Source organism: Panthera pardus, unplaced genomic scaffold, assembly GCF_024362965.1.
Source record: "Panthera pardus isolate Hobbes unplaced genomic scaffold, ASM2436296v1 HiC_scaffold_3, whole genome shotgun sequence".
Classification (NCBI taxonomy): Eukaryota; Metazoa; Chordata; class Mammalia; order Carnivora; family Felidae; genus Panthera; species Panthera pardus.
Window position 1 is genome coordinate 3,590,548 of NW_026526876.1, and position 69,265 is coordinate 3,659,812.

General features: G+C 40.6%; 1 protein-coding gene, 1 non-coding gene and 1 pseudogene across 7 annotated transcripts; all 3 read right to left on the reverse strand.

The window, feature by feature from the left end:
• Nucleotides 1–925: 925 nt before the first annotated feature.
• LOC109245826 (mesoderm-specific transcript homolog protein-like) lies at nucleotides 926–1,768 on the reverse strand (annotated as a pseudogene).
• Nucleotides 1,769–13,334: 11,566 nt separating this feature from the next.
• Nucleotides 13,335–13,406, reverse strand: TRNAW-CCA (transfer RNA tryptophan (anticodon CCA)). The gene has a single exon. It is a non-coding gene; the product is annotated as a tRNA-Trp (tRNA).
• A 12,567-nt stretch (nucleotides 13,407–25,973) lies between these two features.
• Nucleotides 25,974–60,102, reverse strand: ZNF624 (zinc finger protein 624). 6 transcript variants are annotated; one of them, XM_053892498.1, is made up of 7 exons: nucleotides 60,020–60,041; nucleotides 49,179–49,267; nucleotides 48,629–48,716; nucleotides 47,109–47,174; nucleotides 39,318–39,444; nucleotides 38,471–38,566; nucleotides 25,974–29,225 (listed from the first exon to the last, which is right to left on the reverse strand). In XM_053892498.1, the coding sequence occupies exons 5-7, from the start codon at nucleotides 39,385–39,387 to the stop codon at nucleotides 27,010–27,012; spliced, it is 2,382 nt and encodes a 793-aa protein (XP_053748473.1). In that variant the 5' UTR covers nucleotides 39,388–39,444; nucleotides 47,109–47,174; nucleotides 48,629–48,716; nucleotides 49,179–49,267; nucleotides 60,020–60,041; the 3' UTR covers nucleotides 25,974–27,009. The 6 variants fall into 6 exon arrangements, with proteins under 6 accessions (XP_053748473.1, XP_019269376.2, XP_053748471.1 ...); XM_019413831.2 differs by lacking the exon at nucleotides 48,629–48,716 and having other exon boundaries at nucleotides 60,020–60,102; XM_053892496.1 differs by lacking the exons at nucleotides 48,629–48,716; nucleotides 60,020–60,041 and adding an exon at nucleotides 58,895–59,097.
• Nucleotides 60,103–69,265: the final 9,163 nt, after the last annotated feature.

The following is a 69,265-nucleotide window of genomic DNA, read 5'->3' on the forward strand; positions in this document are numbered from 1 at the left end:
TCTGCTGGTTTAGTATCCTTAAAAATATGTATATAATGGATGCAGGTAAATCAGAGTCTAAAAATATACTTAGAATATTGCATATTCAAACCCAAACCTAGATCCACAAAATGCCTATAGTTAAAAGCAGCTGAGGGGTGCCTGGGTGGCTCAGTCGGTTGAGCATGGGACTTTGGCTCAGGTCATGAGCTCACAGTTCATGAGTTCCAGCCCCATGTCAGGCTCTGTGCTGACAACTCAGAGCCTGGAGCCTGCTTCCAATTCTGTGTCTCCCTCTCTTTCTGCCCCTCCCCAACTCATGCTCTGTCTCTCTCTCTCTCTCTCTATCTCAAAAATAAACATTAAAAAAAAAAGCAGCTGATGGAACGAAATCCGAAGTTATGACAAGGGAGACTCACTGTCACTAAGCTGTGTTGCTTAGACAACTTACAAAAGCATGTGCCCTTAATGCCATTTGAGGACGGGTAAGGTGACACCCTCTCCTCATTTACCGTAAGATTCCTATTGAGGATGGGCCAGAAATGAACATTTCTAAATATTCCAGAAAAGTCCACAGAATTGTTAAAAAGGAACGTCTCTCTTTCTGTAGCTGTGAGTAGTAGGGCACATCAGAATTTTTTTTCTTTAAATTTTTTTAAAAAATATTTATTTTGAGAGAGAGAGAGAGAGACAGAGTATGAGGGGGGAGGGGCAGAGAGAGAGAGAAGACACAGAATCTGAAGCAGGTTCCAGGCTCTGAGCTGTCAGCACAGAGCACGAGTGGGGTTCGAACCCACGAACCACGAGATCTGACCTAAGCTGAAGTCAGATGCTTAACCAACTGAGCCACCCAGGCGCCCCTCATCAGGATTTTCTAATAGCACACAAAGGCAAGTCCACACCCTGGCTCAGATGTTAGAAGAATGGAGGCGGACTGTCAGGCAATCCTTAGCCAGAGCATCGGCGGGCTTTTTACTATATGCTCATCACCAGTCTGGGAATCGTCACAGAAGCCAGAGCTCCCACCCAGGGTCTTCTAAAGTTCCTCCTCTGGTGGATGTACTGTAAGAGACCGTCGACAACTAAGTTTCCGTTATTGTGGCAGATCCCTGCCCACATGTCCCACGGCTCACCCTCGGGGAGGGGGGGGCAGGCCCAAAGACTGGGGTGAGACCTCGAGAGAATACAAAGAACACATCGCGTGAAGAGGGGTGAGAGCACACCCCCACCCTGGAGAAGCTGTTGGAGAAGGTGACCCCGGCGAGTCTCAGCAAAGATACCTCCATTTGACAGAGTCACTTGATGGTAAGTCCGCCGGCTGGATTCTGCCCGAACCTACAGAGCGGCTCCTGAGCAGCAATATCTCCACAATCAGGAGACAAAAGCTTGACCCTGCGGTTCTGTCGCCCCCAGGGGCCACAGAAGTGCCTGCACGATGCTGGCCTGCTCAAATATGGAATAGTGATGTGGTCTCCGTTTGTCACTAAAGCCAAAGCTCGAGAAATCAAGGGTGATCACTCGATGAAACCTTAGGGTCGGACCTTCCAAATCTTGTACCAATCATAGCTGGATGCTGGAAAGCCACGTAAAAGCACAACGATCTCAGGACTTCCACCACACCCACAGAGTCTTGGTAGAAGATGCGCAGTCCCTTGCAGGTAAAAGTTTGCCTGACGGTCTCCTGGAGTGAAGGGCAGGCGAAAGCTTGGGGGGTGGGGGGTGGGATATGCGGATAGGCCGCACGCAGGGGCACAGCCAGTAGTCCCACCTGAACCCACCACTCCCTCATCCTGATTCAGGTAAGGCTCCATGTTTGGGGAAAACGGTTGCGCATGCTTGCCTTCCACTTTACACGACGAAAAGGGATTGTAAGAGAATACGGTGAATAACGCACACCCACAAATGGAATCCTCTGGAGGAAATGGAAAGTTCAGGTCCAGTGATTCAGCAGACGGCCAGCAGGGGGCACACGCCAACACTGTAAAACTCCGTGCGCTGAGCCCCGACGGCCACAAGAGGGCGCGCGAACTCGCCCTTTCTGATCCGCGGAGCGCGCCTGCGCGTTCGGCCAGGGCTTTGGGCGCTCTGACCCCTGGACGGGAGGAAAGTGCTGGGTGTCCACCCCACCCCCGCGGCTGAGCGTGGGGCTCTGTCCCTCGTCCCACACGCCTCGGTGGACGGCTGCTGTTATAAAGCAAGCCTTGATAAACTATGACGCGAGGAAGCATACGATAGGACACACGAGGACACTCCAGAAAAATAAAAGCTTCTGCATTCGCTGTTTTGGAAAAACGTCCCTGGGAGTGTTTGCAAAATGCAGAGGGGGGAGCAGGGCGGAAGGCGGTGGCGGGAGTGGGCGAAGTGTCGTGCCTTCCCGTCCCATGTAAGCCCCAAACCCGAGGGGAGCCCAGCGCTCTCAGAGCACGGAACGACGCAGCGCTTGGAAAGGGATTGAAAAATTGCAAAGGCAGAGGATTTAAAAGTCACGTGATTTTAAATTCATCTTATAGCAAAAGAAAATTGATAATAAATGGACCCTCCTGGCTTTAATGGAAACAAACTCATCAATTACTACTTTAAAAGTATACTTCTTAACCTGACCTCGTGTTCACTTGCCACGATTGACATGTTTGAAGATTGCTCATGACCCAGTGACAATCTCAGATGACTTCATTAATTTCAGCTTTTCAGCTTTCTCTCTTGGGGGGGCCCCCATTGTGACCGGTAGTGGTTAGAAATTATGTTACCAAGTCCACTCCCTCATGTGAAAAAGAAATGGGTGAAATCGGTTTTCCAATTGCTTTTTGGAGGTTGAAACATTATCCTTTCAATTTCAATACCAACGATTGCATTGTTCGAGGAGCTGACGTTGAATCTGAGACCCGAGAGGTGTTATGAGCATGGGGTGGGAGAACTGTTTGGGTGTCGGTGTGGAAATGAACTGATCACAATAGGGCTCTGTGTAGAGATAACAGCAGCGCTGGATTGTATTTGTGTAGAGGAGGGAGTTAAGGTTCAGTTTGGGATACATTTCATTTTAACTTTCTGTAGATGTAGCACTGCAGGAATGAAATATAGATCTGAGTGTTTAGACCCTGTCACCATAGAGATAACAATGGAAGAAACTGAAGCAGTTGAAGAAATGCACGAGATTTCCAAGATCCTGTATAGTCGGAGGAGAGCACAGGGGTGGGGACAATCTTGGAATGGTTCAACTAGTCCTTTTGAGACGGGCCTTGAAGCAGACACTGGCAAGAAGTGTTTACGGTAGCTTGAGGACAGTCAGGAGCCTGAGATGTCAAAGGACGCAGGGGAAAAAGAACTCTCTCAAAAGGAGGTCATGGTCCACTTAGTGTTTGTTTCCAGATAACTGTGGATGAAACTGGGCAATAAAAAAGAGGAGAAGTGGGAACTCCTTCTTGAGAAGTGAATTCAGGGGCGCCTGGGTGGCTCAGTGGGTTAAGCGTCCGACTTCGGCTCAGGTCACGATCTCGCGGTCCGCGAGTTCGAGCCCCGTGTGAGTTCGAGCCCCGCGTCGGGCTCTGTGCTGACTGCTCAGAGCCTGGAGCCTGTTTCAGATTCTGTGTCTCCCTCTCTCTCTGACCCTCCCTCGTTCATGCTCTGTCTCTCTCTGTCTCAAAAATAAATAAACGTTAAAAAAAAATTAAAAAAAAAAAAAAAAGAGAAGTGAATTCAATGCCCTGGGAGTTCCCATGTGGCCAGAGAACCTGGGACTGTAGGAATAAACCGGAAGGCTATCATGGAAAGAGGGAGGGATCTCAGATCATTGATCAGAGAGGTGAAAACCCGGTATAGACTATAGGGCGCCTGGGTAGCTCAGTGGGTTGAGTGTCTGACTTGATTTCGGCTCAGGTCATGGTCTCACGGTTTGTGGGGTTGAGCCCGCATCAGGCTCTGAGCTGGCAGTGCAGAACTTGCCTGGGATTCTCTCTCTCTCTGCCCCTCCCCCATTCATGCGCACTCCCTCTCTCTTAAAATAAATAAACATTAAAAAAAAAAAAAAAGAAAATTCTGGGGCGCCTGAGTGGCTCAGTCGGTTGAGCGTTGAGCGTCCGACTTCGACTCAGATCATGACCTCATGGTTTGTGAGTTCGAGCCCCGCGTCGGACACTCTGCCAACAGCTCAGCGCCTGGAGCCTGTTTCGGATTCTGTGTCTTCCGTCTCTCTCTGCCCCTTCCCCACTTGTGCTCTGTCTCTCTATCAAAAATAAATAAATCTAAAAAAAAAAATTAAAAGAAAAACAAATAAGCATTAAAAAAAAAAAAAAAAGAAAGACAAGATGGGTGATCCTGGTTCTTTGTCAGGGTTTGACAATTGGAAGTGAAGGGCGGCAGAATATGTCACCCAAAATACGCTGCTAAACAGCAGGTATAAGATTCTGACACTTACCCCCCCTCCCTTTCTTCCTGGAAATAGACGATAAAACCCATGTGAAAGATATCTTCCCTACTGGAGGAGGAACGAGACATTTTTATCACCACAGACTGGGAGTCAAGGCGGAGAGAATTCTTTGCAAACAGACCTTGTTGATAATTTTTATCTTCCCTTAACCTCCCCCTACATTTTAGTTACTTTTCCACAATTGCTTGTCTTTGTTCCACAATTTAACCTAGTTAAACAGCATTTAGATTTTGCCATTTCTCTGAGGTCTTTGTTTTCTTATGAGAGCTGGGGGGGGGGCACGTGAAATTTACATTAAATCCGTATCCCCCCACCCCCCTTAATCTGTCTCAATTTAATTCTCAGGTCCAGCCAAAGACTCTAAGAGGGTAGAGGTAAAGTTTTGCCTCGCCTACAGAGGAACACGACGTCCATCTGTCCCTCACAGTGGTCGGTAAAAAGGAAAAAAAAATTCCTTGGTAATAACTTTGATTACCCAGTGAAAGTTTTATCCCATATCTATAAGTTATAATGTCTTTTTGCCTGCAACTAATAAGAAGTGTGTGTTTGAGATACTTCAAGACAGTATAAACACCTTGCTCCTCAGTATAATTTCCCACTGGTTCCCTAATGTTTAACATTCATGGATGATTCTTGCGTGATCCATTTTTACTATGATGATGGCAAAGCGATAATATTCCAACACTAGTAATTTCCTCAAGTTTACAAGTTGGCCCTTGATGTTGTCCTTTATGAGGGGGTCATTCCACATCTATCTGTGTGTCTATCTATTTTATAATCATCAGTATTAAATTATTTTTTTAAAGTTTCTTTTGAAGGAGAGAGAGAGAAAGCGTGAATGCTAGTGGGGGGAGGGACAGGCAGAGAGAGAGGGAGAGAGAGAGAGAGAGAGAGAGAGAGAGAGAATCCCAAGCAGGCTCCGCATTGTCAGTGCGGAGCCTGATGTGGGGCTCAAACTCACCAACCCGTGAGATCATGACCTGAGACTGAGCTGAAACCAAGAGTCGGATGCTTAACCGACTGAGCCACCCAGGAGCCCCTGTGGATATTGTGTATTTTACAAATTGAAGGTTCGTGGCAAATCTAATGATGCCATTTTTTTCCAAAAGCATTTGTTCATCTTGTCGTCTTGGTGTCACATTTTGGTAATTCTTGGAATATTTCAAACCTTTTCATTGTGATATTTGTTATGGTGATCTGTGAGCAGTCATTTTGCTTTGCTGGAAGCTCAGGTGATGGTTAGCATTTTTAGTAATTAAGTATTCTCATATACTTTTAAAAGCTTATTTATTTTGTTTTGAGAGAGAGAGAGAGAGAGCTCGAGTTGGGGAGAGGGAGAGGGAGTGAGAATTCCTATCAGCGCAGAGCCTGATGCAGGGCTTGAACCCATGAACCGTGAGATCATGACCTGAACCAAGGTCAAGAGTCGGACGTCCGCTCAACCAACGCCTCACCCAGGTGGCCGGCAATAAAGTATTTTGAAATTAAGGTATATATGTTGTTTTTTAAGACATTATGCTATTGCACACTTCATAGGCTACATATAATATAAACATACTTGTATAGGCACTGGGAAACCAAAAAAATTCATGTGGCTGACTTTATTGCTGTGTCAGGAACAGAACCCACAATATCTCCAAGGTATGCCTGTACATGTTAACTTCATTTACATGTTATGATTTTTCATAGCCATGAAATTGCCGAATAACAATGCCAAGTACTTAACTAAAATTTCTGTTAAGGGGCACCTGGGGGGCTCTGTCGGTTAAGCGTCCAACTTCGGCTCAGGTCATGATCTTGTGGTTCGTGAGTTCAAGCCCCACGTCGGGTTCTGTACTGACAGCTCGGAGCCCGGAACCTGCTTCAAATTCTGTGTCTCCCTCTCTCTCTGCCCCTCCCCTGCTCATGCTCTCTTTCTCTCTCTCTCTCTCAAAAGTAAATAAACATAAAAAAATTAAAAAAAACACTTTTGCTAAATGGGGTGCCTGAGTGGCTCAGTCAGTTAAGCATCCAGCTTCGGCTCAGGTCGTGATTTGTGGGTTTGAGCCCTGTGTCCGGCTCTGTGCTGACAGCTCAGAGCCTGAAGCCTGCTTCGGATTCTGTCTTCCTCCCTCTCTGCCCCTCTCCCACTCATGCTCTGTCTCTCTCAAAAATAAATAAAGCGTAAAAAAAAAAATTTAAAAAAATAACGATTGCGTTCTTTAAAAACGTTAATGACCTAAAAGACAAAGAAAGGTTGAATCCCTGTTCCAGGTTAAGAGCTAAAGGCATGATGCCTATATACAATATATGATCCTTAACTGGATCCTACGTGGGAGAAAAAATACTACGAAGGACATATTGGTTCCGTTTTTCAAAAGTGCAATACAAGCAGTAGAGTGGATAAAAGTATTACATCCATGTTAAATTTATTGAAGTTGATAACTATACCATGGTTATGTAAAATAATATTCTTATTATTGGGAAATTCACAGTGAAGTGTGCAGAGGTAAGAAAGCATAATGCATGCATTTGCTCTCAGATGATTCAGAAAAAAATATGTATATAGAAAAAGGGTACATGATAACACAAAAAGAATAAAATGTTAAGAATAAGTGCATCTTGGGGCACCTGGGTGGCTCAGTTGGTTAAGTATCTGACTTCGGCTCAGGTCATGATCTCGCAGTTTGTGAGTTTGAGCCCCACATTGAGCTCTGTGCTGACAGCTCACAGCCTGGAGCCTGCTTCGGATTCTGTCTCCCTCTCTCTCTGCCCCTCCCCCACTCACCCTGTCTCTCTCTCTCTCTCTCTCTCTCAAAAATTAAAAAAAATAAAAACATAAAATAAATAAATAAACGTTAAAAAAATTAAAACAAAAACGTTTGCAAAACGATTTGCCAATGATGCCTCAATGAAGCAGGGGAAAACACAGTTTTCAATTAAAAACATCAAGTCAATTGTTAACATGGTCTATATTAAGGTGTAACAAAATTACACATTTCAAAATAACCGTCTGGCCCTGGGTTAATATCAAGATGTTTTCCCACCAAGGACTTGCCCTTTTGAGTAAGTAAATGCGTGTCCTGAATACGATCCACATAGATGAGGGTGAAGGCTTGAACTACCTCCTCGCCTGTGTGTGGCTTAGGACTTAGGACTTCTAAAGTGCCTCTTTCCAGCTGGTCTCCCGGGAAAAGAAGGATGCAAGCCGTGAGGGTCCAGCAACATGCTTTGCAATACCCCATTTTACAAAACCTCGTCCTGGGGATGCTTCAACAATCCTGGGACCTCACACCCGGTCAGAGTGGCTGAAATGAACAAACCAGGAGACTATAGATGCTGGCGAGGATGTGAAGAAAGGGGAACCCTCTTGCACTGTTGGTGGGAATGCAAACTGGTGCAGTGTGGAGGTTCCTCAAAAAATTAAAAATAGAACTACTCTATGACCCAGCAATAGCACTACTAGGGATCTACCCAAAGGATCCAGGAGTGCTGATGCTTAGGGGCACGTGTACCCCAAAGTTTATAGCAGCACTTTCAACAATAGCCAAATGATGGAAAGAGCCTAAATGTCCATCAACTGATGAATGGATAAAGAAGGTGTGGTTTATACATACAATGGAATAGTACTTGGCAATGAGAAAGAAGGCAATCATGCCATCAGCCATAACATGGATGGAACTGGAAGGTACTATCCTGAGTGAAATAAATCAGTCAGAGAAAGACACACATCATATGTTTTCACTGATTTGTGGATCTTGAGAAACTTAACAGAAGACCACGGGGGAAGGGAAAGGGGAAAAAATAGTTACAAACAGAGAGGGAGGGAGGCAAACCATAAGAGACTCTTAAATACAGAGAAAAACTAAGGGTTGATGGGGGGTGGAGGAGAGGGGAAATGGGTGATGGGCATTGAGGAGGGCACTTGTTGGGATGAGCGCTGGGTGTTGTATGTAAGCCAATTTGTCAACAAATTATATTGAAGCAAACAAACAAGCAATCCTGCACCTGCCGGAGTCTTCAACTGGAGCGCCACCTGGTGGTGATTGGACTCTGTTCCCCCTGGGAAGCTTCCTGCCTTCTAAATTTTTTTTTTTTTTAACGTTTATTTATTTTTGAGACAGAGAAAGACAGAGCATGAATGGGGGAGGGTCAGAGAGAGGGAGACACAGAATCCGAAGCAGGCTCCAGGCTCCGAGCGGTCAGCACAGAGCCAGACACGGGGCTCGAACTCACGGACCGCGAGATCATGACCCGAGCCGAAGTCGGCTGCTTAACCGACTGAGCCACCCAGGGGCCCCAGCTTCCCGCCTTCTAGAAGCGACCCTTGCCCAGCCACCTGAGAGCCAGATGCAGGCTCCTTTGGGACAGTCTCTCCAGACCCTTTTTTCTCGACCACGACCCCGTCTCCCTTCTGGTCGCGCACTGATAGCTGGCTGATGCTAACTAAGGAGGTGCGAAGTGTGGGCTGCTGCAAAGTGTGTGTGTGTGGGGGGGGTGTCCCAGGGGCAGCCAGGGAGAGGGGAGCTGGTGAGTACTGGGGGGCTGGGTGGTAGCCATCAGGTCCCATGCTGGCTTCCCTTAGCCCCTTCCTTTCTGAATTGGTCGCTGCCTATAGGAGCTGCACCGGTCTTCATGCTCCCCAACATCTCTGCCGTCCAGATTCTGCAAAAATTCCATGGCAACCTTGCCATCGACACGCTCCAGGACAAGAGTCTGGATCCAGAGTTTCTCTCTCCCCTTCACTGGGGATGCCTGAATGGTCTCCCTGCCTAGACTTGGGGGCGAGGGATGGGAGTGTCCACGCAGCTGAGAGTCAGCTGGGACTAGAGGAGGTGTCTTTTTGGCTTGGAAGGTGCGGGCGAGGACTTGAGGAATTTTCTCGAGTTCCTAGAAAGTGGGAGGTGCTTCCTTGGGCCCAGCCCTTTCTCACAACTCGGAAAGGTCTGAGGTTGGTGAGGATGTCCTTTGTGTGTTCTCATACCTGTTCTAGGAAGTGGGTGGGGGGGTTCTGCTCCATTTCTCACCCTCTGAGTCTCTCACAGAGCCATTGGCTCTCTCTGGGCCTCCCCAGGGAAGGTCGGCCTCCCCAGGAGATTCTAGTTCAAAGGCCCGGTGGTCAGAAGGCTGAAGGCAGTGGAGGTTCGCTGGTGATAATTGGGTCTGTGTGGCCCGGGTCTGGATTTCGGGCCACGTGGAAATGGAGACTGGGCCACTTCCTTCGAGGGTGGAGAGAAGCGAGATGCCGCAGCACTGAGCCCCCCAAAAAGGGGTGTCCTCACTCCCTCCACCAGAGCTTGGGTCCGGGAGGCAAGGTGGAGGGTCACTGAGGGTCTCCTCTGTCAGAGCACAGCCCTGCTCTGCTGACCGGGCAGAGGCAGAGGGTAGACAGCTGGAGATGTACGTGTTAGGACCCTCTTACCCCCGTCCCGGAGTAGCATGCCAGGCCTGGACCCCTGGGGGGACCCCCGCTCCTGTGCAGAGAAGAGAAATGCCCCCACCTCCACCCCAGTCCTTCCTTTCCACCGCTCAAGTGCAGCACGCTGTTCAAATGGAAGCTTGTGCTGAGACTCTAACAAGAGAGAACATAGAGCTAAAGTGAGTTGAGAGGTGAGTCACCGCAGAACGGGCAAAGAAAGGAAAAAAAAAAATGTCGTGGCCGAGAAACCGTGAGCCGAGTAAGGTCCTCGCCCATACTGAGAGCATCGAAGGGATCCGAGAAGAGACTGAATGTGGCTTCTGAACTTTGGGAGAGAGCTGCCCAAAGGGGAGGCGAGGCTGCTCACGGCACAGTTCGGACCTAGTGAGAGGGGCTAGGCCAGCGGGACCCCCCACCCCCTGGACAGCCTGATATGTGTCCGCAGGATTTGGGAGTCTCGGTGGCCTGATGCATATCTTTGCTTAGGAAACCTAATGGGCAAGAGAGAGTCAGGTGGAAAGAAGGTGTCTGCGTACCTTTGGGGGGACGTACTGGGGGACAAGAGACACACGAGTTCTTCTCGTGGTGTAGACATGATCTGTGTGCCTTCGTAGGTGCTATCTACAGGGGCAGCCTGGAGGGCCGATCACATCTATGAGGGGACAAACCTAGATGTTGACCCAATAAAGAACAAACAGCTGAAATAAAAATGTGTTCATCCAGGCTAAGCGAAATGTAGGCGCGTAGGGGGTCCCTCCAAATTCCGTGAGTCCCCAAGAGTAGGATCCCCTGCCGATGACGCTACCTGCCCTATTACACGGATGGATGGATGCTGTCGTCATAGCCTGGGGAGCGGTTCTCATCACAAAGTGACCAGAAAGGTCGCGGCAGCTGTCCCTCACTCCCCTCCCCTCTCCCCACCTCCCTTTCGCTCCCTCACTGTGAGAGGAACTAGCAAACCATACATATTTTAAGGAATGATAGAAAACAAAGTCACTCTATGATTTTTATCTCACGCCGGTGCCTGTTTAGAACGCCCTCCAAAGCGAATACCGAGTTCCGTTTATTTCCAATCCAGATTCCTTGGAGCTCAAAAGCAGTTGGCTTAGGTCGTGTCAGGAGAGCATTCCTCTGGCTATTAAATAAGCAGTTCCCGAGTCCCAGGCTGGCTGGAGCTAAGTAAGCACCCTCACTGGGAGGGACCACGGGGCCACAAAATGGATCAAATACTGTGTGGAAATACTCTGCCATCTTTAAAGTTTCCTTTCCTTTCCTTTCCTTTCCTTTCCTTTCCTTTCCTTTCCTTAAAAAAATTAAAAACAAAAATTTTTTAAGTTTATTTATTTTGAGAGAGAGCATGCAAGTCGGGGAGGGACAGAGAAGGAGAGAGGGAAAGAATCCCAATGCAGGACTCGAACTCAACTCACAAACTGTGAGATCCTGACCTGAGCTGAAGTCAGCTGCTTAACGGACTGAGCCACCCAGGCGCCCCTAGAGGAATTAAAAAAAAAAAAAAGAAAGAAAAAGAAAAAAAAATCCAATGTGTTGGGTCAGGTGGGACAAACCTTTGAAAGCAAGTGTAAGGCATTTTCCCCAACTTTGTCTTTCTACTCTTCTGTACCTTTTCTTTCTAGGAAATGATACTTTGCCCAGAAAAAAAAAATACTCTTGCCTCGGTTTTTCTGGAAGTTTACGCTGATTCTGTTTCCTCAATGTTGGACGAATAGGTACTTGTTCATCTGCAATAAATGAGCTGAGGGTTAAAACTGATGGCCGAAGATCTGCTTTTATAATACAAAAGGAGATTGTAATGGTCAAATGTTATCCAACAAGTAGACCTTTTAAAATTTGATTCATAAATGTACGAAAAGAGAATTTTGTTGATTCACATGAGAGACTTGAAGGGCATTGGGAAAATGCTGAGATTAATAAGGTTTGCACGGAACTAATTCTTAGGCTGTAATATCTACAAAAGAGATTCTTTGGGTGTAAAATTCTTGAAAGGAATCTAGGTGTTTCCAAGTTTTTGTTTGCGTTCAATTAAAATGCTAATTATAGGAGATTTAAGTGAACAGAAAGGTGTTTTCTGTCCTAGCCAAGGAGGTACGATCCATTTCAGACGTTCAAGTTAAAACTCATGTTGAGATGCGGGATCTCAAGTACTGATTTCGTGGTTGTTTACTGGCTCACAACAGCAAGGGGACAACACAGGAAAGGGGGAGAAAACATCACTGCAATAAAACCAGTACGAAGCCTGATGAGGGGCTCAAACCCACAACCCACAAGCCCATAGCCTAGGCCCAAGACTTAACCCGCTGAACCACCCAGGCACCCCTAGGGCAGTGGCTTCTAAACTCTGGAAATGGGGTTGAGACCTCCACCTTCAACCTGCCCTCTAGCTGATCAGTCTGAGAAAGGGCGGAGAGCAGGACCAAGCTAGCCACACTCCCAGTTGACTTGCTGAGTCTAATTTCAGTGAGGAAGAGGTGAAAGCAAGTGTTGTTTGTTTAAAAAAAAAAAATAAAATAAATTATGTTTCACACCCAGTGCAGAGCCCAATGTGGGGCTTAAACTCATGACCGCTGAGATCAAGCCCTGAGCTGAGATCAAGAGTCAAGATGCTTAGCCCACGGAGCCACCCAGGCCTCCCACAATGCCCTCTCTTTAAAGAGAAGTGAAATTGCAGAAAAGGGAATCCCGGATGACAGACAAATCTGAGAAGATACCCCCCAAATGTAGGGAAAATGGGAAAACACAGGAAACACTTTGAGAGATTACAGATGCAGAGTACAGAGAAGCATAAGTATCTGTCCACATGGTGCTAATTAGCCACCATATGGAAGGGTGGATGGCATTTATGGGAAAAGTCTAGAACAAAAAAGAACAGAAGCAAAGTGGAAAAACACAGCAGAAAACTTTACTAAAATGGCTGAATGAAACATATTTCTTACAACTATTTTAGTTTCCTCCATTCCCGGGCTAACGTCCTTGTTCTCCGTCACAGCGTCAAGGTCTTGAGCAATGCGATTTAATGAGAGGTTTTTGATCATAGGTTAGCCAACCTCATAGGTTAAAAAGAACTCATTGAAAGCTTATTTATTTATTTATTTATTTATGGGAGTTGTTTCTTTTCCTATGTTTAAAAACAATTTACATTTCATTTTCTGATAACTAGTTTTGTCCTGTACCGGTTTTCTATTGCTGTTGGCCTTAAAAAAAAAAAAAAAAAAAAAAAAAAAAAAAGCTCTTCTGGTGACAAGTTCTGTGACGGGGCGGTGACGGAGGGGGGGCGAGGTGCACCTGAAAGTGGCCGGGGTGCCCTTCAGGGGAGTCCCCACCGAGCGGCGCCTCCTGCTGTCCCCAGACCAGCCCCCACGAGCTAGGAAAACGACACCGCTCCTCTCCTGAAGCTCAGGTCTCTGGCTTGTCTGTTGCAAGGGAATTAAGGAGCGGGATTTGACCGGGAGTCAAGGGGGGGTCGGAATTACAAACACACCTTGTATTTCCTTGCGTTGGAGAGAAAACGGAGAGCCGTGACCCCGACGTGACTTGAACACGCAACCTTCTGATCTGGAGTCAGACGCGCTACCATTGCGCCACGAGGTCACCGGACTCCCGTGACTTTTGATCTTTTAAGACTCTTCCGTCCTACACCTCCCGGTCTCGTACCTGCCGGGTTCCTTTGCCCCCCGGGGGGGGAGGGGCCGCAGGGCGGACAGGGCGCAGGCGCGGGCGGAGGGCTGCACCCCGCGAGGCCCGGGGCTCCCCCGCCGCAAGGCCAGTATCCCCGGAGCCGCCGCCGCCACCTGCCGGTCGTGGTGCTTGATCTCCGCCTGGGACAGGCGGCTTCAGGGGCCCCAGAGCGGGCCGGGCTGCCGTCTCCGGGGGCCACCAGAGTTGGGGACCCGGAGGGGGCCCGGTCCCCGGGGGGCCGGGCAGCTGGAAGGAAGCGGCCGCACAACCCGCAACCGGGTCAGCGCCAAGAGGCGAGGGTTGGGAGGACGCTCGTCCCCACGGACAGGAGTAAAGGGAAAAAAAAAAAACCCGAGTGACTTTGGAACTTGGCATAGAGAGAGAATGCTCACGAGCCCCTCCCCCGCCCCCAGCTATAAAACGAAGTCTCAGTTTTGAAAATTTGGCTCTTCTAGAAAAGGGTAATAAAACTTGAAACCCATGATTTCTCGGATAGTATTTGGAAGTATTTCTTTCCATTTCCTTCTTCCCGGCTCCGCACAAATGCCCAACGTTTAAAGCTTGGTGACTGTTAAGTGCACCACCGTTTCAGAAAGCTGCACAAAACAAAGGTACGACTTAATGAATCATCATCGCCAAGAGGACACCCTGACCACCGCCAGCCAGGTCAAGAAACAGAAACTGCCCGCCACCCGCAAGGTCTGCGGGTGTCCACAAACGCCCCGTCTCCCCGCGGCAGCAACCACTCTCCGCCTTTATGCTAATCACTTCCCGGCTTTTCTTTACACCCTTTGTCACCCAGGGGCGCCTGGGTGGCTCAGGCGGTTGAGCGTCTGATTGCAGCTCGGGTCGCGAGCTCACCATACGTGGGTTTGAGCCCCGCTCAGGGCTCTGTGCTGATGGCTCTGAGCCTGCTTCATTCAGATCCCGTGCCTCCGTCTCTCTCTGCCCCTCCCCTGCTTCTGCTCTCTCTGTCAAAAATAAAGATTAAAAAAAAAAAAGTTTTTTATATTGTTATCACCCAAACGCGCATGCGTAAACATTACAGTTTCCTTTGGTTTGATGTTAAAGTCGCTTTTCATCGGCTGGTGGTTCCCCCTCCCTCCCTTTTCCCTTCACAGCGTCCCCCCAACCCCAATGAAATGATGTCGTGACCTCAGTACCTCCCAGTGTGTTTTATGACTTAGATCATTTACGTAACGTGGTTTCTGCTGTTTCTCCACCGTTGTGCTGTTTCTCTCTTTGTAATTAATAACCACTTGGGGGGTAGAGGGGTCTGGGTGGCTCAGTCTGTTAAGCCGCGGACTTCAGCGCAGGGTATGATCTCACGGTTTCGTGAGTTCGAGCCCCAGGACTGGCTCTGTGCTCGCCAGCTCAGATCCTGTAGCCTGCTTTGGATTCTATGTCTCCCTCTCTCTCTGCCCCTCCCCCGCCCATGCTCTGTCTCTCAAAAATGAATAAACGTTAAAAAAAAACCCACAAAACTATTTGGGGTAAGTGCTCTGAAACCATGCAAAATATCCTCTTCCTCCTCCAACTTGCACCTGCTAATGTTTATCATCCATCTTGACTGCAGCAACGATTACTGTGGTGTTTGCCTCGTGGTGATTTTCTATTTCTTTTTTCCTTCTACATTTATCAGCATAATCCTTCCATAAGAAAGAGCTGGTTCTTCTCTCCCATTTACTTAATACATTATAGACTCCATTACTCACTTGCATCAATACAGACTCATGGTTTATTTATTTTTTTTAATGTTTATTTTTTGACACACAGAGAGAGAGAGAGAGAGCAGGGGAGGGGCAGAGAGAGAGAGAGAGACAGAGAATCTGAAACAGGCTCCTCGCTGTCAATGCAAAGCCTCACGGGGGGCTCGAGCCCAGACCCATGAGATTCATGACCTGGGCCGAAGTTGGTCACTTAACCTACTGAGCCACCCAGGCGCCCGGGGATTCTTTAATCCTATGGGTTCAATCCACAGAATATAATTTCTTATTTTGTTTCCAAAATTATTCCAGCTTTGGTCTTCATGAGCTCCTTCAGGTTGGCTCAGGAGTTTTTTGTTTGTTTGCTTGAGCACTTCGTTACTTTCCGGCACAAGATAAGCCAAGTTCATTTTGTAGGTTTCCCTTGTGGGTCCTGGAATCAACCATTTCTCCAAGGGGCCCTGGTTCTTGTTGGATAGTGGTGTTTGAAATCAAGATCTGGGTGTTAGGTGTGCCCATTGAAGTTTGGAGTCGTTTCCCTTTTCCTTATCTGTGACTTCTCTCTTTCACCCTGAGAAGCCCAGCTCTCATTAGTTATAATATATGTACTTGCTGTAAATATATATGCATATGTATGCCTGTGTATTTATGCATGTGTGCGTATGTGTGTGTTTCAGAATTACTAGTGTGTATACTTGTAAGAAAAGATTCATTGAAAGGATTACCTTCGGGCACCTGGGTGGCTCTGTCCGGTAAGCGTTGATCTCAGCTCAGGTCATGATCTCATAGTTCATGGGTTCAAGCCCGAGATCTGGCTTTGTGCTGCCAGCTCAGAACCTACAGCTTGCTTTGGATTCTGTGTCTCCGTCTCTCTCTGCCTCTCTCCCACTTACGTGCTCTCTCTCTCAAAAATGAATAAACATTAAAAAATTTAAAAAAAAGATATACATACGTTTACCATATGACCCAGCGATGTATATTATTTATACAATAAAAATGAAAATATGTTTACACAAAAACTTATACATGAGTGTTCATAGCAGATTTATTCATAGTAGTTCCAAAGTGGAAACAATCCAAATGTCCATCAATGGGTACATAAATAAATAGTGACATATTAATACAATGGGATGCCACTCATCAATAAAGGGGGATGAAATATTGACATACACAACATAAATAAATCTCAAAATTTAAGCTGAGTGAAAGAAAGTAGGCACAGAACAGTATATACAATGTAATTCCACTGGTATAAAATTCTCGTAAAGACAGTTCTCACATATAGTGACAGAAAGCAGATTAATGGTTTCTTAGAGTCAGGTGGGAAGAATTGTCTGGAAAGGGATATAGAACATTTTTGGGGTGATGAAAATGTTATATTTCTTGATTTTAGTGGTAGTTAAAGTGTGTATTTACCCCAACTCATCAAAATGTAAAGTTAAATTTAGTGCAACTTATTATATGTATAATTATGACTCAATAAAGGTGATAAAAACCTCTATTGGATGCAGTGAAATGGATTCGTATAGACAAATTTAGATTGTTAAATGAAAATATTAGCCAAAAAGAAAGGTTGGAAAACATCAATTATCTAAGACTTAAATTTCAAGACGCTAGAAAAAAAACCCAGTGGATTAAATTCAAATAAAATAGAAAGACTCGTGTGTTTAATGGTCATTGATATTTCTCTTTTGTGAAATATTTGCAAGTTTTGCTCACTTGAATTAGGTTGTTTTTAGAAAAGAGCATGAACCACTGAAAAAGAAATCAATTATATAGTAGTTAAGAGGTGACCTTTTGAAAAGATTAATAAAGTGTTAAATCCCTAGAATGCCTAATCAAGAAAACAAAGAGACCTCACAGATTACCGATGCTGAGACAGAAAAGAGAATATCACTTTAGATTCTACTGATATTAAAAATATAACAAGCAGATATAAACTATTTAAAGCTAATAATTAGATATTTCAATGAAATGATATGGAGATTAAATATTTACCAAAAATGACACAAGAGACAGAAAATATCAATAGTCCTATGTCTATCAAAGGAATTGAATGTATAATTGAAATTTTTTCTACACAGGGACATCTGGGTGGCTCAGTTGGTTAGGCATCTGACTCGGTTTCGGCTCAGGTCATGAACTCATGAATTCAAGCCCCGTGTTGGGCTCCATGCTGACAGTACACAGCCTGCTTGGGATTCTCTCGCTCCCTCCCTCTCTGCCCCTCCCCTGCTCACTCTGTCTCTCTCTCTCAAATAAATAAACTTAAAAAAAATTTTTTTTAAATAAAAATAAAAAAATAAAACTTTCCTAAATAGAAAATTCCTAGCCCAGATGACTTTACTGATGATTTTTACAGAAAATATTTATGGGAAAAAGAATACCAAAACTAATAATGCACAGTCTTACGCAAACTCTTCTGGGGGACAAAAAAGGGAAGTGATTCCCAATTAATTTTATAAGACCAGCATTATTCTGATAGTAATCTCTGACAAAGCTACCACAAGAAAGGAAACATACAAAACAAGGACGTAGACATAAGATCCTATATAAAAACTTAAAAATCTAATTCAATAATATATATATTTTATTTTTTTTAAATGCTTATTTTTGAGCAAGGGAGGGGCAGAGAGAGAGGAAGACACAGAATCCGAAGCAGGCTCCAGGCTCTGAGCTGTCAGCACAGGGCCTGACGCGGGGCTCGAACGCACGGACGGTGAGATCATGGCCTGAGCCGAAGTTGGATGCTTAACAAACTGAGCCACCCAGGTGCCAATAATATATTAAAAAGATAATATACAATGACTAAATGGTATCTCTTCCAGGAATGGAAGATTGCCTTAACATTCAAAAATCAATCCATTGGACAAACTTTGAGAACATTATGCTAAGTGAAATAAGGCCAGTCACGAAAGAACAAAAATTTATATGAGGCTCCTAATGTAGTCCAATTCAAAATAATTAAAATAGAACAGTAGTTTCCAGAGACTGAGGGGAGGGGGCACAGAGGATTATTGTGTAATGGGTATTGAGTTTCAGCTTAGAAAGATGAAAAGTTTTGGATACGGATCATGGTGATGGTTGCACAATATGAATGCACTTAATTTCATTGAACTATATACTTAAAAATAGTTGAGGGTGGCTCAGTCGGTTAAGCGGTCGACTTCAGCTCAGGTCACGATCTCGCGGTCCGTGAGTTCGAGCCCCGCGTCGGGCTTTGGGCTGATGGCTCAGAGCCCGGAGCCTGCTTCTGATTCTGTGTCTCCCTCTCTCTCTGCCCCTCCCCTGTTCATGCTCTGTCTCTCTCTGCCTCAAAGATAAATAAAACGTTAAAAAAAAAATAGTTGAGATGGTAAATTTTATGTTGTGTGCATTTCACAATTTTTTTAATTAAAAAAAAAATCAATCCATATAACTCAAGCACATTAACAGAATGAGAAAACCATATAGTCATCTCAATAGATGCAAAATATGTATTTAGTGGAATTTAACCCCTCCCCATGATAACAAATCTCAGCAAACTAAGATTGGAGGAAAATTTTCTTAATCTGATAGAAATTATCTACAAATTTACACCTCACATCACACCTAATGGTAAAACGTCTAGGGTTTTCTTTTAGATTCTGGGAAAAACGCAGAGATGTCCACAATCACTACTTCTGGAGGCCCTGGCCAGTGCAAAAAAGCAAGAAAAAAAAAATGGTATAAAAATTGGAGGGATGAAGTAAAAAATTTTACTTTATTGCAGATGACATTTTGTATACAAAGTCCAATAAGATAAACTTAATTATAATTAACAAGTGAATTTATCAAGGTCACTGGATAGAAGGTCAGTTTGTAATATAATATGTTATAATAATTGTAATTATTATGTAGTTTTGTTCATTCCTTTGGGTATAATATGAATCTATTACATGTTATATATATTATAATACATATAATATTATATTATATGTATTATATTATTATATATTATATGTTATATTATATTATATATATAATATATTATAATATTATATATGTATATAATGTATATTATAATACATATAATATATATAACATGTAATATATAAAATATTTATATCATTTATACAGTTGCACCTTGAACAATGTGGATGTTAAGGGTATTGCCCCCCCAATCAAAAATCCACATATAACTTTTGACCTCCCAAGAACTTAACTAGTAATAGCCTACTGTTGACCGGAAGCCTTACTGATAACATTAACAGTTGATGAACACATATTTTGTATATTATACTATATACTATATCCTTATAATAAAGTAAGCTAGAGAAAATTAAGTGTTAAGAAAATCATAAGAGAAAATACCTTTACAGAACTAAAATTACTGATACTGTAAGTTTACATGGTCTGTTTACAAGATGAATCATTTGTCAGTACCTGTTAATATTGTCTTATATGATACAAAACACTGTGATGCTATATGCTTTACTAACATATCTCAAAAGCGAAATGTGGAAAAAATGTACATTTATTTACAGGTATTACAAATCATGCACTGAAAAAAAAAAGCAGCAATATGATGGCTTTATTGGTAGCCCAGCATGATTGTTTCATGGTAGCTTAGCCTGTATATTACTGAATAAATTGTTATAAAATTCTTATGACATAGAGTATTACAGTCATATCCATGATACAGTATTGGAAACATTGTTACATTTTTTGGAAAATTACTTCCCTGTGATGATAGGCTGATACACAGGTTCTCCAGCAGGAATGTATTGTTTCAGGATTGATGGCTTTCACAGCCTTTTCTATAACAGCAATGGCATCTTCAGGGGTGTAATCCTTCCAGATTTTTATTCTGTTCTTGGGGGACTCTCCCATAGCTGACAATCCTTTCCATAGAGTACCATGTGCAATAAGCCTTAAAGGTCCTTGTGATCTAGATGTTGCTGTGTTTGGGGGAGAAAAGACCACTTAGACACCTTCAGTGTTGAACTCATGGGGTTCTGGATGGCCAGGGACATTGTCCAGTATCAAAAGAACTTAAGGGGTGCCTGGGTGGCTCAGTCGGTTAAGCGCTGACTTTGGTTCACGTCATGATCTCATGGTTTGTGAGCCCTGCATTGGGCTCTGTGCTGATAGCTAGGAGCCTGGAGCCTGCTTTGGAGTCTGTGTCTCCCTCTCTCTGCTCCTTCCCCATTTGTGCTCTGTCTCTCAAAAATAAATAAACATTAAAAAAAAAAAAAAGAACTTAAAAAATTTTTTAAATGTTTTTATTTTTGAGAGAGATGGAGACAGAGCATGAGCTGGGGAGGGGCAGAGAGAGAGGGAGACACAGAATCTTGGGCGGGTGGCTCAGTCAGTTGAGCATCAGGCTCAGGTCAGGATCTCGCGGTTCGTGAGTTCCAGCCCCCCGTCGGGCTCTGTGCTGACGGCTTGGAGCCTGGAGCCTGCTTCGGATTCTTGTGTCTCCCTCTCTCTCTCTCTCTGCGCCTCCCCAGCATGCACTCTCTCTCTCTCTCTCTCTCAAAAATAAATAAACATTAAAAAAAAAAAAAAAGAATCTGAAAAAGGCTCCAGGGTCCAGCTGTCAGCACAGAGCCCAATGCGGGGCTGGAACTCAGGAGCTGTGAGATCATGACCTGAGCTGAAGTTGGACACTTCACTGACTGAGCCAGCCAGGTGTCCTTCTAAAGAACTTTAAAAGGAAGTTTCCTTAGTTGCAAGGTGTTTCCTGACTTCAGGGACAAAGTACTGTTGGAACCAGTAAAAGAAGTTTTTTTAAAAAAGGGGGGATCCAGACCTTCTTGCTGTACAACCAAAAGAATGGCAGCTGCTAAATAGCTTTTCAAAGGCTAGCAGCTTTGGGGTGTCTGGGTGGCTCAGTTGGTTAAGTATCCGACTTTGGCTCAGGTCATGATCTCGGGTTCGTGAGTTTGAGCCCCCTTTCGGGCTCTGTGCTGACAGCTCAGAGCCTGGAGCCTGCTTCGTATTCTGTGTCTCCTTCTCCCTTTGCCTCTTGCCTGCTCACACTTTCTCTCTCAAAAATAAACAAACATTAAAAAAAACAATAAAGGTTAGCAGTTTATAGGTAAGGGCAGTCCTGATCATGAACCCAACTACATTTGCCCAAAATGTAGTTAGCCTATCCTTTCATGCCTTAAATCCTGGTGCTCGATTCTCTTCCTAATAATGTGGATTCCCGCCCCCGCAGAATGGGGCACTTCTGTCTTTATTAAAAAGTTTCACTGACATTCTTTCTTCTCAATGATTTCATTAATGGTGTCTAGGAACTCATCTACTGCCTCTTGGTAGGCAGAAGCCACTTCTGTTGACATTTTAAAAGCCAAACCTCTAGAATGATCAAACCATCCACTGTTGGCATTAAATTCTCCAGCTTTAGATCCTTCACCTTCCTTTTTCTTTTAAAGTTGCCATATGGACTTGGCTTTTTCTCAAATCATAGTAGAGTCTATAGGTATGCCTTTCTTTTAACAATTCTACACCCACATAAAAGCTGCATTTTTGGGGTGCCTGGGTGGCTCAGTCGGTTAAGCATCTGACTCTTGATTTTGGCTCAGGTCACGATGTCATGAGTTTCAGCCCTGTATCGGGGGTTTGTGCTGACGGCACGGAACTTGCTTGGGATTCTCTCTCTCCCTCTCTCTGCCCTTCCCCTGTGCTCTCTCAAAATATTTTTTAAAAAAAGCTTTATTTTCAGTAGGATAAAAAGGTATTTCACAAAAAGTGCAAAGTTCTCACACTGGCTGGCTTAGGGGCAGTGATGGCTTCATGAAAGTTTCTTTTTTTTTTTCTTTTTCTTTCTCTTTTTCTTCCTTCCTTCCTTCCTTCCTTCCTTCCTTCCTTCCTTCCTTCCTTCCTTCTGAGGATTATACTGGATTCATTTGTCTTGGAATGGCAGGCAACTGCAACTGTGGACCTTAATCACTGGTACATATCAAGAAATTCAACTTTTTCTTATAATTTCATAACCTTTCTTTGCTTTTGGGGAGCACTGCCACATCATTAGTGGTGCTCCATATGGGTCCCCCGGTATTACTCCAGGTTTACAGTATTTCACTTAGACATGATGAAAAATATGTGAGAAGTAGGACAGATGACTTTTTACGGTGATATACAACTTATTGGAGATGAACTGCTCAGTGACGATTAGTGTCACAGGCATTTTAAGTAGATACTCACTACACTGGGCTCAACTCAACAGCAACAGGAAGTGGCTACGAAATTATTACAGTAGTAAAGTATGTACTACAGTTAATTTTACACAGTTCTCATTTGCTGCTGCATCTTTTTGTTGACATTTGTCTTGAATGCAAATGGTGCTATGTATGGTCTGCTTGTGTGCAGAAGTTTTGATAAATTTTAACTTTTTACAATAGATTTGTGTATATTTTATGGTAGTGATACAATAGACTATTATCTACATATATGTTGTACACTTGTACCCTTTTCTTAAATTTTCAATTATTTCTAGGCTACATGGTTCATCTGTGAGTTTTTTAAATTGTTGCAAGTCTCTTAAAAATTTTTCCAATACATTTATTGGGGGAAAAAAAACCCCATCTATTACATGGACCTGGACAGTTCAAACCCATATTGTTCAAGGACCAACTGTATCTATTTAATAAATATTAGCAAAAATCAGAGAACTAAAATAATAGCATTTATAACATCAAAACCCCAAATACATAGGACTAACTTAATAAAAATGTTCAAAACGTCTGCACTGAAAAAATACAAAAATTGCTGAGATTAAAAGATGTATATAAATGAAAAGCATGCTCACAGACTGGATGTCTCAATATTGTTAAAGTATGCATTCTTCCACAATTATGTATTTGATGTGATACTCATTAAAACCTCAACTTTTTGGTGTGGAGCAATTGAAAAAAAATCATTCAAAAATGCATGAAAATGCCAAGGATCTAGAATTGCAGTGGCAACTTTGAACAAGAACAAAATTAGAAGACATACACCACCAGACACCAAGACTTGCTATAAATCTGTTTACACTAAAAACATTTGGTGTTCCTTAGAATGTAACAGAATAATTTAGAAATAGACCCCCATATAATATAATCATTTGATTTATCATAAGAATACCACTACAACCCGAGGGGGAGGAGAGAATGTCTTTTCAATAAATGATGTTGAATACGTTGTATATTTGTTTGGAAAATATTAATTTGACCTCTACCCCAGACCACACATAAAAATTAACTTCAAATGGATTGTAGACCTAAAAATTAAAAGTAAAATAGTAGAAATGTAGAAGAAAATGTAGGAAAATATCTTTTGTGACCTTGGATTACGAAAAGATTTCTTAAACTAGGCACAAAAAGCAATAAGATTATTTTTTATTAAAATTAAAATCATCTGTTCATTGAAGGACATCATTTGGAGAGTGAAAAGGCAAGCTGGAGATGATGTTTGTGATATAAGTATCTAAAAAGTACCTTGTGGGGCACCTGCGTGGCTCAGTTGGTTGAGTGTCTGTCTTCGGCTCAGGTCATGACCTTGTGGTTTGCAAGTTTGAAGCCCACATTGGGCTCACTGCTGTCAGTCTGTCAGGGCGGAGCCTGCTTCAGATCCTCTGTCCCCTTCGCTCTACTCCTCCCCCACTTGCACTCCCCCCCCCCCAAAAAAAATAAATATTAGAAAGTTACCTTGCACCCAGAATATAGAAAGAATCCTACAAATGAACAGAGTTCCCAATGTAAAACATGGGCAAAAGTCTTAAAAAAAATTTTTTTTTAACGTTTATTTTTGAGAGAGACAGCATACGAACAGGGTGGGGTAGAAAGAGGGAGACACAGAATCCAAAGCAGGCTCCAGGCTGCACTCCATTGAGCTGAGTTGAACTCAGACACTTAACCAACTGAGCCACCCAGGTGCCTCCCAAAATGGGCAAAAGTCTCGAACAGGCACTTCTCAAAGGAGGATATTCAAAAAGCACCTAAAAGGAGACTCAACATCATTAGCCATAAAGAAAATGCGAATTCAACCTATAATGAGATACTGCCATACATTAGAACCGGGCTTACCTCTCCATTGAAACTGCTCTTGTATTAAATTTTTTTTTTTTTAACGTTTATTTATTTTTGAGAGAGAGCATGAACGGGGGAGGTTCAGAGAGAGGGAGACACAGAATCTGAAACAGGCTCCAGGCTCTGAGCTGTCAGCACAGAGCCCGACGCAGGGCTCGAACTCACGGACCGCCAGATCATGACCCCAGCTGAAGTCGGCCGCTTAACCGGCTGAGCCACCCAGGTGCCCCGAAACTGCTCTTGTAAAGGTAGCCTGTGCCATCTCTGTCCCCTAACCCTGTGGGCACTTTTCAGTTATGTCATTTGAACCTGCTGACGATGCTCCTCTTCTTGAAATGTTTGGCTCTAAAGCAGGGCAGAGGGTTTTATGTGTGGTGAGGGTTAGGAGGTAGAAAGAAGCAGCCGACAGAGTAGGCATCAAGTCATGTCAACTGTTTAACAGCAAGGTTTCTTAAGGACAGTATGTCAAGGTGTAACTCTAAACTTTCCAATCAGAAACCCATACATTACATCCAAAGGAGGTATGTCTCTCGGTAACAATTCATAAATTCCATTATTAAAATTCAATCAGAAATGGTCATTTTAACCAGCGTCAAATTATTTACTTGTAATGGGAGGTAGCTCCTATCATTTATCCAATATCTCCTCCCCAATATTGGATATATACATATTCCAACATTGTGGGAGGAGTACTGGGATTCTCTTTTCTTCAGCCTCCACTGAAGTATAGCTCATCATGTCTTGTCCTTTTTGGGTATCAGGTCCATGGTTTGTTATGGCCTTCTGATATCAGGGCCATAGCCTTTTGGTTCTCATCTTTGTTCCAAGACTCTTAGTAGTTCCAGAACTCCCAAGACTTCCTTTTTTATGGACTTGGGTGTCTGGCTGTTTCCCCTCTCTCTATTCCATCATGGAATGTTCTATGAGGCTGCACATGGAACTTTTCATCACTGTGACCTTTTCTTTGGTGCCATGTTAAAGGTGGAGCTTCTCTTGAGGCTTGCAGTTCTCTGGTTTATAGCCTGAACATAAGTTCCAGATATTCTTGGGTACGTGTCTCATTTGTCTGAAATTACTACCTCTTCTAAATGAAACCGAGAGGGTGGGTGTAATGAGGTGCTGGGTAACTTGTTTGGAATCTATGCAGCATCAGAACAAATTCCCATGCTCTTAGATTCCTGCCTGTCCCTACCCTGCCAATATATTAGGGTAATTCTTGGAACATAACAGGTGTCCAGTAAATTACTTTCACAAGTGAAATAGGTGTTTCCTGTTTATGTTAAATATCACGTGCTTGTTGGGAGGAAAAGCTTATAAAATACATAGAAGTACTGCATACTCCCCAACTCTAAAACAATCGAACTTTTTGGAGACCATCCTTCATTCATAGTTCTCAGAAGTTCATACAAATACAGTTTTACATAGAATTTTATGCCATACATGCTGCACTTACATTAAAAAAAATTTTTTTTCCAGTCCTTTCCCCTACTTCTCTTCTCCCTTCCTTCAAGGTAACCAATAATAACAGCCTCGTATATATTCAGCCAAGTATATATACTTGTTTCCATGCTCATCACATACACATATATACATAAATGGGTATGATCATTTAACAAAAAATGAAGCCCTGTACACATAAAGCTCTGCAATAAAGCAATTAGTTATTAAAAATTGTGGAAATACCTTGAGATCAACTAGTGTAGATATAACTAACTTTAAAAATTACTCTCATGCTGTTCCATAGAATGGCCATATCACACTTTATTCAACCATTCCCCAATTAACGGGCATTCACTTAGTCTCCACTTGGTTTTCTACTTGGCCTCTACAAACAATACTTCAACAAAAATCCTGACTTATGTGTATTCTTATGCACTGATGCTGTTATTTCTGTGGGGAAGATCCCCAAAGTGAGACTGCTAGGTCAAAGTATTTTTATTTTAAAATGTTACTAAAATATTTGAATACATATTGCTTAATTGCTGGTGGAAATAGAAGTTGATATAACCGTTTGTGTTAAGAGTACATGGTTTCCCAAATCCCACTACCAAAAGATCTCTTAATTTTGCCAACTCCATTCAGTGGAGGTGACATCTCATTGGTTGTTTTAATTTGCATTTCCCTGAGTACTACCTTAGGTTCATAATATTTTCAGAGATTAATGGCAATTTGCTCTTCTCTGACTAGCCATCTAGTTCAGACAGATTAAAGACTTTAATATAAAATATAAAATTAACAAAATCTTAGAAACAAATTTAGAACACTATGTATAACCGAGGGATTAAGGAGACTCTTTTAACTAAAAGAGTAAATTAATCTAAAAAGGAAAATAAATATCTATGAAAAATTAAAATGTGGCAACTTCTTTTACCATACAAAAAAGCATAAAAACAAATGCTAGATTAAAAAATTTTCACACACACATGACAAAGGATTAATATTTCAAGTATATAAAGAGCACCTCCAGATTTATAAGACAAACCAATAGAAAAATAGGTAAAAAATTATAGGCAATTCATTGAAGATAATTTAAGTGAACAAAGTATGAAATCTGGGTGAAGGCTTTCATTTGTCCATTATTTTTCTCTACTGTGAATTTGCTTGTCACTTCTAAGATTTAATGAGTTTTCCACATTTTTATGTTTATAAAGTATCCCTTAAGTGTGTGTTTTCTGGTGAATTGCTCCTGAAAGTTTTCCCACATTCATAAAAGACACAGTTTATAAGATTCTCCTTGTAGAGCTGGCATCTGGATGAATGATTTGTTACCTTTTATATTAACTGAGTTTCTCTCTGATGTGTTCTTTGATGTACAGTAAGGCTTGAGCTACTCCTAAAGGCTTTTCCACATTCATGACATTTATAGGGTTTTTCTCCAGTATGCATCCTCAAATGTACAGTAAAATCTGAGTTGGTTCTGAAGGCTTTTCCACATTCTTCACATTTGTAGGGCCTTTCCCCAGTATGAATTCTCTGATGAAGAGTTAGCTGTGATAGAGTGATACAACCTTTTCCACATTCCTTACACGTATAGGGTTTTTCTCCAGTATGTGTTCTCCAATGCACTGTAAGGTAGGAACCCCTCCTGAAGGCTTTTCCACAGACATCGCATTTATAGGGTTTCTCTCCACTATGGATTTTCTGATGTTCTGTGACGTGTACCATCTGGCTAAATGCTTTCCCACAGTCATTACATTTAAATGGCTTCTCTCCAGTATGTGTTCTCTGATGGGTATTAAAGCCTGAGTTACTTGTGAAAACCTTCCCACACTCATTACATTTATAGGGTTTTTCTCCAGTATGCCTTCTTTGATGTACGGTAAGTTGCGAGGTGTTAGTGAAAGCCTTTTCACATTCATTACATTTATATGGTTTTTCCCCAGTATGGGTCCTTTGATGTACGATAAGGTAGGACTTAGTCCTGAAAGATTTCTCACAATCATAGCATTTATAAGGTTTCACTCCAGTATGGATTTTCTGATGCTCCTTGAGATTTACCATTTTGGTAAATGCCCTCTCACAGTCAGTACATTTATACGGTTTCTCTCCAGTATGAATCCTCTGATGCACAGTTAAGTGTGATTTTATTCTGAAAGACTCCCCACATTCATTACATAGATAAGGTTTTTCTTCAGTATGAATCCGCTGATGTATAATTAGGGATGAAGAACGCATGAAGGCCTTTCCACATTCATTACATTTATAAGGTTTCTCTCCGGTATGCATTCTGTGGTGTACGGTAAGGCATGAATAATTAATGAATGCTTTTCCACATTCGTTGCATTTATAGGGTTTTTCTCCTGTATGAATTCTTTGATGTTCTGTGAAATTTGCTATGCGATTGAATGCTTTCCCACATTCATTACATTCATAAGGTTTTTCCCCAGTATGAGTTCTTATATGTACAATAAGGCTGGAATTACTTCTATAGGCTTTCCCACATTCGTTACATCTAAAGGGTTTCTCTCCAGTATGAATTCTCTGATGAACATTAAAAATTGTGGTATTCTTGAAAGATTTCCCACATTCATTGCATTTATATGGTTTCTCTTCAGTATGGGTCTTCTGATGTACACTAAGATAGGACTTATTCCTAAAGGCTTTCCCACAATCATTGCATTTGTAGGGTTTCTCTCCATTGTGAGTCTCCTGATGTCTTGCGAGTTTTGATTTATCACTGAAAGCTTTCCCACATTCAGTACATTTATAGGGCTTCTCCCCGGTTTGAATTCTCTGGTGTTGATTAAGGCGAGCACACTGGCTAAAAGATTTTCCACAGACATTGCACTGATAAGGTTTCTCCTTAGTATGAATTCTCTGATGTACCATAAGCGATGAAGAAGCAATGAAGGCCTTTCCACATTCGTTACACTTATAGGGTTTTTCTCCAGTATGAATTTTTTTATGTTGACTGAGATATGAAGGCTGGCTGAACATTTTCCCACATTCGTTACATTCATAAGGTTTTTCTTTAGTGTGCGTTCTCTGATGTTGAATGAGTAACGACCTGTAACGAAAGGACTTTTCACAGGTACTACATTTATAGGGTTTTTCTTTATTATTGCATTTTTTTCCTAAAGTAAGTTCTGAAGTAGGCCTTACAGCTTTGCTGCCTTCTGTATCCTTGCAGATTTTCTTTCCTAGATTGGTATCTGTAATCAAATCTAAATTCTCAGTGAAATTTTCATGTGTTTGGCATTTGCTGTGGGGCCCTTCTGTGATAACTCCTGCTTCTGGAAAAATAGATCCAAATCTAAATCCTCTTTGACCAGTGGAAATTTTCTTGTGAGTAACTATTCTTTGACTCAAATGATTTTCCGGACTATTTTGCAATCTCAATATCCTTTCATTCCATTTCCATAATCCTCCCATTCTGGGGTTCCACAGACTGTTTTCTGTGAGTTTATCTATTATGGTCTCTTGTGATACATCTTCAGAAGTATTTTCTGTTGATACAACATTCTTGGCTGCAGGTTTGGTCTCCAGCTCTGGGGGGAAAAAAGATAAAAATCAAATCAAATGACTCCTATTTCCTAAGTTAGGAAGATCTCAGTAAACAGGATAATAAAAGGGAAACCTGAGATGATAATGAATACAAAGTTTTAACTGCTTCCAAACTGGCCTTATTTTCTAAGGAGGAGATAGGTTTAAGGGAGACTGGTTGAGTCAAGAACCAAAGTAACAAATTCAGAGTTTTTCCCCTACTAAACAAATTCATTTACGGTAACCCCCTAGAATCTAAGCCTCTCAAATACTTCTTTTCTCATTTCCTTTATAGTCAGCATTTATAGAGCATTCTTCATAGTCACGACTACTTCCTTTCTTTCCATTTACTCTACAAACCAGGCAGTTGTTTCCAACCATACTTTCTATTTGTTTTTATTCTTTGTTTGCTAGCTTTTTTGTATGACGGCTTTCTCAAATTTTCATGTGAGATCAGCTTATTCAAGTCTTTGTATGTACTTATTAATCAAATGTTTATGGAAAAAGACACTTTGATTCTTCAAAAAGTAGTCCGAACAGTAAGTTAGTAAAAATTGGTATTTATAGCTATTAATATTCTAAATAGTGATAATAATTATCACCGAGGGTAGTTTTGCAACCTTTTTATATCTTAACAACATTCCTGTATGTCTGTCAAAAATTGGATCAAAACTACTTATACCTTGAGTTTTAAAGTAAAAAACTATCCACAAAAGGTTTTGATCCAGTTTGTTTTTTTAAACATTGAGAAAAAATTGCCTGTAAATGAGTTTGCAAATTTATAGAATTTGCAAATTTATAGTTTGCAAATTTATAGAGTTTGCAAATTTATAAATTTTTTTTAAGTTTATTTTGAGAGAGAGCATGAGTGGGGGAGGGGCCGAGAGAGGGAGAGCATCCCAAGCAGGTTCTGCACTGTCAGCACAGAGCCCAACGTGGGGCTCAAACTCATGAACTGCAAGTTTATGACCTGAGCTGAAACCAAGAGTCTGACGCTTAACTCACTGAGCCATGCAGGCACCCACGTTTAGAAATTTAAAAGAACTATAATAGTAAAATTTTACATTGTACATACAAACAAGTTGTAAGACCACCACCCTGCAGTGTAATCTTTTTCAAAATAGCCCAAGTTTTAAGTTTAGGGCCACCAAAGAGGACAACTCTAGAACCCAGCTCTTTTAAATGTCTAATTGAATTAAGGTAACTGAGAACTGTTAGAACCTTTATCCTCGCAGCCTGCCAAAAGCAAACAATCCTCTATGAAAAAAAGATTACACAATCCGGAGCCTCAAATTATTGTTATAGGTTTTCATATCAATGCTTGACAGTGAAAAATAATAGGCATACAAGGAGACAAAAGTCTAATTAGAAAAAAGTCAAGAGAAGAAACAGATCTAGAAGGAATCCAGACAGTTGAGGTCTCAGGCATAAACTTACAAAATAATCATGATTAGTATATTGAAGAAAATAAGACAAGACCAGTAATCTCACCAAATAATTGGAAAGTAGAAAATAAGAACCAAATGGTGATTCTAGAACTGGAAAATAACTCAAAGGATAGGCTGAAAAACACAGATTTGACACGTGAGTGTTAGCAAAATGGGAAACAGGTCAGTAGAAAATATGCATATTGAGGTACAGAATGATGAAAAACTTGAAAACTTAATTTCAAAAGACATTAGAGACACATGGGAGAGAGTGATAAGGTCTATCACAGATGTGAAAGAGTCCCAGAAAGCTCGAAAGAGAAGTGAGAGAGAATGGGATGAAATCAAATTCAAAGAAATAATGCTGAAGCATTTTCCAAAACAGAATAAAAAATATCAAGCCATAGATTTTAGAAGCCAAATGATGTATGGAAACCAATTTGACAATAAACTTCATATATTGAAAAAAAATAAATAAAGAAAAGAAAAGAAAAGAAAAGAAAAAAAGAAGCCAAATGAATTCTAAGTGGGAGAAATACAAGGAAAAAATAATGGAAACTAAAAGATTTTGGGGGCACTGGGGTGGCTCAGCCGGTTGAGTGGCTGACTTAGGCTCAGGTCAAGATCTCGCAGTTCCCCATGTCAGGCTCTGTGCTGACAGCTCAGAGCCTGGAGCCTGCTTTGGATTCTGTGTCTCCCTCTCTCTCTGCCCCTCCCCTGCTCACGCTCTCACGCTCTCTCTCTCAAAAATGAATAAACATTAAAAAAAACAAAACAACTTTAAGAGTTCTATCAAGGAGCGCCAACAGATCAGAGGTTGCAAACTACAGCAAATCTGTCCCACTACATTTCCGTGTGGCCAGTGAGATAAGAATATACATTCTTAAATGGTTGAAAAATATATTAAAAGGATAATATATTGTGGCACATTAAACTATGAATTTCAAATTTCAGGGTCCCTAAATAAAGTTTTAGTGGCTGGGGCGCCTGGGTGGCTCAGTCGGTTGAGCGGCCGACTTCGGCTCAGGTCACGATCTCACGGTCCGTGAGTTCGAGCCCCGCGTCAGGCTCTGGGCTGACGGCTCAGAGCCTGGAGCCTGCTTCCGATTCTGTGTCTCCCTCTCTCTCTGCCCCTCCCCCGTTCATGCTCTGTCTCTCTCTGTCTCAAAAATAAATAAATGTTAAAAAAAAAAAAATTAAAAAAAAAAATAAATAAAATAAAGTTTTAGTGGAATATAACCACACCTTTGGAGGCTTTTGCACTTACAATGGCCGAATGGAGTAGTTGCAACAGAGGTATTATGTCTCTACAAAGCCTAAAATATCTACTGTCTTGTCTTTTACAGAAAAAAGTTTACTGACTCCTGAATTAGACAGATGACTGACTTGTCAAGGGAGTAGATGTAAGACAGGAAACAATGGAATGATACCTTCCAAAATGCTGAAAGAATGTAAATGCCAACCTAGAAGTCGATTCTCTAAAAATGAAGACTGAAGATATTTTTAGACAAAAAAGAAAATGGAGGGAGTGTGACACTAGAAGATGCGGGTAAAATAAAATATTAAAGGGTACTCTTTAAACAGAAGAAAAATAATCCTAGATACAAGCTCAGAAATGAAGAGAAATAGGAGGAGAAAATATAGGCAAAAACATAGGCAAATCTAAATGAACACTGACGGAACAGAACATTAATAATGCTCTTATGAGATCTGACATATAGACACAGTTAAAATACATAATTTCAACAACATATAAATCAGGTTAAATGAAATAAGTGGTTGTAAGATTCTTGTGTTGTTTAGGAAGAAGGACAATTTACATTAGACTTCTGAATGAAGGATGCATGCTTTAATCTCAGAGTTAACCACTGCACAACTAATTTTGGAAATTTATAATTACCAAGTAAATAGAAAAATAAGATAATAAATCTAAATGCATGCATGGGGGGAAAAAGAGTATAGAACGTGCAAGACACTTGCACAGTTAGAGGATAGATTTAAACATTATGTAACTGAATTATATGTATAGGAACTAAATACTCCAAGAGATACAGACTGTCAGATTGGTTAAAAGAAAAATCTAACAATATGCTACTTATCAGAGAAACAAAATACAAGGATATATAAAAGATGACCGTGAACAGATTAAAATGATATACGATAAAACAATAACCAGAAGAAAGATGCTGTAATAATATTAGGATGAGGCAAAACCAGTACAGAGATAAAGACACTTCATGAGGATAAAAGGTCCATTTTAACAGAAGGATGTAGCAGTCATAACTTTGTATTTACCTAATAGGACAGCTCCAAAATACATAAAACAAAAATTAAAGCAACTAAAATAAGAAACAGACAAGTTTACAGTCTTACTGGGAGACTTTGAAAAACCTTAATAACTGACAGAATAAGCTGACAATCGGTAAGCACACAGATTTTAGCAACATAATATATTTGGTATAACTAAAACTGCACTTAATACCAATAGGCTACACATTTTCTCCAAGCGCACATACAAATGTTTTCAAAAATTGGCCGTGTGGTAACGCAAATTTTAAGAAACTTATAAAGACTAAAATCATCCATAGCATGTTTTCTGACCACAGGAAAAGTTAAAGTAACAAGAACACTCCCTGAACTCCAGAGTTCAGATATCTCGGTGTGTATTCTTTCTTTCTTAGCAATTATAGTTCTTTGCATAAGTTCATAACAATCTGTTTTTCTGGGGCACCTGGGTGGTTCAGCTGGTTGAGTGCCTGATTCTTGATTTTGCCTCCGGTCATGATCTCACGGGTTTGTGGGCTCGAGCCCCGCACTGGGTTCCTCGCTGACAGTGTGGAGCCTGCTCGGGATTCTGTCTCTCTCCCTTCCTCTCTGCTCCTCCCCCACTCATTCTTTCTCTCTCAAAATAAATAAATAAACCTAAAAAAAAAAAAAAAAAAGAATACTAGAAAATCCCAGATGGTACAAGATGAAGAAAAATGCTTCCAAAGAGCACAAGGGACAAAGACATCACAATGGAAATTATCAAATGTTTTGAACTCAATAATTATGAAGCTGCTACGTTAAAAAAAAAAAAGATGTGATGTAGTCTGCTTTTCTTTTTTTGGTTTGTCAAGAAGAGTTTTCTCTTGTCTTTTAATGGGGTGTGATGCAGTCTAGATTGCCTTAAATAAGCTATAAAAAAAGAGTGGCTGAAAATCAACGATATAAGTACCCAACTCAGGAAGTTAAAAAAGATCAGCAAATGAAATGCTAAAAAGGTTAAAAATAATAAAAGTAATAATAGAGAAATCAAACACACAAAAAAGTTATTTTAAAAGCCAAATAAGATTGGGGCACTTTGGCTTAGGTCATGATCTCCTGGTTCGTGGGTTTGAGCCCCACATCAGGCTCCACACAGACTGAATAAGAAAACAGAGAGATTAAAAAAAAAATCAGTATCAGGAATGAAAAGGGAAACATTACTTCAGATCCACATAGACATTTAAAGGAGAGGACAGTATGCCAATAAATTTAAATTTTAGAGTAAATGGATCAATTCCCAGATACATATAATTTACTAAAACAGAAAGAAATAGGAAATGTTAATAGTCCTATAGCTACAGAAGGAATAGAAACTATAATTAAACTCCTTCCCTAATAAAAGCATGAGGTCAATGTGGCTTCCCTAGTGAAATCTATGTATCTTTTGTTTTTAATTTTAAGCTTTTTTATATGTATCTTTCCCTCTCTTACAACTCTTTCTCATCCTCACTATAAGCTGGTGGCCTCGCTTCATATTTTACTGAGAATTCAGAGCCTATTAAAATCGAATGCCTTGATCTTCTCACCACCATTTGACCTTTTATCTACGCCTGCCTTCTCCATCTTTCCTAGTGTTATAACAGAAAAGGTGGCCTCTCTGCCTATCAGTGGTGAAGCCCTCCTTCCTTTTCCTTTCTTGAGTTTATCCTCTTTAACCTCCTCAGACATGTGAACTCTTCAGTGATCCCACTGGTCTTCCAAAGTCAATTTCTCCCTCTCCATCAGGGTATCTTTCTTATTACTCAGTCATGCCATAAATACTCCCATCTTAAATACGAAACAAGAGTTTTTTCCCTCATTCCACACTTTCCTGTAGCCACTGCCCCATCTCTCTTTCCCTCTTCATGGGGGGAGGGGGAAATCCTTCTCTAAAGAGTCGCCTAAAACTGTCTCCAATGTCTACTTTTCATTCACTCTTTTAAAAATATATAGTATTTTCAACAGTCAACGTTAACGAAAGGAACGGAAGATGATACATGGGTTGGAAGAGCCAATATTGCTAAAATGTCTATACTACCCAAAGCAGTCTACAGACTCAATGTAATCCCTGTCAAAATACCAACAACGTATTTCACAGAACTAGAATAATCCTCAAATTTGTATGGAACCACAGAAGACCAGAAATAGCCAAAGCAATCCTAAAAAAGAACAGAGCTGGGGGTATCTCAATCTCAGATTTCAAAATATATTACGATACAGCAGTAATCAAAACAGTATGTCACTGGCACATAAACAGACCTAGATCAATGGAACAGGATAGAGTCCAGAAATAAACCCATGGTTGTATGGTCAATGAATCTATAACAAAGGAGGCAAGAATATACAATGGGGAAAAGACAGTCTCTTCAACAAACAGTGCTGGGAAAACTGGACAGCTACGTGCAAAAGAACGAAACGGGACCACTTTCTTACAGCATGCACAAAAAATAAATTCAAAATGGATTAAAGACCTAAATGTGAGGCCTGAAGCCGAAACATTCCTAGAAGAAAATATAGGCAGTGATTTCTCTGACATCAGGCATAGAAACATTTTTCTAGATCTGTCTCCTCAGGCAAGGGTATCTAAGCAAAATTAAACTACCAAACTAAATACCAAACTAAAAAGCTTCTGCACAGCAAAGGAAACCACCAACAAAACAGAAAGGCAACTTACTGAATGGAAGAAGATTATTTGCAAATGACGTTATCTGATAAGGGGCTACTATCCAAAATACATAAAGAACTTGTACAACTCAACACCCAAAAGACAAATAATGTAATTTAAAATGGGCAGAAGACATGAAGAGATATTTTTCTAAAGACATCCAGATGGCCAACAGACACATGAAAAAATGCTCCACACCACTACTCATCAGGGAAATGCAAATTAAAACCACAATGAGATACCACCTTACACCTGGCAGAATGGCTAGAATAAAAAACACAATAAACAGCAAATGTTGGTGAGGATGTGAAGAAAAAGGAACCCTCACACACTGTTGGTGAGAATGCAAACCGGTACAGCTAATATGGAAAACAGTGTGGAGGTTCCTCAAAAAAATTAAAAACAGAAATACCATATGATCCAGTAATTCAACTACTAGGTATTTACTCACATAAAACAAAAAAACTAATTTGAAAAGATACATGCACCCCTATGTTTACTGCACCACTATTGACAATAACCAAGATATGGAAGTAGCCCAAGGGTCCATCAATAGATGAATGGATAAAGAAGATGAGGTGTATATATAGAATGCAATATTACTCAGTGATCAAAAAAGTGAAATCTTGCCATTTTCAACAATGCGGATGGACCCAGAGGGTATAATGCTAAGTGAAATAAGTCAGAGAAAGACATATACCATATGATTTCGCTCATTGTGTGACGTAAGAAACAAATGAATAAAGAAAAAAAGAGGCGAAAAACTCCCAGACTCCCAGAGAACACACTGGTGGTTGCTAGAGGGTAGGTGAGTGGGATGATGGAGGAAATAGATAAAGGGGGTTACGAATACACTTATCTTCACGAGCACTAAGAGATGTACAGAATTGCTGAATCATAATACTGTGCACCTGAAATCCATATAAAACTGTATGTTGGGGCGCCTGGGTGACCCAGTCGGTTGAGTGTCCGACTTCGGCTCAGGTCATAACCTCCTGGTTCGTGGGTTCGAGCCCCGCGTCAGGTTCTGGGCTGACAGCTCAGAGCCTGGGGCCTGCTTCCAATTCCGTGTCTCCCTCTCTCTCTGCCCCTCCCCCACTCATGCTGGCTCTCTCTTCCTCTCAAAAATAAAGAAACGTAATTAAAAAAAATTAAAAAAAAACTATATATTATAGTTGAACAAAAAATACATAATATTGACATATGAAAAGAATATATGTAACACATACGTGAGTTATGCACGGCATCATGATAAAATGAATGTTCAAGTGAACTAGAATCCATTTCTTTTCTTCCATCTCCACTATTACTTTAATCAAAGTTATCACCTCTGCTCATACTATTGTAACAACCTCTTAACTGATTACCTGATTTAATGCCTTCAAGTCTAGTCTGCGCAGAGTTACTTCCTAAAAATCCCTGATTAAAGTGTGTCAATGCCTTCACACTCACTGATTAAAATCCAAACTCATTATCGTCACCTACAAAGCCCCGGATGGGCAAGCTGTTGCCTAGCTCTGATACCAGACTCCCTCTCACAGCAGCCTCCTTTCGAGTTCTAGAACACATTTCATTCTTTTCCGTGTCAGGTCCTTTGTCTGGAATGCTTCTCCTTTCCTCTTCCTTTGGCCGGTTGTTTCTGAATCTTCAAGGCTCAGCTTAAAAGCCCCTCTTCAGAAGCCTTCTGCCCACACTCTCTGAGGGAGGTACCCTCATCCCCATCCCAGTCACTCTTTCATATCTCATATCTCACCCGGTTTATCTCATAACTGAAGGTTGTTATATCTGCTATTTAGCTTGTTTTTATTTATATACTTGTCAACTTCTTAAAATATAATCTTCATGACGGCAGGGACCTGGTCCATCTTACTCATTGTTGTAGACCTAGTACCTAACCCAGTACGCAGGAAAGAGATGTCTGATAAATATCAGTTAAATATATGAATAAATACTGTATTTAATTCTCAACTGATACCTAGTTTGTATTTTCAATTAGTTAAGAAACTGGAGGAGAACAGGAGGGTTCCCCCAAAGTTTTGGCAGGCTTGCAGGTTCACCTGCAAGTTAAATAATGAGTAAATAGGTTTAGCTTAAGAGAAATCAGCGGTGGGGCATCTGGTTGGCTTCGTCAGTTAAGCATGAGACTCTTGGTTTCAGCTCAGGTCATGATCTCACGGTCTGTGGGATCTAGTCCTTGTGTCAGGCTCTGTGCTGACAGTGCCTGCTTGGGATTCTCTCTCCCTCATTCTCTGCCCCTCCCCGACTCGTTTCTCTCTCTCTCTCTCTCTCTCAAAATAAATGAACTTTAAAAAAATCAGCAGAGGGGTGTCTGAGTGGCTTAGTAGGTTAAATGTCTGAATTTGGCTCAGGTCATGATCTCGCGGTTCGTGGGTTTGAGCCCCACACGGGGCTCTCTGCTATCAGCTCAGAGCTTGAAGCCTGCTTTGGATTCTGTGTCTCCTTCTCTCTCTGCCCTTCCCCCACTTGTGCTTTCTCTCTCTCAAAAATAAGTAAATAAACATTAAAATCAGGGGTGACCCTTAACAAAGCATTTTTAGGAAGATTAATGAAAGAAGAGAGGTCAGATAATAGTTAAACAAATGAGAAAAATGTAAAGTTGACTGAGAGGATAGAACTGAAAGGGAGGTTTCATGCATGTTTGAGTGAAGGAATAATCATGAAAATCATGTCCTCAAGACAGCAACATCGGATGGGACAGGAACCAAAAGTAGAGAACAGAGAGAGAGGCAAAAAGAGAGAGCAGGCAAGGTGGGGGAGAGATGATACTCCTCCAAGTATTTCAGATGTTCTGCTCCAGCCATAACCTACTAACTTGCAGTAAATCCGATCCTCCTGGTTCTTTTGAACTCACCTGGATAGGGGGTTCTTGCAATTTCCCTCACTACCACCCACGGTCCTTTGCCATCCTCCAGGTGAGATATCATGTCTGGTTTGGAAACTGCAAGCCCTTGTTAGAGAAGAACGAATAGGATTTGACTGTGTTTAGGAGTAAGAACTATTGCCAAACTCAGTCTCAGCTCTTAATCTTCTGTGCAGAGTGGCTATTATGGTAAGTTCTAGAGATGGACTGTCCAATACACTTTTCAGTACTCTCAGGTGGCTATTTAAATTTGAATTAGTTAAAACTATGTAAAATTTAAAATTCAGTTCTTCAGTTGTACTAGCCAGATTTCAAGCTGTTCGTAGCTTCGAGTGGCTAGTGTGTCCATATTGGACAGCACAGATACAGAACATTGCCATCACAGCAGAACATTCTATTGTACACTGGAGTTATAGAGAATTACAAACATTATCTCAAAGGAGTTCAACACGATGATCCCAGGTTTTCTGGGATGATAGAACATGGGAGTAATCTGAGTTTAGGAAGAAAATGAATGCATTTGTGTCTTTCTTTCTGGAGGTACTGATAACTATAGCCCTCATTTATAAAAGTGACCAGAAAAAACTTTAGTCCTAAACCTGGGGACTGTCAACAATCTCCAAGATTCCAACGAAATGTGTATTTCTTACTTTACAATGGGCAGACCCCTTAGTTAAGCACAAGGGATGGCATGGCTCCCAGCAACACCCCCACAATATAAGAGTTTAATGCCTAAGCTCTAACCCCAAATTCATTTAAGTACTTTAAAGGTTCTCTATCTTCAGCAAACCCGGTCAAATAAACCCGGTCAGTAAACGAACAAAGATGTTATTCTTACCCAGGGAGACAAGATTCCTGTAATTCTCTAGCATCACGTCCTTGTGCAGGTTCCTCTGGGAAAGGTCCATCAACCTCCACTCTTCTAATGAGAAGTCTATAGCCACATCTTTAAATGTCACAGAATCCTAAAATAAATATACTACGATCACCTGGGGACTATATAAGTAAGACCTGTTGGGCAGAATAACACATACAAAACTGGAGGAAACTTCCGGAACTCACGGCCACTAAATGACCACTGAAGTCAACCAGTTCAGCCCTTAAAGGATGAATCTCTCCAGTGACAAGAACTTAAAACCACAAGAGGAGTTTTACTCCTCCCGTGAAAATGTTCTTTTCACACTAATTCAAATCTGGCTTTCTCTAACTCTGAAATATTGGTCTTGCTACATTATCTGGAATCAAACAGCATGGTTTCCTCCTTCTCTAGAAAGTCTTAATATTGATAACAGCTAGTAGTTTCTACCCAAATAATCTTTTCTCCCTCAAAACCCTGGCTTATCTACAGGTATCTACAATATCAGCTCTTTCTCAGTTCCAAATCTATGGAATATGGCTTCATAAAAGATGCAGTTTATCAATCAGATTGCAGATACAGAATATCGTAAGCTCTCACTTTGAGCATGAAAATGGAGAGGACTGGAATAGAGGCTAGACTCTTTTGAATATTTCTTGTTTTTTACATTTTACTTTTGAACCATGTAAATGTATTATTATAAAAGAAAAATTTTCAATTTAAAAAGTCATTCCTAAAAATTAAAAGTAAAATGCAACCAGTTTGAAGTATATGCATTCATCAAGGAGAAATTATTTTAAGTAACTTTAAAACATAGCAATTTTTGTTCATCCTTTGTGAGATATACCCCAAGAAGAAAAAGAACTGCAAAAACTGTACGTTTTCAATAAATAGCCTGATTGTTGGTGGTAATGATGAAAATGGTATTTTGTAACTGCTATGTGTGTAGTGTTTGATAAAACAAATTATTACACTGCTGTCATTGAGAAGAAATAAATTTGGCAGGGGAGAAAGAAGATATAAATGTAATACTGATGAGATTATACAATAATTCCATAGATCCAAATTTGAATTGGAAGTATCAGTATAAACTCATGAATTATTTTATTTTTTAGGAAAGAGAAATATTTTTCCTAGCTTCATCCACTGAAAAGTCCTAAAAATAAAAACAACAGCTGATAAAGTAACATTATGCAAGCTAGACTTTACCTCCCACTAAAAGGAATCAGGGCCCGGAACTTTCTGTGATACCAAAATGCAAACAAGCTATCAGACACTACTTGAAGAGTCTCCCCCTAGCTAATAATGGGACAATTTGAACATCAGTAAGAATAATAAATTACAATGGGTTTCAAAAATATACCTTTAAGCTCGTGATTTCATAATAATACTATAAAAATACTCATTGATCATTTTTGGAGGATGCCTTGAAACTGGCAAATAAAGAGAAAGAATTAACCTTTTGTCCTTTTCCCATGTAAAATATTATAATTTTTATGGTTATCAAGTGTGATCACATTGTTGATGAGGAGAGATTTCTCTTTATGGAAGGATTCCAGCTAATACATGAAAAGAAATAAAAGAATTAGAATATCATCATTTTGTAACCTTTAACGAATTAAAGGGTCATCAGTGGCTGCTAATGTATCAAAGAGGCCTCTCGACCAGGCATAGGTGCCTTCTGGTAGTATACACCGGATACATGAAATACTATTGCCAAAAACATTTTTAAAAGAGTCAAACTGGAATCTGATAAAGCCTCTAGATCTAACTAACAATACAGGGAACAGATGAACATGTTAAATATCCCCATGGAGACACAATAAATAAAATCCAAATTGTGTGAAATTCTGAATCAACGCTGTCCAAAGAAGTATATTGCAAGTGACATATGCCACGTAAGGTTTTCCAGTAGCCCCGTTAAGAAGAAAACAAGTGAGGGGCGCCTGGGTGGCTCAGCTGGTTAAGTGTCTGACTTTTGGTTTCAGCTCAGGTCACGACCTCACAGTCTGTGAGTTCAAGCCATGCACTGGGGACTCTCTCTCTCTCCCTCTCTCTGCCCCTCCCCTGCTCATGCTCTCTCTGTCTCTCTCTCAGAATAAAGTAAATAGATAAATAACATAAAAGAAAACAAGCGAAATTATTTTAAATAATATATTCAGACTAGTGCACATATAATTTCAATGTGCAATCAATGTAAAAATTATTAATGAGATTCTATCTTTCGTATTAAGTCTTTGAAGTGATGTGCATCTTAAATTGACAGCATATCTCAGTTTGGATTAGTTACATTTCATGTGCTCAAAAGCCACATGTGGCTAGTGGCTACTGTATTGGACATCACAGTTCTAAAGTAGAAATAACGTGGTTTTTCAATGAATTATTACAAGGGGGAAAAAGAGGGGGGACCTCTAGCCTAAAAGTGACCTAAGAGACGACATTCAGTAATCATAACATGTGAATCAATTGGGGAAACAAATACCAACTCCACATTTGATATTAAGGCTTTCTGCTGATTTTTTAGCTGTAACCATGATAGTATATGTAACATTAAAACACATCTTTTACAGATATATAATGAGATATTTATAGATAAATTATATAATGTCTTGTATATGCTTCAAAATAATTAGTGAGAGAGGGTAAGATTACAAATGAAACATGATTATTACCCATGGTCCAATAATTGTTGGGAGGCAGGCAACAGGCGCAAATGGATTCATGTATATGTATAGTGCATAATATTTGTCAGGCACTGATCTGATAAGGGCTTGTTACATAACGACTGAATCCTCACAATAAGGAAGGTGCTAATAAGAAAAGTGAGGCATGAACTAATATAACACTGTATGTTGACTCTACTGGAATTTAAATTAAGAACTTAATAAAAAATTAAATATATACCTTAGGGAACTAGAAGAGGAAGAGTGAACTAATTTATTTTTTTTAAAGGGACACTTCACCAAGGTAATGACCCTCCTGTTCATTTTTTTAATGTTTCTTCATTTTTGAGAGAGAGAAAGAGAGAAAGACAGAGAGAGAGAGAAGCAGAGCGTGAGCAGGGGAAGGACAGAGAGAGAGGGAGACACAGAATCCAAAGCAGGCTCCAGGCTCCGAGCTGTAAGCACAGAGCCCGATGTGGGGCTCAAACCCACGAACCGTGAGATCATGACCCACGTTGGCGCTCAACCGACTGAGCCACCCAGGTGCCCCAAACTAAATTTTTTTTTAAAGCAGAAGGAAATAATAAATATTAGAATCGAGATAAACCAAACAGAGAATAGAAAAACAATAGAGAAAATCAACTAATGCAAAAGTCAGTTCTTTGAAAAGATAACAGTTACAAAGCCCTTAGGTAGACTGACTAAGAAAAAAGAGAAGACTCAAATTACTAAAATCAGGAATGAAAAAGGAGACATTACTACTGACCTTACAGAAATAAAAGGATTATAAAAGAATATACTATGAACAACTGTATGCCAACAAATTAGAAAAATCTAGATAAAATGGGCAGATTCCTAGGAAGACACAAACTACCAAAACTGACTCAAGAAGACATAGAAAATATGAAAATTATAATTAAACTTCCCACGAATAAACACCCAGGTTCAAGTGGCTTCACTGAATTCCACCAGACATTTCAAGAAGAATTAACACCAATCTTTCACTAACTCTTCCAAAAAACACAAGGAAACATTCTCAACTCATTCTGTAAGGCCAGTATTACCAAAATAAGACAAATGTAGAATTTAAGGAAGAGCGAGACAGAATTAATTCAGTCTGATTCAGTTTGAAAACAGCAACAAAGAAAACATAATATATGCCATAGCCAAATGGGATTTATCCCATGTGTACAAAGTTCATTTAATATCTTAAAGTCAGTCAAGGTAATACACCATATTAATAGAATAAAGAAAACCCACACAATGATGTTAATAGACCCAACAAAGTATGTGACAAAACCCAACAAACTAGAAATAGAAGCAAACTTCGTCAACATGATAGAGACCATCTATGAAAACCCAACTCAAACATCATACTTAATAGTGAATGGCCATATGCATTCCCTCTGTGATCATAAACCTCACAAAGATGTCCCCTCTCCTCACTTCTATTCAACATTATACTATAAGTTTTAGCAAGAAAAACTAGAGAAGAAAAAGAAATATCAGATTGGAAAGGAAGAAGTAAATTTCTATTTGGAAATGACATAATCTCCACTTACAGATGATATTATGTTGCATATAGAAAACCCAACAAAAGTCCACACACGCCCATGCAAAAACAAAAACAAAAACAAAAACAAAAACCCTTCTAGAACTAAATAAACTAGTTCAGCAAGGTTCAGGACACAAGATCAATATACGTAAGTCAACCATTTCTATACACTAGCAATGAACATTCCAAAAAAGAAATTAAGAAAAAAATCCATTTAAAATAGCAAAAAGAATAAAACACTTAGGAATGAATTTAACAAAAGATATGCAAGACACGTACACTGAAAATGACAAAACATCACTGAAAGAAACTGAAGAATACCTAAATAAATGGGAAAACATTCCATATTCTTATTATAAAACTTAATATTAAGACTTTAATATTTCCCAAATTGATCAACAGATTCAATACACGTGCTATGAAAATTCTTTTTTTTTAATTAAAAAAATTTTTTTTAATGCTTATTTATTTTTGAGACACAGAGAGCAAGTGGCGAGGGGCAGAGAGAGAGGGAGACACAGAATCTGAAGGAGGTTCCAGGCTCTGAGCTGTCAGCACAGAGCCTGATGCGGGGCTCGAACCCACGGACCATCAGTTCATGACCTAAGCTCAGGTCGGACGCCCAACCGATGAAGCTACCCAGGCGCCCCTGAAAATTCTATTTGCACCTTTTACAGATATGGAAATGTTAAAAATTATCACTGAAAGACTGGTTTTACTAGAATTAAAGTTAAATAAAACTGAGTTCAGTACTTATCAACAGGATGTAGAATTTAAGAAAGAGCCACACAGAATTACTCTTCTGTCAGGGATTTCCTGTCAGAAGAACAAAAATAAACCATATGACTTATTCACCAGGTCAAAAATAATGGCACTTTCCTACAGTTCATGACTCAAAGTCTGAAACTATTAATATTTTTACCTTAAAAATTTTAAGTCTAAACTATAATATGTTAAAGGACAATTTTAAGGATGATTGGTCCAGTACTAAATTAAAAAAAAAACAAAACCTATGTAAAAATTATGTGTACGCCTGAGTGTCAGAATGTATTTTCTCCTAAAAGCAAAAAGAAAAGCCCAGTTTTACACAAAACATTCTTAGAATAAAACCAACTTTCAAAGTATAATTTAAAAAAACTTCAAAACGTAATTCTAAAAAAAAGGAGCTGAACTTCTACATAATTAAAAAAAAAAAACCACGATTATCTATAAGAGAGGAGGCAAGAATGGGAAAAAGACTGTCTCTTCAAAAAAAATGGTGTTGGGAAAACTGGACAGCTACATATAAAAGAATGAAACTGGACCACTTTCTTACACCGTACACAAAAATAAAGAAAAACTGAATTAAAGACCTAAATGTAAGACCTGAAACCATAAAACATAGGGCTTAGCAACAGTTTTCTGGATCTGTCTCCTGAGGCAGGAGAAACCAAAGCAAAAATAAACAACTGGGACTACAGGAAACTAAAAGTGTTTGCATAGCCAAAGAAACCATCAACACAAAAAGGCAACCTGCTGAGGGGCCCTGCCTCGTTCAGTCAGTGGAACTTGTAACTCTTGACTTCAGATCGTGAGTTCAAGCCCTGATTGGGCATAGAGTTTACCTGAAAAAATTAAAAAAAGAAAAAAGGCAACCAAATGAATGGGAGAAGGTATCTGCAAATGATTTATCTGATAAGGGGTTAATATCCAAAATCTAAAAAGAATTCACACAACTCAATAACAAAAAAACAACTAATCTAATTAAAAAGGGCAGGTGACCTGAATGAACATTTTCCCAAAGAGAACATGTGAATGGTCAACAAAAAAAATGCAAATCAAAATCACAATGAGATACAGCTGTCAAAGTGGCTTTAAAATAAAAAAGACAAGAAATAGTAAGAATTGGCAAGGGTGTGGAGAAAAGGAGTCACTTGTGTATACTGTTGGTGGGAATGCAAGCTGGTGTAGCTGCTATGGAAAACAGTGTGGAGGTTCCTCAAAAAATTCAAACTGGAATTACTATATGATCCAGTAATTCCACCGCTGGGTTGTTGCCCAAAGAAAATAAAAACACTCATTCAAAAAGATAAACGCACCCCTATAATTATTGTAGCATTAGTTACAATAGCTGAGATATAGAAGCAACACAAGTGTCTACTGATAGATAAATGGATAAAGAAGATGTGGCATGTACACACGTACACACACACACACACACACACACACACACACACACTGAACTACTACTCAGCCATAAGAAAGAAAAAAACAAAAACAAAACCTTGTCATTCCTGACAACATTGATGGACCTAGAGGTTATTATGCTAAGTGAAATAAATCAAAGATAAATATATGATTTCACTTATACGTGGAGTCTAAAAAAGAAAACAAACGAACAAACAAAAAACAGAAACAGACTCCTAAATACAGAGAACAAAATGGTGGTTGTTGGGGGGGGGTGTGAGAGGATGGGTGAAATAGGTGAAGAGGATTAAGAGGTACAAACTTCAGGTTATAAAATAAACGACAGAGATGAAAAGTATAGCACAGAGAGTATAGTCGATAACACTGTAATAACTTTGTATGGTAACAGACAGTAACTACGCTTATTGCCACGAGCACGGTGTGATGTACAGAGTTATCCAATCACTATGCTGTACAACTGAAACTAATATAATACTGTATGTCAACTATACTTCAAAAAAAAATTTTTTTTAAAACTTAACCCCTGTAATTCTAAAAGTACTGTCAACACATGCCAAAGATTTACTTAAGTCATTAATGAGAGATCAGCTGCCTGACAAACCTGGTTCAAAGGAGACACAAAAACAGCTGTCTACTGATTGCAGAAAAAAGAATGCTGGAATAAGACCACAAAATCAGTTAGAAACCTGGTGAATGTCCTACAAGGACAATAAAACCGTAAGTTTGGGGGTTATTTTTTCTCCAAGGTAAAATAACTTGCAAATTTTCAATGTTCTGGATATTAACCAACAGTAACTAGTACATCAAACAACGTAACTCTCCGGGCTATGTCAGGTGACCCTTACACAGGCTGGTTAGACAATGGTTCAATGCGACACTGAAAGGGCATACATTTACCTTTTGCCTTATTTCTAAGTTTTAGATAACTTTTCTTAACATATCTCATACATTTCTGACTTTGGTATTTTCTGGAAAAATCAGCTGAATTCTATACTCATGAATAAGAAAGTCAGCTTAACAATATAATGAAATAAAAACCCTAAACCAATTTAAACACACCTTAAATACCTCCACTGATGTTCATGTATTCTTGATATTTTTAATGGTGTTGAGTCTCACGATGCAAAGCAAGAGTCAGAGCATGTGATATAGGATACTTTATCGTCAGTAGTTACAATGTGACCTGCCACATTAGGGCTGCCACCAAGGGAAATGAAATCCGTCACACTGATGCGGCCAGCCCTGGGGTTACTACAGCTATCAAGCAAGATGATATTCACTGCAAACTTGCAAGGCACTAGGAACATTAAGAACCAGGCACAGTAAAAGAGGCACTTTATTCCCCTCATGTAACATGTGAGGCATTACCTTTTCCAATTCTGGTTCTTCAGCCTGAAGGTGAAGGTCTTCATCTGGCTTGGAAACTTCAGGATTCTGAAGGGATACAGGATACGATCACTCAGTGATAGGCTGCTGATGACTCACAGCAGAGCCTCAAGTACCAACGGTCCACTGTGGATGTGGCATACATGGGATGATCCCTTTTGTTGTTTGATTTAGGGCTGAAATTAACAGGGTGGCCCCTTTTATTGGTTAATTTAGCGCTGAAATTACCGTCCCATAGTAACATCCAATCATCTTCTTCAACTTTGTTTGAGACAATGACAAACACAAGACTGAGAAAGATACAACCGCATAGTTTTTAATGGAGGCTTCCAACAAAGAACCAATTGTAACAAAAAAATAGATTTATAGTAAGAGGCCTTCAGATCCTACATAATTTTCCCTTTTCATATAGAGTTGAAATGTATTTCTCAGAAAGTATCTATCTTAAGAATAGTATTCAAAACCTACTAACACTATGTACTTTGTACAGCTGAAGATCATTTCAGTGTTGTGGGGGGTCGGGGGAACGTCTTGTAGTTACTCAGGTAGCATTTCAGGGACTTCTCACTACATTATTTTCTTAACCTTATAAGCTGTATCCCTATGAGGGCCTGATTTTATAAATGAGATGGTATTTTACTACCTCTTTCGATTAGTACTTATGATTTTAGGTTTTGTGTGTGCCATTTAAAAAAACTATGGGTAATAAAACTACTGAAAGTCCATTGAGAAAAACTGTTATCTTATTTCTCCCCTTCCAAGTTCTTATCTAAAAAATAAAAACATTCAGCTTCCAGAAAATTAATGATGTGAACATCAACCTCTGGTAATTAGGGATGGGTCTGGCCATGTCAATACTAGACAGATACTTCAGATATGCTGATCAAGTGTAACATTTTGGTTTTTATTTATCTTTTCAAGGGTATGTTTTAAGGACTGTTTACACGTTATACATCCTGGCTATAAAGAGTGAAAGGTCACTACTATAGGTTACCGCAGATCACGACTAGACAAACTGTATTTGTTGGTATTACCTTTCTTCGGAATCTATTTCAAAAAGTCACTGCTAAGACACGGCTTGTACCTCACTGACACCCACCTCAAACATACACACATACATATATATACTTAAATGTCTTCAGGGAAGCATTAAAAGATTCAGCTTAAATATCTAATTTCCAGTACTATCTTCCATACTTTCCAGCTGGAATCACTAGCTCACCCCACTGTTCTCTTGCCCTTAAACTCCCTTCTCACCTGAAGTACCCTTATAAATACTTTACGACAACTTAAATCCCACTTGTGAGTACTACCTAAGTCTAACTGTCCTCATGAGCTTTCTGTGACCAGTTTTGCCCATACTAATGCCCATTTCTTTTCTTACATAGCACTCATCATGTTTATCATACAGCTAAGCATCATTAGCAAAATTCCTAGCAATAGATGCAGGAACTATCATTCACCTAAACAAATTATGTAACTATTTCTTTTGTAGGCCTTACCTCAATGAGACTGTAAGCACCCTACAGCCAAGCTCTGTGTCTTAAACATCTTCTTTCTCTCCATGTCATCTATTAAGCTTGGTCACTTCTTAATGGGTAGAAAAGAGGAGATCACTGAGAGTGGGCACAAGGGGAACGGTCCCTCTTAATTAAGAGGGTGTAGGTGTGTCTGTGTGTACATACTTTCCCCAAAATTTCCTAAGCAATATTTCTAATTTAAAATATTCGATTCTTTTACTCCACAAATAACTGAAATTTCCTGGGAACAATACAAATTTAACATCAAAAGTAAATTTCCTAGACTGTTTATAAAAAAATAGCAAAAGTATTTTTGAAAGATCATGTGTCTTGATATTTGGTTCCATATGTACAGTGAAACTTCTTACAGATTACAAGCTTCACTATGATAAACCCAATTTTCATGGGGGAAACCACCTGATTCAGTTACCAGAAGGGGTCTGGGTGAGATACAGAAGTCACAGAATTCAGGAAAAATAGACATGCTCTTAAACCAAGATGCAGGTCAGGACTAGAGGAAACCCCAACTTACCAGAGGTCCAACAGAAAAAACCACAGCAGCCATAATCTCTTCCTCTGTGTTCCCCTCTCTGCCGAGAGTGGGGTCCTGCAAAGACATGGCTGAGAAAGAGAAATAAGCAATGAAAATCAATCCTGCCTTGGAAATCTCAGAATTACCTAATTGGAATCCTGACATTACAAGGAAGCATGACTAAAGGACACAAGATTAACCCCCAAGATCAGTGAGAAAAAAAAGATCCTTGCTCCTGGATATTGTGACATTTTAATACCAATAAATGTAGTCACAACTAGTAGGCCAGACATTGTACAAGGATTTTTTAAAATACAAGTGGGATTCATTTCTGGGCTGCAGGGCTGGTTCAATATTCACAAATCAATCAATGTGATACAGCACATTAACAGAAGAAAGGATAAAAACCATATGATCCTGTCAATAGATCCAGGAAAAGCATTTGACAAAATACAGCATCTTTCTTAATAAAAACCCTCAAGAAAGTCCGGAAAGAAGGAACATACCTTAACATCGTAAAAGCCATATATGAAAGACCCACAGCTAATATCATCCTTAATGGGGAAAAACTAAGAGCTTTCCCTCTGAGATCACGAACACGAGAGGAATGTCCGCTTTCGCCACTTTTGTTTAACATAGTGTTGGAAGTCCTAGCCTCAGCAATCAGACAACAAAATGAAATAAAAGGCATCCAGATTGGCAAAGGAGTTAAACTTTCACTTTTTGCAGATGACGTGATATTCTTCATGCAAAACCCGAAAGACTCCACCCCAAAACTGCTAGAACTAATACATGAATTCAGCAAAGTCACAAGATATAAAATCGATGTACAGAAATCAAGTTGCATTTCTATTTGCCAATAATGAAGCAACAGAAAGAGATATCAAGGAACTGATCTCATTTACAATTGCACCGAGAACCATAAAATACTTAGGAATAAACCTAACCAAAGAGGTAAAAGATCTGTACACTGAAAACTATAGAAAGCTTATGCAAGAAACTGAAGACACAAAGAAATGGGAAAACATTCCATGGTCATGGATTGGAAGAATAAATATTGTTAAAATGTTGACACTACCCAAAGCAATCTACACATTCAATGCAATCCCAATCAAAATAGCACCAACATTCTTCTCAGAGCTAGAGCAAACAATCCTAAAATATGTATGAAACCACAGAAGACCCCAAATAGCCAAAGTAATGTTGAAAAAGAAAACTAAAGCTGGAGGCATCACAATCCTGGCTGGACCTCAGCCTGTACTACAAAGGTGAAATCATCAAGACAGTATGGTATTTGGCACAAAAACAGACACAGGGGAAAGAACAGACCAATGGAATAGAACAGAGAACCCAGAAATGGACCCACAAATGTATGGCCAACTAATCTTCGACAAAGCATGAAAGAGTATCCAATAGAAAAAAAGTGTCTCTTTAGCAAATGGTGCTGGGAGAACTGGACAGTAACATGCAGAAGAATGAAACTGGACCACTTTCTTGCAATTCAAAATGGATGAAAGACCTAAATGCGAGACAAGAAACCATCAAAATCCTAGAAGAGAAAACAGGCAACAATCTCTTTGCCCTCAGCCGCAGCAACTTCTTAATTGACACATCTCCAAAGGTAAGGGAAATAAAAGCAAATTGAACTACTGGGACCTCATCAAGATAAAAAGCTTCTGCAGAGCAAAGGAAACAATCAACAAAATTAAAGGCAACCAACGGAATGGGAGAAGATATCTGTAAATGACATATCAGATAAAGGGTTAGTATCCAAAATCTATGAAGACTTACCAAACTCAACACCCGAAAAACAAATAATCCAGTGAAGAAATGGGCAAAAGACATGAATAGACACTTCTAAAAAGAAGACATCCAAATGGCCAACTGACACGTGAAAAAATGCTCAACATCACTCGTCATCAGGGAAATGCAAATCAGAATCACATTGAGATACCACCTCACACTAATGAGAGTGGCTACAATTAAAAGCTTAGGAAACAACAGACATTGATGAGGATGTGGAGATAGGGGAACCCTCTTGCATTATTGGTGGGAATGCAAACTAGTGCAGCCATTCTGGGAAACAGCATGCAGGTTCCTCAAAAAATTAAAAATAGAATTACCCTACAACCCAGCAATGCACTACTAGGAATTTACCCAAGGATACAGGAGTGATGATTCATAGGGCCACATGTATCCCAGTGTTTATAGCAGCACTATCAACAATAACCAAATTATGGAAAGAGACCACATGTCCATCAACTGATGAATGGATGAAGATGTGGTGTATATATATACACACACACACACACACACAACACACACACACACACACACACACACACACACACACAATGGAATACTACTTGGCAACGAAAAAGAATGAAATCTTGCCATTTGAAACAATGTGGATGAAACTGGAGGGTATTATGCTAAATGAAGTAAGTCAGAGAAAGACAGATATCATATGTTTTCACTCATAGGAGGAGGTTGAGAAACTTAACAGAAGATCATGGGAGAAGGGAAGGAAAAAATAGCTACAAACAGAGAGGGACGTAAACCATAAGAGACTCTTAAATACAGAGAACAACCTGAGGGTTGATGGGGGTTGGGGACCCGGGAGGTGGGGAAAATGGGTGATTGAGGAGGGCATTTTTTGGGATGAGCACTGGGTATTGTAGGTAAATGATGAATCATGGAAATCTACTCCCAAAGCCAAGAGCATGCTGTACACACTGTATGTTAGCTAACTTGACAATAAAAAAAAAAATAATAATAAAATATCTTTTCTTTTAAAAAAATATTTATTTACTTTTTATTGAGTAAACTCTACCCCCAACATTGGGCTTGAACTCATGACCCCGAGATCAAGAGTTGCATGCTGTACTGAGCCAGCCAGGTTCCCCTAAAAATACCTTTTTATTCGAACTTCACATCAACCCAATGGTAATTATATTCCCATTCCACTGTGAAGAAAATGAGGCTTAGAAAAACTACACTACTTACCTGAGGCCATATATGACCTCAAATCAGTCTAATTCCAATGCTCACACCTTTTCCACTAAATCAATTTGCTGTGTGATGTGAAAAAAAATAATTCAATCTTCCTTTGCCACAATCATCGACTCATCTAAAAATGAACCACTTTGGGGCACCTGGGTGGCTCAATCGGCCTAAGTGTCCAACACTTGATTTCAGCTCAGGTCATAATCTTGTGGCTCATGAGCTTGAGCCCTGTATCAAGCTCTGCACTGATGGCACAGAGCCTGCTTGGGACTCTCTCTCTGCCCCTCAGCCGTTTGCTCTCTTTGTCTCTCTTGAAATGAACAGATACACTTAAAAATTTTTTTAAAAAGAATACGCATCCAAGAGCTTATATTCACAAGCGTAGTCTGAAGAACAGCAGCATTGAACATTACTGGGGAGGTTGTGAAAGATACAAAATCTGAGGTTCAACTACAGAACCTACTGAATCAGAATGAGCTTTTTCATAAGATCCCTAGCTGATTCATATGCCACACATGAAAGCTGAAGGCAATATGGATCTAAAAAAGATCATGCCAACAAATTAGACAAGCTAGAAGAAACAAGTAATTTCCTAAAACATGTGATCTACTAAGACAGAATCGTGAAGAGTGAGAAAATCTGACAGGCCGATTACTAGTAAGGAGATGGAATCAATAAATCAATAATAAAAAATCTCCCCCAAAAAACAAAGTCCAGTACTAGGTAGGTTCATTGCTGAATTCTATCAAACATTTAAGAAGAATTAATACCAACTGTTCTCAAACTCTTTGAAAAAACAGAGAGGAAAGAATACTTCCAAACTGATTTTACAAGGCTAGCATTACCTGGATTCCAAATCCAGGCAAGGACACAAGAAAAGAAAATTAGAGGTCAATAACCCTGTTGAACACAGATGCAAAATTCCTCAACAAAATAGTAGCAAACTCAATTCAACAATATAGCAAAAGGATCATACACAATGACCAACTGGGATTTATTCCAGTGATGCAAGGATGGTTCAATATCTGCAAGGCAATCAATGTGATACACCACATTAGCAAAATGAAGAATAAAAATCGTATGATCATCTCAACAGACGCAGAAAAAGCATTTGGCAAAATTCAACATCCATTATGATAAAAACTGTCAACAAAGGGGGTATAGAGAGGACATAATGCAACATAATAAAGGCAATATATGACAAGCCCACAGCTAACACACTTAATGGTGAAATGATAAAACTTTTTCTAAGATCAGGAACAGAGCAAGACAAGGATGTCCATTGTCATCATTTATATTCAGCATGATACTGGAAGATCTATACATAAGATTTAACCATAAGACACTAAATGGAAAAATACTCTGTGCTCGTGCATTGGAAGAACCAATATTGTCCAAAGAAATTTACAGATTTAATGCAATCCCTATAAAAATACCAACATTTTTCACAAAACTAGAAATAATACCTAAAATTTCCTTAAATGTTTCTCAAAAATAGTACTGCATTTTCCCAACACACACACACACACACACACACACACACACACACACACACACTCACAATAGTACTACATTTCCCAGCAATTTCACTTCTGGGCATTTACATACAGGAAGCAAAAACACTAATTCAAAAAGATATCCACACCCATGGGTTCACTGTAGCATTAATTACAAAAGCCAAGGAATGGAAGTGTTTGTTGACAGATGAATGGATAATGTGAGACACAGATACACGACTATTATTCATCCATAAAAAAAAAAAAAGGAAATCTTGCCATTTGTGAAAACATGGATGCACCAAGAGAGCATTATGCTAGGTGAAACAAGTCAGACAGATGTAAACAAGTATGACCTCACTCTTATGTGGAATATAACAAAACAAAACAAAATCTAAACTTGAACTCATAGGTTCAGAAAACAGATTGGTGGTTGCCAGAGGCAGGGATCAACAGTGGCAAGAAGATGGTCAAAAGCTATAAACTTCCACTTATAAAATAAGCAAGTCCTGGAAATGTAATATATATAATGGTGACTAAAGTTCATAATAATACTGTATTGTATATTTTAAGTTGATAAGAGAGTAAATCTTAAAAGATGTGTGGTGATGGACGTTAACTAGATTTGTGGTGATCACTTTGCAATATATACACATATTGAACCATGCTGTATGGCATGTTGTATGCCTGAAACTAATATAATGTTATATGTCAATTACATCTCAATTAAAAAATGAAGTAATAAGTATATTTGTGGATTAAAAAAAGAATGAAAGAAACCTCTCACTACAAATACACACACACACTAAAACAGACCATTATGCCAGGATACATTCCAAAATATTCAAGCCACAATTCACAACAACAACAAAAAGAAAATGAAGACACCTAAATTTGGGACTGGCAGTGCAATTTAAACACACTGTTTGGTATGACAACATATAATAGCATTCATCAAAGCTGGTGGAAAGAAGAAAAATAGCACACATATTAGAATATAATAAAAAGAAAAAGAAACAATGAATATGGTTAACAGAGAAAGGCCACAGGTTTATGATGAGACAGAAAGGTACGAATAATAAAAAGTAAGAGAATACTTATCTACAAATATGACTTAGCTGACCTGTAGCCAATCAAAAAAACAAATACATGCAACCTGATGGCTAGATATATGACCATCCACTAAGCCAGCAGAGACACCTAGGCACCGTTTCCCTTCCCGGCCCCCTTCTTAAATTTTTTTTTTTTTAACGTTTTATTTATTTTTGAGACAGGGAGAGACAGAGCATGAACAGGGGAGGGTCAGAAAGAGGGAGACACAGAATCTGAAACAGGCTCCAGGCTCCGTGCTGTCAGCACAGAGCCCGATGCGGGGCTCGAACCCACGGACCGCGAGATCATGACCTGAGCCGAAGTCGGCCGCCCAACCAACTGAGCCACCCAGGCACCCCCCGGCCCCCTTCTTAAATGAGGATGTGACCTTGCTGATGCTGAGTCTGGTTCAAGAACCAGGTGTGCCTGATAAATGAGATTTCCTTACACCCAACGGTACAGATTGTTAATATAAATTCATCCAACATGTATAAAAAAGGGCAGTTTCATGTATAAAAAAGGGCAGTGACATACCAAGTTCTGAAACCCTACTTTGTGCAAAATGTGTTACCAGCAGTTGCATGGACCCTCAGTTAGGGACTCTGTTATGATTAATAAGCATGCTCAGTGTCCTCCTGTCCTGAATGAACACCTTACTTCACATAAGATTGAGGAGCTTTGGCTTAATAAACAGCAGAACGTTATTAACCTAATCTTAAAGTTTGTGCCAATCAGCTCGTCCGAAATGATACTTGCAATAATAACCAATATCTTCTGAAAAACAAGAACTGTATAAAGCATGGCTGTTATAAATTCTAGAGGTGAAATTAAAATAAATATGGAGTATACTGGAACATATTCAAAAGTTATTTTCAAGTATTCAAGGAGCATTTGCTAATATTAATCCTATACTAGACTACTGACAATAAAGAAAATCTCAATCAAAAACAAGAAACTGAATACATGACATTCTCTAACCATGATGTAGTAGAATTACAAACATAAGCCTGAAGGGAGGAAGGGAAAAACTCAATCACCAGGGAATGAAAATCAAATAAACCCTCCTGAATACCTATTAAGTCTAAGAGAGAACTTTAATTGCCAGTGAATTAGAAAGTGAGAGAATAATAGATTAAAAACTCGTTGATTCCTGCCAAAACTTTAAAAAGATAAAATTTATATCCCTAAAGACATTCAACTAACATTAAAAAATGTTTTTAATGTTTATTTATATTTTGACAGGGAGAGAGACAGAGACAGAGACAGCACGAGCGGGGGAGGGGCAGAGAGATGGAGACAGAATCTGAAGGAGGCTCCAGGCTCCACACTGTCAGCACAGAACCCAACGTGGGGCTCGAACTCACAAACCTTGAGATCATGACCTGAGCTGAAGTTGGATGCTTAACTGACTGAGTGACCCAGGTGCCCCACAACTAACATGTTTTTAAAGAATAAAAATATTAAACATCTAACTAAATAAGAAAAATAATTTACAAGCAAACCATAAGGAAGAAATAATAAGGAAACTAATAAATTAGAAAACAAAACAGCTGAGAACAGAAGGAGGTGATTCTCTAAATAATGAACATATAAGCCACTGGCTAAAGAAGAAAAAATACCAATAAACCAAAAATAGAAACAAGAAAGGGGCTATAACATATAAATCATCTTAAAATTGTAGGTCAATAAAAATAAAATTTTCCAAAGAACAATTTTTGTTAAAAAATATTCTAAGACTGACTCAAGCAGCAGAAAACTTAGGTAGGCCAATGCAGTAGCGACTGCGAATTGCCTTTCAACATCCAGTCTCCCCTTCTCCTTGACAAAGGTTTGAAATCTCAGCTGGCCACAAGGCCACCCAACTACAGACATTTCCCAGCCACCTTGCAGGCAGGTGTGCCCAGGTCACTAAATTATAACAAACGGGATTTGAATAAAAGGGTTGATATCACATCTTTTTTTTTTTTTTTAAAGAGTTTTAGTTTATTTTTTTAAAGTTTACTTATTTATCTTGAGAGAGAGAGAGCATACTTGTGTCAGCAGGGGAGGGGCAGAGGGAGAAGGAGAGCGAGAATCCCAAGCAGGCTCTGCATTACCAGCACGGAGCCCAGCAAGGAGCCCAACATGGACCCCAATGAGGAACACAATGAAGGGCTCGAACACCCGAACTGTGAGATCATGACTTGAGCCGAAATCAAGAGTCTGACGCTTAACCAAATGAGCCACCCAAGTGCCCCCAGGTGACATCACATCTTTCCCAGGGAGCTGTCTGTCCTCCAGTTCTTTGTTCCCTACCCCCCCCACCCCCTGCAAAAGGCTTGCAATGCAACAGTATGAAAGTGAGCCAGCTTCTACCATAGGAAAGACAACAGCCCCTAGGAGGTGCTGAAGCAAAAAGAGGAATGGAACCTGGGTTTCTAGATGACCTAATGCCATAGAGCTGCCTACCCCTACCCACCCTTATCACTGCCAGTCACCTGAAAACTCAGACTTTTATGAGAAAGAAATAGTCTTTCTTGGGGTGCCTGGGTGGCTCAGTCAGTTGAACATCTTACTCTTGATGTAACAAAAAAAATTTTTTTTTAACATTTATTATTAAGAGACAGAGAGACACAGAGCGTGAGCAGGGGAGGGGTAGAGAGAGGAGGAGACATAGAATCCGAAGCAGGCTCTAGGCTATGAGCTGTCAGCACGGAGCCCGACGTGGGGTTCGAACTCACAAACTGTGAGATCATGACCTGAGCCGACGTCGATCACCTGACCAACTGAGCCACCCAGGCGCCCCCCTGACTCTTGATTTTTATAGTTAAGTCTCAGAGTTAATAAAAGTGCTTTTCCCATACTTCAGTGTTTCTCTACCTTATTTTAGGTCATGGGTTCCTTTGCAAATCTAATGAAAATGAGTTTTTCCCCAGAAAACTCCTACATATAATTAGGAAACTCCCACATCTTAAATCTGAGGATGCAAAAAGCTCATTAAAAAGGAAATTCTGGGGGCACCTGGGTGGCTCAGTTGGTTGAGCATCTGACTCTTGATTTCAGTTCAGGTCATGATCTCAAGATTCGCAGGACTGAGCCCTGAATAAGGCTCTGTGCTCCCAGTGCCTGGGATTCTTCCTCTCCCTCTCTGCCCCTCCCCTGCTCATGCTCTCTCTCCAAGTAAGAGAAGAAAAACAAGGAAATTCTGGGACGCCTGGCTGGCTCAGTCGGTAGAGTGTGTGACTCTTGATCACAGGGTCGAGAGTTCAAGCCCCACCTTGGGTGTAGAGATCACTGAAAAAAAAATCTTAAAAAAAAAAAAAAAAAGGAAATTCCTCAGCTCCATCCAAGATCTGATCACCACCTCTAGGTATGAGACACAGAAATCTACATTGTCAACAAGCACCTCAAACATTTACTTTGATAAATATTGTTCTAAAGCAAACTAATTCCTCAACCCCAAATTAAATACTCTTCTTTTAAAAATTTTTTTTCAACGTTTGTTTGTTTATTTATTTAGAGAGACAGAGCATGAGTGGGAAGGGGCAGAGCGAGAGAGAGGGAGACACAGAATTCCAAGCAGGCTCCAGGCTTGGAGTTGTCAGCACAGAGCCCGATGCAGGCCTCTGCGGGGCTCAAATTCATGAATAGTGAGATCATGACCTGAGCCTGAAGTAGGATGCAAAACCGACTGAGCCACCCAGGCATACCATCAATTTTTAAAGATTAATGAACTCCTCCTTGGCAATATGCCATATAGATAATGCTAGTCAAATACGTTTAATACCAAACTGGGCAATAAGCATCTGTTTAAATTTTATAATCAGAACAGCCAACGCTATTTAATCGAGATCAGCTTGATCTCTATTGCGTACAAAAGAACGCATAGAGAAAAAGACAGCAAGTCAACAAACGGAAGCCCACTGTGACCTCGGAGACCTGGGCCTGTGATGTTTACACTCCTACTTTTCTACACTTTCCAAGTAGACAATAAGAAGTATTTGCATATACATAGGAGTTTGGTGTAGTAATAAAGTTCCAGAGTGTCCACCTCCCCCCGGTTCTAACCTTGGTTTAGCTACTGGAGAAATGTGTCCATTGGCAAAATCATTTGAGCACACGTTATTAGCGAATGAGGCTTACCGCCCTGTTTCTCCTTTCACCTCGGCCATTATGCAGAAGATATCTAATCCAGGCCAACATTTCTCCATAGTCGTAATCGCCTAGATATTTTTTTTTCTGGATAGTGTCCCTGTCTGTCTTCCCAAGCACCGCGGAAGTATCAAAGATGTGAAAAATGTCACTTGCTGTGGGTCCTCAGCTAGCTTTGTTATTTTAAAATAACGAAGGGGGGGGGGCACCTGGGTGGCTCAGTCGGTTAAGCGTCTGACTTCAGCTCAGGTCATGATCTCGCGGTTCGTGAGTTCGAGCCCCATGTCGGGCTCTGTGCTGACAGCTCGGAGCCTGGAGCCTGCTTCGGATTCTGGGTCTCCCTCTGTCTCTGCCCCTCACCTGCTCACGCTCCATCTCTCTCTCTCTCTCTCTCTCTCTCTCTCTCTCTCTCTCTCAAAAATAAATAAACATAAAAAAAAATAAATAAATAAAATAAAATAAAATAAAATAACGAAGGGGTCCATGGTCTTGTTGAGAACTTCAGCGCCACGGACCAATCCAGCATTTCCCAGCCAAAGCAATAATGCCATTATCAGGTCTGGGAGAGACAGGTGATTTGAAAGTGATTACGTGAAATGCCATAAAATGAGACGGGGCGGGGAAGTTGCCTCGGTTACCGAAAGGACAGGAGTTCATCCACCTGTCAGGCCATCAGGTGTGAAATCGTTCCATCCCTGCGGGTTCAGAAGCCAGGACGGAGACTGTCCTTCCTCCAGCCTCGCCCTTTTTCCCTAAGTGCCCATCCGGGGTCCCCCCACTTCCTCCATCAAAGGCGCGGGACTGGGAAGAGGCGGAAGGTCAGGTCAGAGGCCAGCAGGCCCTAGTCGAACCCTACTAAGCCTACAGCCGCGCCCGGTGCTCCCCAACCCCAGCGCCGCGCCCGCCGCCGAGGGCACCCCCAGCCCCGGAGCCAAGCGTGGGGGAGACCGCGCCGACAGCCAGGCAGGAGGCCCAGCCCCAGTCGCCTCTCGGGTGGGCGTGTCGGCTCAGGGACGGGCTCTGGAGGGAACGGCCCCGCCCCGGACGCCGCCAGGAGCCCAGCGCCGAGGGAGGGGCGGCGGGGAACCGGGGCCCGGCGCCCGGGGCAACGAGTACCTGGCTGCCGAACTGAGGACAACTGAGGGCACTCGCAGAGCAGGGCGGGAACGCTTCCAGCAATGGCGCCGGCTTGGCGGGGCCGGCCGCCAGGCAAGACAATGCGCCTGCGCGGCCGGGGCGCCAGAACTCCAGCGCCCAGAATCCTCAGCGCCAGAGCTTTTTTTTTTTTTTTTTTTTTTTTCCATTTTCCCCCTCCCCCCTTTTCTCTCTTGTCTGCGTTTAAGCGGGAATGGGCTGTGTTTGTCGACAATTTGGGTGACCTAAAAAAAAAATCCAATCAAATCGAACAAACTTGTATTGAGAGGCCGCGACTACCTGTCAAGCGCTACCATCAGGTACGAGCGACGCAAAAAAGAATGACGCCAGCTCTTGCCACTGACCATTTCAGGGTGGCTGAAGGCCTAGTCATTGATAGAAGATACGGGCCTTTTGTCAATTAGCGAAAACCTCGGATGCCGGAGGAGTTGGTGAGCGCGTGTGCACCCTTTTGCTTGTCTTTCAAGTTCTTGACTGAAGAAGCGATGATGCCTTCCTTATAATCTCTGGCTCTTTGAACTGGAGCTTCCTTCCTCAGCGCATCCAAATCGTAATAGTAAAATAACAAAAACAAAAGTTTAACTAATATTGAGATTGATGTTAATCTAAATAGACATTTATTTTTCCGAGTTTTTATATTGAGGTTATTATATCTCAGATTATAATATATATAGTATAAGGCGTGTTTTCCTTTGCCTCAATTCCGTGGTGTTAATGCTCGGAGGCCATGTTTTCTATAGTGAAACAGACTCCATTGGGGCTGTAGAGCAGTTTCCCTCAATGACACCGTTTCCTTCCTAACCCGCCCCTACCCTCTGTGACTTGGATTCTCTGCTGCTTTGTTTGTGTGTGAGGCCCACCAGGGTGGGCCCCTGCCTATGGGGATCTGCAGGGACATATAAATCTCCGTGAAGCAACCCTGTAAAGGGGGGCTCTTGGGATCGCAAAGAGCCAATGGACACCTTTGGAGGAAACATGACATAACCCGGGGACTCTTGAACTGTGAAAGGAAAAAAAATATAAGCGGGAGATCAAACTACTAGAGATAATAAATATGATAGCTGAAATGAAAAAAAAAAAAAAATTGGATGAAGAGCAGATTCGACGCTGCAAAAGAGAAGAATCACGCATTCAAAGGCATAAAAATAGAAACTGCCCAGAATGCAACACAGAAAATAGAGAATGAATGGAGCACCGGAGAGTTATAGTGTAATTAGAATCCTAGAAGGAAAGGAGAGAGTGAGGGATGACTGAATATGTTTGTTTCCCCCCTTTTTTTAATTTAAATTTTAGTTAGAATAATGACTAGATACTTTCAAAGTTTGATGAAAATTATAACCCCACACATCCAAGAAGCTCAGTGAAATTCAAAGATGTGAAAAAATCACACCAAGGCACATCATAATCAAATTGTTACAAACCACTAATAAAGGAAAATCTTAAAAACAGAGGAGAAAAGGTCTGTATTTACTGGGTTCTAAGATAATTACTTTTCACCAGGAAAAAAAAAAAAAAAAAAAGAAAAGAAAAGGAAGAAAGAAAAAACAAGCAAGCCAGAGGACAATGGAGCACTTTTAAAGTACTGAAAGAAAGAAGAGGGGTACCTGGGTGGCTCAGTCCGTTAAGCTTCTGACTTCGTGGTTCATGAGTTTGAGCCCTGGGTCAGGCTTGGTGCTGATAGCCTAGAGCCTGGAGCCTGCTTCAGATTCTGTGTCTCTCCCTCTCTCTGCCTCTCCCCAACTCGTTCTCTCTCTCTCTCAAAAATAAATAAAAACATTAAAAAAAAGGAAAAAGAAAAAAAAAAAACCCCTGTCAGCCCAGAAATTTATACCCATTAAAATAGTGTCATATATGAAGGTGAACAGATAATGGGCTGAGATGGAATAGGCATGCTTCTCCCTGTATCCCCCATTAATTATAGCTAAAAACCCTTGATATTGTATAGATAAAACAAATATAAGAAGACTCTGAAATTTGGACCAAAGGCAGGCCAGCTAGGGATCGTGCAACGTGAAGAAAGACACAGTGGTAACTTTTCTACATTTTTCTTTTGCCTCATATACTCTGGCCTGGGTGCTTGGAGAAGCTGGCAACACAATATGCCAGTGGGTGCAGATTAAAAAAAGGCTCCAAGAAGAGCCGGTCTCTCTCCAGCCAAAGGACCAAGAAAAGGATAGTCTAGAATGACAGAAAACCTTTAAGAAAATAACCTCTACTCCAGCCAAACACCACAGAAAAAACCGTGGACCCATCTCATCCCCAACAGCAAAGATAGCAATGAGGGACTCTTCTGTCCCTGCAAGGATAATGTCAGAGAAGACAGTATGGGGAGCTGGGGGAGCTGGGACTTTCATCTGCACCCGGCTGGTAGTATTGAGCCTCCCCACACACAGTGTCAGTGACAGCTATGTGGTAGGTGAGAGAATGCCTCTTCCATCCTCAACGAGGTGTTGTTAACGGTGGTGGTCTAATAGGGGCCTGAAATTCTACCTCTGCCCAGCAGTAACAAATTCCCCTCCCCAGAGCTGTCAAAAGAAGCTGAGTATCTTGGACTTCCATTTCCACCTAATGCTAACAGCTCAGTGGTGAACTTCCTTCTCCCACCAGAGTGATGTCAGGAGAAGCCTGCTAAATCACAAGATTCACATAAAAATCCAGAGTATCATAGTACTCAAAAGTGTCTCCAAATTTGACTAAAGACATAAGTCTCCAGATTCAAGAATCTAAGAAAATGCCAGCAGGATAAACACAAAGATATGCAGTCTAATAAGACAGCTAATAATCAAACTTCTGAGAACTAAAAAAGATGAAGAAAAATCCTGGGAGCAGCAAGAGAAAAAGGATACCATATCAGCAACAGAAAAATAATTCAAATGATAGTGGACTTCTTATCAGGAAACATGGAGGCCAGAAGTAGGTGAAACAACGTTTCTCAAGTGCTGAAAGAAAATAACTGTAAATCCAGAATCTGAGTTTAATCAGTGACAATGCAGCAAAAATTCTTCCCATCATGTTTCTCCCTTTGTACTGCAATTTAAAGGTACATTGGAACAAGAAAACATATTGTTAGATATAAAATGTGATAGCATTCTTCCTGAAGATGACCCAAAAACTATTTGATGACGACACTCAATAATTTAAAGCAGAGAAACTGGAAGAGAAGCTAAAAGTGAAAGAATGAGAAGCATCATGGGTTAAAATAGATGATCTAGAAAAAAAAAAATTCCCAGTATGTAGTAGATAGTCAAGCAAGTGCCTTCTGGTCGCAATGGCGACAGACGGTCTTTATTTGAAGATGTGCAGACACTAAGTGCATGAAGAGGTTTGCCAGGCACAGAAGGATCAGAAGGACTGTCCTCTCTTGCACCTTGGCAGTGGCAGAGCTGCTCAGAATACGCATAGCTGAGAAAACCTCGGATGCTCGTTTCAGAGATGATGAGCTGGGTTCCCACGAGGGGCATTAGTTTTTCATGGTGGAACCCATCAGGGCATGGGGATGCATTTTTTTCCTGGATTCTGTAGAAAATACTTACGTTTCTTGTGCCATACAAATCCATTCCACTTGAAAGTCAAAGCTTTCTCCATCCCAGTTCCAGGAAGTACAAATGTCTGCAGTAGCTCAAGATTGGGCATTCAAACGATAGTGAATTATCAGATTCCATTTTCATAAATATTTCATCACATTTTTTGGGTGGTGGTGTCATCATAACCCCAGCGTATTCGTAACCAAAAATATTTCACATAATTAGAGCTTTAGAAAAGCAACCTGGTCATCATCTACACGTTCCACCAAAATGGAATTTTTGGCCACTTAAAATAGGTGGTTCTATGATATCAATATTTTTCAAAGGTACATTTTAAGAAGTACTACACATATAAGACTTTACAACCTTAAAGTTCTTTCCAGGTGATTGTTACCAGCATTAAAAAAAATCATAGAAATCGTTCTTTGCTTTTGCATTCTAACATGACTCATTGGAAAAAGTGACATGGCAATCGTCACTGTTCTTTTCTAGGGCATTTCCTTACTTTTGTTAGTGATTTACATGTATACATGTTCACCTTCTTTTATGTATATCCAAAGTCTTGTTTCCAAGTCTTTTGTATAGCACCAGGATTTCAAAAATAAAGTGGGAGAAATTTATTCTAAAAATATTGTTCTGTACTTTGACTGGAATTGGGATTAAAAATTGTGTGTGTGTTTTTAATGTTTTTTATTATTTATTTATTTTTAAGACAGAGAGAGACAGAGTATGAGCAGGGGAGGGGCAGAGAGAGGGAGGCACAGAATCTGAAGCAGGCTCCAGGATCCGAGCTGTCAGCACAGAGCCCGATGTGGGGCCTGAATCCACAGAATGTGAGATCATGACCTGAGCCAAAGTCAGATGCTTAACCAACTGAGCCACCCAGGCACCCCTACAAATTGTGTTTTTAGGAGTGCCTGGGTGGCTCAGATGGTTAAGTGTCAGACTTTTGACTCCAGCTCAGGTCATGATCTCAGGATTGTGAGATTGAGCCCCACGTCAAGCCCCACATTGGGCTCAACACAGAACCTGCTTGAGATTCTCTCTCTCTCTCCCTCTGCCTCTCTCCCCCACTCTCTCTAAATAAATAAATGTTTAAAAATTATATTTATATATATTTTTTAAAGTTTATTTTGAGAGAGAGACAGAGCAGGGGAGGGGCAGAGAGAGAGGGAGAGAGAGAATCCCAAGAAGACTCCATGCTGCCAGCATGCTGCCCGATATGGGGCTTGAACCTACAAACTGTGAAACCATGACCTGAGCCAAAGTCAAGAGTCAGACACTTAACTGACTGAGCCACCCAGTCAACCAACCATGTTTTTATATTTTTATTTGAAGATTTTTTTTCTTACTCAGCTTTGTTGTTGTCAAACTTAATGAATAAGACTCTTGAACATAATAAAAAATAGTGTCTAACCATTCCACATTTTTGTAGAGGGTTAGAATGAGATCATTTTAAGTTAAATTAGTTCTTGGCCAGGGCGCCTGGGTGGCTCAGTCGGTTAAGCGTCCGACTTCAGCTCAGGTCATGATCTCGCGGTCCGTGAGTTCGAGCCCCGTGTCGGGCTCTGGGCTGACGGCTCAGAGCCTGGAGCCTGCTTCTGATTCTGTGTCTCCCTCTCTCTCTGCCCCTCCCCCGTTCATGCTCTGTCTCTCTCTGTCTCAAAAATAAATAAACGTTAAAAAAAATTAAAAAAAAATAAATTAGTTCTTGGCCTAATGCAAACTACAGCTGCCTTTAGGCATAATGTAACAAAAAAAAATCTTGTATGTGCTGGGCATTACCACGATGTTCAGTTATTGACTTAATATGGTTCCTAATAGCTTAGAGAAAGCAATACTGAAGATGATTTTATTTATTTATTTTTTAATGTTTATTTTTGAGAGAGAGAGAAACAGAGCATGAGTGGGGGAGTGGCAGAGAGAGAGGGAGACACAGAATCCGAAGCAGGCTGCAGGCTCTGAACTGTCAGCACAGAGCCCGATGTGGGGCTCAAACTCACAAACTGCGAGATCATGACCTGAGCTAAAGTCAGATACCTGACCAACTGAGCCACCCAGGTGCCCCAAGATGCACTTATTCTTAACATCTTATTCTTTTTGTGTTATCATGTACCCTCTCTATATATACATATTTTTTTTTCTGAATCATTTGAGAGCAAATTGCATGCATTATGCTTTTTTACCTCTACACACTTCACTGTGCATTTCCCAATAATAAGGATATTATTTTACATAACCATGGTATAGTTATCAACTTCAATAAATTTAACATGGATGTAATACTTTTATCCACTCTACTGCTTGTATTGCACTTTTGAAAAACGGAACCAATATGTCCTTCAGTAGTATTTTTTCTCCTGCGTAGGATCCAGTTAAGGATAATATATTGTATATAGTCATCACGTCTTTAGTTCTTAACCTGGAACAGGGATTCAACCTTTCTTTGTCTTTTATGTCAGTAACATTTTAATTTTTTTTTTTTTAACATTTATTTACTTTTGAGACAGAGAGAAACAGAGCATGAACGGGGGAGGGTCAGAGAGAGAGAGAGGGAGACACAGAATGTGAAACAGGCTCCAGGCTCTGAGCAGTCAGCACAGAGCCCGATGCGGGGCTCGAACTCACAGATCGTGAGATCATGACCTGAGCCGAAGTCAGATGCTTAACCGACTGAGCCACCCAGTTGCCCCTATGTCAGTAACATTTTTAAAGAATGCAATCTTTAAAAAAATTTTTTTAACCTTTATTTATTTTTGAGATACAGACAGAGCATGAGTGGGAGAGGGGCAGAGTGGGAGGGAGACAGAATCTGAAGCAGGCTCCAGGCTCTGAGCTGTCACCACAGAGCCCAACATGGGGCTTGAACGCACAAACCATGAGATCATGACCTGAGCTGAAGTCGGGCACTTAACTGGCTAAGCCACCCAGGTGCCCCAGTCTTTTGTTGCCAATAGTCCTCATTTTGAGGTTTGTTGAATGTTTCCTCATGATTGGATTCCAGTTATGCATTCGCTAATATTACATAAATTATGTTGTGTCCCCATGGTATCACATCTGAGGCACACAATTGCCATCTGCCACTTGTTCAATATATTAATTTTGATCATGTAATCAGGGTGCTTCCCATATAGTAGTATAAAATTATTAGTATATAATTTTTTTCCTTGCAATTGCCAATTGTAACAAGCAATTTATGGAGAAGATACTTTAATACTATGCAAATATCCTGTTCCTCATCACACTTTCCCCTTTTGGATTTACCATCCATTGATGATTCTTGTCTGACCAATCTTGATTGTCATGGCTGCAAAATGATGATTTTCCAGTTTCACATTTACCAGTTTGCATTGGGCATTCTACTCCAAGCAAGGGCCTCTGCTCTCCCTTGTTTATTTACCTCTTTCTTCCTTCCTCTCTCCCTTCTTTCCTTTCTTCCTTCCTATCTGAGAGAGAGAGAGAGAGAGAGAGAGAGAGCAAGTGGAGGAGGGGCAGAGACAGAGGGAAAGAGAGAGAATCCCAAGCAGGCTCTACACAGTCAGCCCAGAGCCTGATGCAGGCTCACCAACTGTGAGATCATGACCTGAACCAAAATCAAGAGTCAGATGCTTAATCTATTGGGCCACCCAGGCGCCCCTATTTACTTACTTCTTATCAATGTGAACGCAAGCACTATTTTTTCCCGACGGTTCAATAATTCATTACTGTCTTGTTTTGGTACTCAATTTGCCCCAGACTTGGTTAGTGAGGGCCACGCCAAGCTGGCTCCTTTGCCTTTCTGACCTACTCTCACCATTTTTTGAGTCCTACTTTATTTTCTGGAATAAGATGTTCCAGACTCTTCTTGTAACTACCTTCCTTCAGACTTGGAATCAGCCATTTCTCTGAGGAACCCTGGTTCTTTTTTTTTTTTTTTTTCTTTTTCGTGGAGAATGGTATCAAATCAAGCTCTGAGCTCACTGCAACTTGGGTGTCATTGTTTCTAGCCCCTTTCAGTGGACAGAGCTAAGATATATATGTATGTATACATCTATATATAACAATATATTTTCCCATTTTAAGAAGGTATAAAAGGGATGTGTAGCTAAGGAGGCCAAATGTGGATGTTTGTGAATTTTGCTTATCTGATAAATTGCTTGTGTATAACAGAGAGTTCTCAATCATCTATTTCCTAGGTAATTTGGTTAGCAAAGTTGTGATTAATGTAAGTGGTTAAAAGACTATATTGGAATAATAATGGCAACAAAACTGTGCAGGAAAATAGTTAACATGGCAAGTGCAAGACTGCTATTTTTAGAAAGTCCTGCTGACAAGGTAGACCCTTGGCTGGCGTCTGGGGCTTCTGACTTGGGAATGGTTCCCACCGTTCCCAGAGCTGATAAGAGTGGTCGCTGTGCCTAAACTATGTGTATAAACACTGTGGTTTATGCTGAACACCTGTTTTCCTTCTAGGAGTCTGTAGTTTTGGTACGTGCTAGACAGAGGGTGCCAATAAAAACGAAGGGTACTGGGGCACATGGGTCGCTCAGTTGGTTAAGCGTCTGACTCCTGATTTCGACTCGGGTCATGATCTCTTGGTTTGTGGGATCAAGCCCCCGTTGGGCTCCATGCTGACAGCACAGAGCCTGCTTGGGACTCTCTTTCTCCCTCTGTTCCTCCCCCCCACACACTCTCACTCTCAAAATATAAATAAACTTAAAAAATATTTTAAAAAACCACCTTGGGTACTGAGATTCTAGTGAACTCCCTTGGTAAACGATATTTCACATGTTATCACGACTCACTGCAGGGGGTATTGGGCACGTCCTGTGTGACTCTAGTGCCAAGAGAACTCTTGGAAGCTTATACCTTGTTTTCTCCAGACTTTGTCCCACGCACCTTTTCCCTTTACCAATTTTGCTTTGTGTCCTTTTACTGTAATAAATCACAGCCACGAGTATGGCAATATGCTGAACCCTGTTAATCCTTCTAGCCAATCATTGAGGATGGGGGTCATGTTGGGAACCCCCCCCCCGAGACATATATAAAAGAGAATGGGATGTTGCTTCTGTTTTTCAAGAGAAAAAGTAATTTTTCCTTTTAAAAAAATGTTTAATGCTTATTTATTTTTGAGAGAGAGAGAGGGAGAGAGAGTGAGTGGGAGAGGGGCAGAGAGGGAGACAGAATCCAAAGCAGGATCCGGGCTCTGACCTGTCAGTACAGAGCCTGACTCGAACCCACGAACCGCAAGCACATGACCTAGCCGAAGTCAGAAGCTTAAATGACTGAGCCACCCAGCTGCCCCACAAATACTTTTTTCTTAGAGTCTGGTTGTTCTAGGATGTGAAAAGATAGTAAGAGACAAAATTAGAGTGGATACAGTAAGTTTTAGAAGGTCTGAGGAAAAGTGAACTTTGTTTGTTGTACTTTATAATGGCTGCAAATACTGAAAAGAAGCAATAAAACATGTTAAAATTTTGACAAAAACTGGCTTGATTTTGATGGGTTTATTCATTATATGTTTGCAAAATCTTTGATTCTATTTTTTTAAGTAAACTCTACCCCCAATGTGGGACTCAAAGTTATGACCCCGAGATCAAGAGTCACATGCTCCATTGACCGAACCAGCCAGGTGCCCCAAAATCTTTAACTCTAAATATTATATTTATATAACATCAGAGTTTGGCTATATCCTTGTGTCAGT

Bases quoted from the DNA above. Each gene is read 5' to 3' on its own strand.
- ZNF624 (XM_019413831.2), bottom strand. From the start codon at position 49,265: ATGTCTTTGCAGGACCCCACTCTCGGCAGAGAGGGGAACACAGAGGAA. The intron at 39,445-47,108 runs GTAATGCCTCAC...TATTTATTTTAG, and splicing joins AAGAACCAGAATTGGAAAAG to GATTCTGTGACATTTAAAGA. The intron at 38,567-39,317 runs GTAAGAATAACA...TTCTCTAACAAG, and splicing joins CAGGAATCTTGTCTCCCTGG to GGCTTGCAGTTTCCAAACCA.